Genomic DNA, 72089 nt, shown 5'->3' with positions numbered 1-72089 from the left:
ATAGCAAACACAATATTTAAAAAGAGAGACAAGAATAATTACACATGGGAAAGGGAGGTGGTCGTAAGGGTGGTTGATAGTGTATTAATGGATTACGTTGTGATGTCAAAGGTGAGAATTGGAATAGTTCTGGACGTTCATGTTCCCAAAGGAGAGCTGGGAGAGTAATAGGTAAGAACTGGTTTACCATTACAGCGGTTAACGAATGGTATAGACTTAGTAACCATGTAGCGAGGGCTGAAGCAATTGGTCATTTTCGGAGAAGATTGGAAATGGTAAGGGACATGGAACAATCTAGTGTAGGCCTTATGGTCTCTTGTAGTCTCCGTTCTTATGTTCCTATGAAAGAAAGCCTACTAGAAGCTGAGAGAAGTGTGTAAGGTGGTGAGGGATATAAAGGAAGCAGGGGTGGAAAAAGAATGGGTGTTTCAAGGAGGAAGTGAAATACATGCAAAGATGGTATGTGGGAAGAGGAGGATGTGAGAGAACAGAGAGAGAAGCAGTTAATGGTGGGATGAAAAGGTGAAAGCAGTGATTGAAAATAGAAAGTTAGCGCATGTGGATTGGGTGCAGAGGAAACACATGAAAGCCACAAGAAGAAAGAAGCAAAAGACAAAGTGTAGAAAACAATGAGAGAGCAGATGCAGAATGGGGTAGGAATATGACAGAAAAAATCAAAAAGGACTAAAAAGACTTTTTGGAAGTGAAGAAAGCGGGGTTGTGCAACTTACAGAGGAAAAAAATAAATAATACAGATGGACAGATGCTCATGAAAGTGAAGGCAGTGAGGGTAAAATATTTTAGAGAGTTGTTGAATGTGGCAGAGGTTAGGTAGGGATTGATTAAGGCAGTGGAAAGAACTAAGAAAAGGACAGTGATAGGAAAAGAAAATTATAGGATTATTGGAAAAGATGAGGTACAAAGAACATTGAAAATGATGAAAGCTAGTGAGGCATCTGGGTTGGATGGGTGCCATGCGGAAGAACAGTGATAGTGGATTGGCTGGTGAGGTTGTTTAATGTCTCCCTACAGGAGAGGAGTGCACTGGGGGACTAGAGAGGATATGGACCCCCAACGCTTGACAATCCTGTAGGACGTTATTATAAAGGAATTGCAGTCTGCCATTAATGTACAGGTAAACAATCTCGTCCTCGTTCTGAACGCGAAGCCTCAATCTGAGAAGTACAAATGCTGAGGCCCTCGCATCCGGGCAATCCACAAAGGCAAAGAGCTCATGCCTTAGATCAAGGGTCACCAAACTTTTTACACAGCGGACCAAATAACTGAGAGGATGACGAGGGTGGGAAGGCCACATAACCATCATATTCAATACAATACAGTGAATACACAAAAAGTAAAGACAACCAACATACTTACCTATACACAAAATACACAAGAAATAAAGACAACAAACATGTTTATTTACCAGAAATATTAATAATAATAATAATAATCATAAATGACATGTGCAGTGCGTCGGCGGGCAGTATCCGCAAGCCGTGAGGAAGACGGCAAAATGGCTACAGTAAGAATGGAGAGACCCAGATGTTACCTCTCCATGAAATGTTACCTTTCAAATAGATAAACAGACTCCTAACCCATGATGCAGAATTTTCTGCAAAACACCTTGCCCATTTTCACTTTTTTTTTTCAATATTATGATTTTGTTGATCACTATATGTTCCAATAAATACTGGAAATTTGCCTTTTCTCCTCTCCTCCCTGTAAAAAAACAAGCTTTCAAAGGCTAGAATCCTTACAGTGCCCAACAGCCAAAACTGGTTTACCCCCACTGCTTCATTACATGGCGACCCTCCCTCCCTCCTCATCCATGTGAATATACATGACAGAAAAGAAGAAATTCCTTCTGACTGCATCAAGTCATCATCCCTTCACAACCACTCTACACCCACACCTATCTCTTGCCCTCTCCCTTCCCTGCTCAACAAACATTTCCTTCTACTCAAAGTCCTCTTCCCCTCTTTCATTCATCATTTTCTTGGCCTCCAGTCTCTCTAACCATCTCTGATCCTCTGCCCATCATCCTCACATCTACCTCCCGTACCACCCCATCCATGAACGCATTGAACAACTATGGCAACATGACACAACCCTGGCTCAGCCTCAACATCACCTCAAACCACTCGCTCTCTCCGTTCCCAGCACAAAAACGTAAAAAAAAAATTGACTGCCATTAACAACTTTCCTCTTATTCTACACATATGCATCGCTTTCCACAATGCTTTCCTGTCCACCCTGTCACAAGCCTTCATCAGATCCATCAATCAATCAACCCATTGTCTTTAATCTCTCTTGTAAAAGACCACAAGTCACTTAGGAAAGATATATTATGTTGTTGTCTGGGGATTGCTAGTATGAGACTTATTAGTATGAGCTGTTTTATATTCTCTGTGTAGTGGATCCATCTGGGGCAATTCAAATCTGTGGTCAGACCTATTCTATGTAGGTACTACTTAATCGATAGATGTCATCCTAAGCACAGGTGTGCCAGTGTGGTTCTTGTCAGAGTGTGAATTCGGCTTCATTCACACTCATCTGTTTCCATCACTCTCAATACTTTTTATATTTCATCTTTTCCTATAGCCCTGTCATTTTCCTACCATCTCCCACTGCCAAAAATCAATCCCTAACATCCTCCGCATTCAACAATTCTCTGAAATACTCCACCCAACTTTCGCTTACCAGCTTCATTTCCACATTTGTCCATCTGCACCTTTTCCTCTTTAACTCACCCCATCTCACTCTCTTCACTTCTTTACATATACCAAGGCTTTTTCCCCCTTCCAAGGGAGGTAGCCAGAAAGGGAAAGGCATAAAAACACTACCACCCATTTCATCCCTAAATACACTCCACACCCCTCCCACCCTCCCTCTCATCTGAGCACCTCCTGGATGACAGGTCATCCCTGCACCCTGCCCACCACCCTGGGTCAGAAGCAGTGTTGCAAGACACAGCACATCCATGTGGAGGGAGTGAACATGAGGGGACGTCCTGGGATGGGGTGAGGGGGGCTTTGGGGGGGAGGGGGGGTGTCTGTTGAGGGGGAAGGGAGGGGATGGAAGACAGAGGTGAGTGGAGAGTGGTTGTATATGGATGATGTTGTGACTTCACTTCTTTAAAAAGAAATAATGATAAATAAATAAAATAAAAATAAGTAAATATATAAAATAAATAAATAATAATTCTTTTCATGACTCGCTGAAACAAATGTTCATCTCTCATACAAACCTAACAAACTTTACTCAACAGTATTTTCAAGCCCTCCCCAAAACACAAGGTACATACATACATACATATACCAAGGCTTTTTCCCCCTTACAAGGGAGGTAGCCAAAAAGGGAAAGGCATAAAAACACTCCCATCCATTTCATCCCTACATGCACTCCACACCCCTCCCACCCTCCCTCTCATCTGAGCACCTCCTGGATGACGGGTCATCCCTGCACCCTGCCCACCACCCCGGGTCAGAAGCAGTGCCGCAAGACACAGCACATCCATAGCAAGGCCGCTTCATTTAATCGGCGACCCCCCCTCTCCGTCCCCCCTTGCATATAAGGAGAGGACGGGGAGAAATCCCATCGGGCTGCGTCAAAATTTACTCACACAAGGTAGGACAATTTAAGTCATAATCAAGAATTCTTTATTTTCAAATCAAAGTAAATAAAATACAAATGAAATGTTAAACTCTTTTATTAATGGTACTTGAAATACTGATGTTGATGCTCATTTGAATACAAATATATATGACTATCTACTCGGGTGGAAGGAATGTATGCGAATCTCTGCATCTCCTGAAAATATAAAAAGACGCAAATTGAAAGAATGATTAAAACATTCCGTTTCTGTACACATAAAGCATGTTTGTATAAGGAATAACAAGACATATCTGAAGATCTTAAAATTCCTTCTGTATACAATGAGGCTTGGAAATTGTAAATGTTCATTTTAAACCCACTATCGGAGGAATAATATTGGAAGTATCGTACAGGAAAACTGTATATTTCGACTACTATCTGTAGTCCTCTCCAGCAGAGGACTACAGATAGTAGTCGAAATATACAGTTTTCCTGTACTTCCGACATTATTTCTCCGATAGTGGGTTTAAAGTGAACAATGAGGATTCTTTGTCCTTATAAGGGAGAGAGTCAGCCAAGGCATACACGCACCCCCACCCATCCCACTTCTGTCCGTCACTTGTTTTCCCTTTTATCTTAGCTCCTTGCTGATGAAGGGTCTTCTATTAAATACATAAAATATTTCATCATTAGCTAATACATGTGTAGGGTGTGGTAGTGGATGGAGTCATACAAGTGGCCTTGTCAATTTAGATTTAAGAAGGAAATAATGAAGAACTGGTTTACCAATTGAATGGTTAATGAATGGAATAGACTTAGTAACCATGTAGTAAGCACTGAAACTATCAGTTGTTTTAAGGTTTGAAAACTTTATGGCAAGGGATGATTGATGATAACAGACACGGAATTGCCTAGTATAGGCCTTATGGTCTCTTGCAGTCTCCTTTATTCCTATGTTCTTACATTCAATGTACTCACCCACATACACAACCAAAATCCATTCAAACACTCTTCCTGTCTCATCATCTCCAATATGAAAGGTTGACCCATCCCCCACCACACTTCTATGGGATTAATAGAAAAATAATAAATAAATAAATAAAATAAAATAAATAAATGCAGTGAGGCATAGCTCTTCCATAGCTGGATCTTAGAGGATTCCTTTTATACAGACAACCCCTTCTCCTCATCCACTCAATAAAATTCCAAAACAGATGATAACACGATTTTGGCTGCTTCAGCCTATCCTCCATAACCTCCTTCCATTCACTCCTTTTGTTTGCACTCTTACTTCCTTGCTCAACAGGCATCTCATTCTTGGTCTTCCTCTCATGCTCACTTCATCCCCTTCAGCTTTCCACATTATCCCTACCAGTCTTCATTTATTTTCTTTTTATATTCCCAAACAACCTCAGTGTAACACACTATTCTACCCTGCCCAACAGCTTTCTTCCCATTCTCTTTGTCTCACCTTCACATTTCTTAATTTATCCCTTTTTGTAGCATCTGGTATATGAGGTGTCCAGAAACATGGGCATCCCTGCCACTTTTACTGTTTTTGAGTTCAGCAGATATATATATATATATATATATATATATATATATATATATATATATATATATATACACATATACACTTACATATATATTTATACAGAGAAGGCTTATGCCTTTCAATATCTGTGCTTAACTCAAAACCAGTAAAAAGGGCAAGGATGCCCCTGTTCTGGACAAGAGTTAAGCATAGATCATGAAAGGCTTATCCTCCCACATATATATATATATATATATATATATATATATATATATATATATATATATATATATTCATATCTGTACTAAACTCAAAACCAGTAAAGTGGCAGGAAAGCCCCTCTGTTTCTGGATGCCCTATATCTCTCCCACACCTCATCTCAAAAACATTCACTCTCTTCCTCTCCCATATATATATATATATATATTTATATATATATATATATATATTCATCTCTGTACTAAACTCAAAACCAGTAAAAGTGGCAGGAAAGCCCCTCTGTTTCTGGATACCCTATATCTCTCCCACACCTCATCTCAAAAACATTCACTCTCTTCCTCTCCCATATATATATATATATATATATATATATATATATATATATATATATATATATATATATATATATATATATATATTCATATCTGTACTAAACTCAAAACCAGAAAAAGTGGCAGGAAAGCCCCTCTGTTTCTGGATACCCTATATCTCTCCCACACCTCATCTCAAAAACATTCACTCTCTTCCTCTCCATCTTCCTTATACTCTCAGAATCTTCTCCATATCATGATACAACCACTCCTTCATACAATCTCCTCTTTGCATCCATCTCCACATGCCAATTTCAAACATTTTAAAATTTTCATTTCACCTACTTATTTCCTTCCTTCAAAACAGACCTCCACATCCATATGACCTGAAATAGTTAAATCTCTCTCAAACCTAACACTCTTCAATTCAACTTGCCACCACCATCATTCCTTGTACATCATGCCATTTTACTTTTATCCATAATATGTTCACTCATAACTTTATTCTTTCACATGAGCCCCAGAGAAAAATACCCTCCCACGCCTGATAAAACCCCCACTAGCAATGCTTATGACCAACGCACCATCCATCACTAACAGTATCAACATAGAATAGGTTTGGCCACAGATTCAAGCTGCTCCAGACCGAACCACCACACAGATGACACAGAACACACATTAACATGAACTAATAATCCCTTGGACACATGGAAAGAATGAGTGAAGAAAGACTAATAAAATACGTATGGAAGGCAGATGTGGAGGGAGTGAGCATGAAGGGACGTCCTAGGATGAGGTGGATGGATGGGGTGAAGGGGGGCTTTGGGGAAGAGGGGAATGTCTGTTGAGGAAGGATGGGAGAGGACAGAAGATAGGGGTGAATGGAGAATGGTTGTATATGGATGATGTTGTGATGCATGAGGTGGAATGAGCAGGGGGATGGGGGGAGATAGTATGTGTGAGCAAATTTTGACGCAGCCCGAAGGGATTTCTCCCCGTCTTCTCCTTTATGCATGTGGGGACGGAGAGGGGGGGTCGCCGATTTAATGAAGCGGCCTTGGTGCGGATGTGCTGTGTCTTGCGACACTGCTTCTGACCCAGGGCAGTGGACAAGGTGCAGGGATGACCCGTCATCCAGGAGGTGCTCAGATGAGAGGGAGGGTGGAGGGGTGTGGAGTGTATTCAGGGATGGAATGGGTGGAAATGATTTTATGCCTTTCTCTTTTTGGCTACCTCCCTTGTAAGGGGGAAAAAGCCTTGGTATATGTATGCATGTATGTATAAAATATAAGTTACTGCTGTAATAGTTGTTTGCTTTCACCCTGAACATTGACAACAGAAAGTATGATCAAGCTTGTTCAAAGAATATGGTGGTCACTCATCTACAACTACAAAATATAATCAGAACACTGATGCAGGCATCCTTCTATATCCACTCGCAACTCATGACGTAGACATCTGCATCATCATATGCTAAGAGTTAACCATCATAGTCAACACATTCCCAAGGTGCTTTCCATGGGCAACTGAGGCTGCTTCCAGGGAGTTGTGCCACCCTCCAGGGTGGCAAGGACTTGTGACAGATTGGCACCCAAATGATATCCATCCCTCTGAATCCTCCCCCCCCCCCCCCCCCCCCAAAAAAAAAAAAAAAAAAAAAAAAAAAAAAAAAAAAAAAAAAAAAAAAAAAAAAAAACAGGGTCCACCTGGCCAGACTGCGATTTGGCCACGATCCAGCCTGTCAAAGTTAGGGGAGGAGGGCGGATGACCAAGTCACAGATAACTGTCCAGGATGTAACACTTCACCCCATATCTAGACTTTGCAAAAGCTTTTGATACCGTCCCACACGAAAGACTACTTACTAAATTAGCTTTGCATGGAATAAGTGGTAGCCAATTAGGTTGGACTAGTAATTGGTTGAATGGTCGAAAACAGAGAGTTGTTTTAAATGCAAAAACTTTTGGATGGAAAAGTGTTGGAAGTGGAGTTCCTCAGGGCTCCGTTCTTGGGCCACTTCTATTCATAGTATATATAAATGATAGACCATGGACTAAAATCTACTGTTTCCAAATTTGCTGATGATACAAAACTGTGCGGAGTGCCAAATGATCACTCAAACCAATTAGATATTTAAGAAGATTTAGATCAATTACAGCAATGGTCTAAAAAGTGGCTAATGAAATTTAACACAAGTAAATGCAAGGTAATGCACATAGGTAAAAATAACAGTAAGTACGATTACAAGTTATTTGGAAATTCCTTAACAAAAGTGGATAGTGAAAAAGATCTCGGCGTAATTATCAGTAACGACCTCAAATCATCCAAGCAGTGTATTTCAGCCTCTGAGAAAGCAAATAAGATTCTAGGACTGATTGCGCGATCTTTTGATTTCAAAAGTCCATCACTCATTCACAAGCTATATAAATCGTTAGTTCGTCCACATTTGGAATATGCTGTTTCCGTATGGTCACCGAATCTCATTAAAGACATTGACAGATTGGAAAAAGTACGACGGCAAGCCACAAAACTGATTCCAAATATCAAAAATAAATCATACGAAAATCGACTTAAACATATGAATCTGTTTTCCCTAAAAAAGCGTAGACTCAGAGGTGACTTGATACAGGTCTTTAAAATTCTAAAGGGAATTGACAACATCAAAAGTGACCAAATTTTTACATTGAATGAGAATCAGACAAGAAACAATGGTCTCAAACTCTGGAAATAGATTCAATTTGGAAGTAGGTAGAAACAACTTTGCCAACCGTGTAGTTAATGAATGGAATAAACTTCCTGCACAGGTAGTGCAATGTAGTTCAGTTCGAAGCTTTAAGAATCATTTAGATAAATACCTAAGTAAGATGCTGTAATGATTATAATTTATCTTATATTATTTGTTTTTGTTTTGTTATCATTTATCTGTCTGATTTTCATTTATTATTAGTTATATGTAAATTTATTAATATTTACTATTTACCTGTTTGTTATATTTAACTATACCTATGCATTTATTTATGTATCTTATTTGTTATTTACATTATCATAGTTTTTATTTATTATTTTATTATTAATATGATTTTTTTTCCGCATCCGACCTAGATATGGATCAAAAGCTCTCCTGTCGGCATGCTCCGCCTTTGTAATCCTTTGACTGCATTGTACATAATCATGCACACCAACAACACATCTTCTATAAGGGTATTGTGGGGAAACCCCATTCCAGATATGGCGTTCCTCAGGGAAATGGGGACATCATTGTTGTCAACACACCTCCAAACACTAAAATAATATTTTCATACATGTCTCCTTTCTCCCTACACTGTGAAACTACACTTCTATCTGTCAATATACTGAAGGTTTTCTTCCCCATTATAAGGGAGGTAGCCAGTTGAGGCATACACCCACTCGCCACCCATTTATTTCTCTTTTAACCGATATGGTGTTGGCCCAACATATTGCTCAGATAAAACCACTACACACAAGACACAAAACAACTCATACTACTATGCCCAACATTAGCAATCCCACAGACAAGAACACAATATCTCTTCCCTGAGTAATTTATGGTCCTGATTGGAGGCTGTTGCTGGTTTGCTGGAGGTCTTTTTCAAGAGAGAGACCAGGGGCAACAGATTGATTGATTGATTTATGAAATTTTTGGCTCGAAGGCCAAGCGCCGGAGCCAGTAGGCCATTCAGCGCATGGGCAACAGATTGGTTGATTTATTCAAGTGCATGAATTCACATCTCATCACTTCGCTCCCTTGCTCTCTCCACTTCCAACATTACCTGCTCTACACTCCCAAACTCGCAAAACTTTGAACATTTAATTTCACTTGGTGCAAACATGTCCATTATTTTCACAAATACACTACCAATCTCTCTCTCTCTCTTTTATGTAGTCAATGTTCTATGGACTTGGTGACATAAACACTGATCAGTTTTAACTTCTATTATCCCTCATTTCTACTACTCTTGTTAAATCTTTCCTTTACCACCTCCATAACTGAACATGTGACAGTTCCCAAGGATATAAACACTGATTATCACTGAGAAAATACTGTCCTAATACTCCCATCAACCAATCCATTGCCCCCTGATCTCTCCTACAGGCAACCAGCAACAGCCTCCACATCAATACACATTCAGATCCAATTCCCTGAGTCCTGGTTAGTCTTCCATTTACAGCGCTTGCTCTACTTGTCTTTCCTCACTCACTCTTTCCATGCGCCTAAACTTTTCAGCTATTAGGTGATGAAAGTAAGCAGTGTATGCCAGACAGCACATAACTGAAGCCAAAGCTTGAAGGGAACTGTTGGGGCTGGTAACAGTCGCTGTTGGGAATCAAAGAGGACTGCAGGATTCGAACACTGAGCTAATGCGAGACCAACATACTTCCAATTACCCTTACTGCCAGTCTTCATCCATTGATTCAAGTGGGGCTCAAAGTGCCACCCACTTGACGCCAGACACCAATGCCCTTGTCTATTCACCCACCACACATCCCATAATAATAACAACAAGCAACAGAAATATTAAAAAAACAGATCACCTTATTTCTCCAAGGGAGCGTAGTTGAGAAGCTTTTCAATCAGATCCACATGGCCGAGGAGCATGCGGCGGCAACAATACCTCTTGAGGCCCAGTGCGTCGAGGGCATCTCTGGAAGAGAGAACAATCAAATATTACCCGAATCTAAGTACATGATGCAGTGGGATCCTGCTGTGGAGGTGCTGTGTCCTGCTGCATTGCTTCTGACCCGGGCAGTGGGTGGAAGACAGAGACGACCCCTCAACCACGAGAAGTTGAAATAAAAGGGAGACTTAGGGGTGAAGGATGGGAGTGAGTGCATGCCATGGTTGGCTACCTCCCCTATAAGGGGAAAGAAGCCTTTGAGATAAAGACAGATGGATATATCTGTCATAGAAGACAAAGTCCAAACTAATGTTCCCCATATCTTATCCATAGAGGAGTGGATGGGCTGACGTATGGTATGTGGTGGGGATATGTCAGGCCATGATATAGAAGAACCATGCCCTGATGCATTATATTCGACCTATGTAGTGTAGTGGTGTGTTTTGTGGGTGGGGGGTTTTACAGCAACTAACCTATCATCCCTGAGGTGCTGATGGAAATAAGTGACTTTTTTTTTTCTTTATATATGGACGTGTATGTTGAGTTGCCCATCTCCTTTCAAGAGGGAGGTAATTGGTATGTATACACAGAAGAGGAACGAGGGACTAATGATGGGTACCTACATGCATTATTCCTAAGGGGCTAACACCTGGTCTTTGGTGTGGGCCCAAGATCTCTGACAGCTGGAATTACAGAGTATTTCTTACATTTTTTCACAATTGGAGAGCTGACAACCAGCAATGGCTTCCCTTCCCCTCCCACTTTCAGCAAATGACATGGTAATAAGTTAATAACTAACCAATCAATGCCCCTGACCTCTCTTGCAGAAGACCTGTGGCCTTCAAGTAACCAGAAACAGCCTCCAGACAAAACCACAAGTCACTCAGGACATATATTGTGTTGTCGTCTGGGGATTGTCGTCAGGGCATTGCAGTATGAGGTGTTCTGTGTCTTGTGTGTGATGGTTGCATCTGGAACAAATTGAATCTGTGGCCAGGCCTATCCTGTTTTTTTTTCCTGTATGGCTTAAGTCCAGGGGGTTGTTGTTGTTGTTGTTGGAGTAATTCATTTGGCAGTCTGTGTTAAAGGGTTTGTTTTGTAATTCAAGTGTGTATGTGTTTTTGTGTGGACATTTTATGTGATATAGGTGGTAGATTGTTATAGATATTTGTGTAGTATGCAGCTGGTGTAGCTTTTTGTTGTGTTCTGTGAAATGTAGTGTGACGAGTGTGTCATGTTCAGAGGTTCTGGAGTAGAATTTTGTTCCCGACATTTTCATGTGGTGTTCGATGGGAAAGATATTAGTTTCTGGATGCACGTCCCAAAAGCGGTGACTTTGGTGCATCCTTTCATTACTCCCCGTGCTCCATTCCCAAATTTGTGTAGGTGGTTTTTATGAATTGTTTATAGATGGGTACAAGAATTTCTTTCAGTTGTCCAATGTCAGTGCTTGCAATGAATTTAAGTATGTTTTCCAGCTGGTTTTTGATGTCAAGTCTATGATATATGAGCTGAAAGTTATACCAGAATCAAATGTGAGTTCTAGAATCTTTGGGTTCTTTTCTAAGGGAAGGATTTGGCCACCTAATGTTACTACAGGTTAGTTTTTTCATTCATGGTTATATTTGTAGGACCGTTTCCATGTCACCAAATGAAAGTGGTCAGAGATGGAGAGTAGCTGCTGGTTGTCTGCTCTGCATGCATGAAAAAGTGTAAGAAATACCGCTGACGTTGATACGAGATTTTGGGAACAGTCCAGAGACCGAGTGTCAGCCCTGCACCTCCTGATGGAAGTGGAAGGAGGTTGATGGGTTTTGGAAACGGGTGGCATTTTTTGTCTATCTTACAGGACCCACATGAACCAGGTTTTCGGTTCCTCCTTATAGTGTAAATACAAAACCCTCTTGGAACTTTAGTTGCAGATTCACCAGGCTAATGCTGACATATTAATACATGCATACATACATATACCAAAGGCTTTTTCCCCCCTTACAAGAGAGGTAGCCAAAAAACAATGGTATAAAATCCACTCCCACCCATTCCATCCTCACATACTCTGCTCCCATCCATCTCCTCCCTCCCTCTTATCTTGGCTCCTCCTGGATGATGGGTCATCCCTGCATTTCGCCCACTGCCCTGAGTCAGAAGCAATGCAGCAAGACACAGCACATCCACAGCAAGGCATATTAATGCTGCTTGAAATTTGATCTTACCCTCATGAACAAGCAACACAAAATTTTAACCCAAGGTTCACAACAGGGTTGATCATTTATTCAAATCATCAAAATGAGTCTAAATTCCCCATAGTGCTAAAAACACAAACCCTACTAAAGTCTGAGAATGCAACATCACTCACCCTTCAGTGTATTCCGCCTGCAGAAGACCAAGGTAACTTTCCCATTTGTTACCGATGACCTTCCCACAAGTGAAGCAACGGATTGGAATAATCATCTGAAACATAAGAGCATGGTTTCAATTTCACTTCTATTGAATCAACAACACTTTGTAGGACCACAGATGGGTATTTGCGAGTGGTCCCGTAAGATGGACATCCACGAGAAACCTCTCCCTACCACGTGGGTGTAGGAGGGTCTGAGAACCACTGTAAGCCAGTGTGGGGGCTGCAGGCTGTTGCCCATTACCCAAAGGCTGCAAGTCTTCTGCAAGAGGACTGGGGCAATGGATTGATTGATACAATGCAGACAACAGTCCAGATTTTCTTCCAAAAGAAATCTGTGGGAGGGTGAAAACCATTGTGGGGCTACAGGTTTTCCACTTAATGAAACTTGAGGCAATAAATAATTATCACTAACAGACGAACACACTTTAGGACACATATCTGTTTCATCATGTATGCATGAACATCATTACTTTACTTTGTATCTTTCTCTATTTCAGACACAAAGACTTTTTTTGTCATTGCTTATCATCAAAGAAATTCTGAAGTGGGCAAAGTGTTTTAAAATGCATCTAACTGAACTAACTTCTTTGTTAAGCCTTTGACTCCCTTAACCATTTCAGTATGGTGACACTATTAAGAATGAGGAAGAGCAATTTTATTAATTTCAGGGGATGGACCCCAGACTGAAAGTTGTCTTCAGCAATCAAGACCCCATTCAGGTCGGAGTTAGTGTCCTCAAATGTATAAGAAACATTCTGTTTTTGTCTAGAATAGAATATTTAATGGGCATCACTGTACTGAAAGAATTAACAGTCCTCGCCTTCAGTCTTCCTCCCTAGCCTGCCCAATACCATAAACCCCAAACCACATAACGAGTCTTTCCTACAACACTCAGAATTTGTAACAATTTCACCTATGAGTAAAAAATTCAAGAGCTGACCATTTTGTCAAATGGTAACATCAATTTTGAGTTAGATGCTGTCTGTTCTGTGCAATGTACACCTGAAAATTGAACAATTTATCTAATTCATACTTTTCCTACCATGCATTGGAAGTGCTGTGTCTTGCTGCATTGCTAAGATGGAGCTAAGATGAATGGGTGTGGGATGGATGCCATGGTTTGGCTGACTAACTACCTTATAAGGGGGAAGAGACCTTTTGGTAAATAGACAGATATTCTTCCTTCATACTATGCCTATATATTTTACGATAGATTGCATGAAAATCATCAAACTGTATCATCCTCATGGAAGGTCAGGCAATGGAATCAACCAACCTGAGTAAATTAAGACAGACTTTGATTATCATTGCCAAAATTCAAACAATGTACGACTCTTGGCTGCTATGGTGGATTGAGGCTGAGATTCCACCAAAACACAATGCCAAGTCAGAGCAGCCTTCTTCCACTCATACATGCAGCATTTTCTGAGACATTAAATATCTATAAATACATACCCTATCCTAACACAAGACACTAACCTAGCCTAACCAAACCACCACCTGTGTAGACTTGATAAGTCTCACTTTATCAACTCTTTGACTTTCTTTGAAGAATTCAGCTTTCAGTGAGTAGAGCTAAATTGCGCCTGTACTATGACTGGTCAACTCTGCTACTTCAAGATTGTGAAGGCTGTCCAGGCAGTTTGTTGCAGTGCTGGGGTACCTTGGTATTGGGGGGCTCGTTAGGTATCTGTCAGCTCTCAGATTGCCTTTGGCACAGCATTGAAAAGACAAGCCCCATTTCTTACAAAGCTGTTATGTAATAGTGTTGTTGTTCTCTGGGATTTTGTTGTCTGAGCTGCTACATCTGTTCTCTTGATGAAGCACAGTCATCCTTTTCTTATATAATCATTTACCTCAAGCCCCACATTAGGAACAAGGCATTCCAAGATCTTCCATACATAAATTACTATGTAGCATTTGCACCTTCTTTGTAATAAATTCAAATTTAACTCTGCCAGCCACTTCCAATACTTCATATGTTGGAAACCCTAGATCTTGCTAGTATAGGTCTTTGGTGAAATGTTGTGAAGTACTAATGCATGACCTATTCACTACCAACGGTATTGGCTTGCATATTTCCACGGGTCCAAAAGCAGCCAAACCTTGTTGCATATTTTTCAATTATAATTCTATATAATTTTGGAGAATGTTATATTTTCCAGTATATTATGTTGTGCTGATAAAATTCTGTTTAACAAATTTAGTCAATACAAGGTCACTTGACAGAAAATTATGACAAAACTCTCATCTGAATTCACCGCAAATTGTTGCGAATCCTCTTTTCCTGGAAATCTCATAGCCCCAGGAAACCGGTTACAGCCACCAGTTCCATTCATAACTAATTCAGTCAAGAGATTTTGTACAATCATCTGGAAGGGGGTGAGTGTATGGCAATGTAGTGTATAGGTGTGGTGCCATGACTTCCATGATAATTGCATCAGGGGCTGCAGACCAACTCAGTTCACTGTTTAATTTGTTTTAATGCAGGGTTGGGTATTTCTTTAGAAATGCACACCTACACAATATAGCATTAAAAATTAATTATTCATTTTGTAAAGTATAATACATCAACATCTACAGTTTTCTTTGCAGAAATCAATAACAAAAAACCTTGCTAAAAGCAAATACACTACCAAATGAAGCTGCAAGCATAGCATCAAGATGCCATGTTGTCGCCTCTCCAGTCCAGTCGATGTCAGTTACACGATGGCTTTCACATTGTGCACCAGGTGTTCTCCAATTCCAGGTGACGTTAATAAGTGCTGTTACTAAGACAATAGGGCTTCCTTCAAGCTATGCAACAACTCTATTACCCGCAGTCCGATTGAGTATTTAATCAGGCTGTCAGCATTTGTGATGACGACCCGGATGATCTTTAGAATTACTGAGCATTTGTGATGACGACCCGCATGATCTTTAGAATTACTGGTACTGTATTACTAAATGTGTAATTACTAAGTGTAATGAGAAACAGGCATCAGGGAATGGATGCTAAGAGGAGGTTATATGAAGGAGTGATTGTACCAACAGCACTGTACGGGGCAGAAACATAGAACATGAGAGAGGAAGAAAGGAGGAGTTTGAATGTGTTTGAGATGAAATGTCTGAGAAGTATGATAGGGGTTACTAGGCTAGATATAATGAGAAATGAAGAGGTAAGGAGAACAGGGGTGGAAAGGGAGCTGGGAGATAGGGTTGATGAAAGAGTATTAGGATGGTTTGGACACATGGAAAGAACGAGTGAAGAAAGATTAGTAAAAGAGGTGTGGAAGGCAGAGGTGGAAGGAGTGAATATGAGGGGGCATCCTAGGATGAGATGGATGGATGGGGTGAAAGGGGCTTTACAAAAGAGAGGAATGTCTGTGGAGGAAGGACAGGGAAGGACAGGAAAGGACAGAAGATACGGGTGAATGGAGAGGGGTTGTGTATAGATGATGCTGTGATGCATGGAGGGAGTGGGTGTGGGATAGGGGGTGGTGGGGGATGGGGGGTGAGGAAGTATGGGAAAAAAATTGACGCAGCCCAAAGGGATTTCTCTTTTTCTGCATGGGGGACGGAGAGGGGGGGGGGGTCGCCGAATTTATGAAGCGGCCTTGCTGTGGATGTGCTGTGTCTTGTGACACTGCTTCTGACCCATGGCAGTGGACAGGATGCAGGGATGACTCGTCATCCAGGAGGTGCTAAGATAAGAGGGAGGGAGGAGGGGAGTGGAATATATAGGAAATGGAATGGGTGGGAGTGGTTTCTATACCTTTTTCTTTTTTGGCTACCCCCCATGTAGGGGGAAAAAGCCTTTGGTATTTGTATATATGTATTACTAAATACAGCATAGGTTACATAGGTTAGGTTGGAATAGACAAATTTATCATCCTTTCATTTCTTTGATCTCTGCATCTATCAAAACAAACATGGTGTCTCATTCTCCTGCTGTGACTTTATTTGTTAGGTTTGTAAACCTGTAATAAACTTTTTTGTTATTAATTTCTGCCAAGAAAAAAGCATATTACATGGATGTATTATAATCTACAAAAATAATTATTAATTTTCTTTGCTATATCACATATATGTGCATTTCTAAAAATTTACTGGTTGTGGCCTGTATTTTTTGTCAGTGTTTATGGTATTATGCATTTTTTTTTAAGATCTATTAGGTTATATTAGGTTAGGAGATATTGGGCATTGAAAATTTCATGTTAATTATCTGTGTTTGTGCGATTCTGGAATTTTATCCACTATTACTGTCTTGAGGCAGTTGAGACAACCAAGATATGCCAACCTTATTCATCTTGCACACAAAAGGTGTGCATACAACAGACTACAATACCAGGGGCCAGACAAGTCACAAGTGCATTACCATTAGTAAAAACTTGATCTTTATTCTGTGTACAGTAAGTCATATATTTTACTGAACAATTCAACTTGGACCAAATTTATTTTGTGTGGCTGATTTCTATGTAAATTTGAGTCTATTATCCAGTGCTTCTCTTTTGATTGGTAGTAACGGAAATAGAACTGCTTTGTGTAGGCCTTATGGCATCTAACAATCTCCTTCATTCTTATGTTATTGTATCAGTTAATCAGTGCGTATATTAATATTGCTTATCCTGGACATTTGATTTATATTTTATTGCACGGTGGTGGTCACGTTTGGTGAAAATTTTTGCTGCGATTGTTCATCGTATTTATGGGTTGTGATATGGTGTGAGGCGTGGGACGGTTCGAAGGTTCTATGAGTGTTGCTTAAATATAGCCAATTATTATTCTTAGTATTTTGTTTTGACTTTTGTAATGTTTGTATGGTGTTTCCTCGATTGTTGAGTACCGTAACCATTATACCATGCTAATAACTCGTACTATTACACAACACTGATCCTCTGAAATAGTAAATCCAAAGGAACTGAAGAACAGATATTAAAATTACACCAATATGATAATTTCAAGAATAAATAAATCGCTTACCTTTCTTTATACACTGAAAACTACCGAACCAGTCACACTACTCCTCACGTTTTGCTCTTTGAGATCAATCTAAACAACGTTTGTGGAGTGACCTAAAGTATAGATTATACGAAAACATTTATATTTGTTCAACAATATTTCTATTAAAACTGAAAAATATCGCAATTTTAAAGAAATAATATTTTAAATGTATGATCTCCCAATATATGTTTTACTCAGATTTCTCAAGTGGACTGAATTTTATAATTTTGATAGAATATGTATATCATATTGTGAACTGAATATTATATACGATAATTCAGTGTGACGTTTTAGTGAGATTTACTAATATGTATTGTAGATAAGTTATTCTTGTGGTTCTTTTTTTGTAATGGGTTGGTGTTATGTTTTCTTTTCGAATATTAATTTCTCGCTATTCAATTGACTTGTACTGTATTTAATCTAACTTATCGTAATTGTTGTTATTATGGGTTGTAGTTTACCAGCACTTTTATCTTCTTAGACAACCAATTTTCTGCCGCAGTCGTACATTATATTATATTTCGCATGTTGGTTTAGTTATGCTTACTGCCCGGGCCAGTTGCAATACAGCAAGACACAGCACATCTACAACAGGACCAGCAGCTTCGTTTACGTGTTGACCCTCCCTTCTCGTACCCTTACAAGAAAAATAGAATAGAAAAGGAGATATTCGTTCAGGTCGCGTAAATTTATATTCCATTCACATATTTGCTCCATTCACATACAGTATCTCTTGCCTCCTCCCTTCCCTGCTCAACAGACCCGGGGAAAGTTCTTAGAGTTGGATGATATTTTTTTTACGCAAAGAGCAACAGTCGTACGAAGAGATGTTGACAATTTAGACAACATCAAATATATTTTTTCATGTAAAGAGAAAGAGAAATATAGCCTTAACGGTAGGGTCAGAGGCAGATAACTGGCTTAGGCACCCTACCTTACACTTTCTGGAAATGCGCAAAGTGCAGAGTAATCTACTAGAGGTGACTGTCACGTCCTTGACGTGAGTAGAATCCTGTGGTTGTGCTGTGTCACGCCCTTGTGTGAATAAAGCCTCCTGTTTGTAATTTTAAGGCACGCCTTGTGTAAATATATGCTATCAAATGTAAAATTATGTATATGCCTAGATACACTTGTTCATAACTGCGCAATACCTAGTCTGTTGGAGCGCGCCCTTTACGCGTGATCGCAGATAAAACGAAGCAGAAACGTCCTTGATTTGGCGGGAAAAGCTCACTCTGCTGTCCCATTGGCTGAGGATCTTCAAACTACCTAGTTGGATAGGTTTGGCCATGTTTGAAACGTCGTCTCCCTTTCGCCTAGTTCGTAAGGGCGGGGCCTAGGACGACACACAGAGACCGCAGAAGCCAAGAGAACACAGAAGTTAGAAGTCGGCAGAAGTCATCAGAGGTCGTAGCAGAAAGAGAAGTAAGGAATATAAGCTGAAGCCCAGGGCCCATCTGAATCTACGTATAATTATCTACAAATCGTCGATTTATAACAACTCCGCTAAACAAGTCCTTTGGACCATAACCACGGGCCGTCTTCAATAGCGAAGTGTTCAAACTTTCGTTCTCTGATATCACCAGACGCGATCCAGATTGTTGCTGGACTACGAGCAACGCAGCTCTTCTGTTGCTTAGCTGTTTAAGAAATATCATCAAATATCAAATTGTTCCTGACTACCAGAAGCTTCTTCTACCAGAAGAAACTACCAGAATGAGGATGGGCAATTTTTACAAGGTATTTTATAGACAATACTATTTTCATTCGCATGGTTATTACAATTACGTGTTACCTTGTAAAAATAGCCCATCCTCATATTTTGGTGAAACAGGTCGTGGATTAGATAAAAGGTTATATGAACACAAAAATGATGTAAGAACCCACAGGCTTTCTAATTCTATAGTAAGACACATAGATACACATGACCACCTTCCGAACTGGGACAATACAATTATAATAAATAAAGGTTCAACAAAGAAATTAAGAAAAACAATAGAAGCAGCCTATATTAATACTAATAATAACATCAACCATAGAGATGGTTTTATATGCTTGGCAAGAGCTACAAGTTTGTTGATAGTTGATGAAAACGAACGGACAAATGTTCCGAGCACGACGACCTTTCCTAGGCACCCTGTGAGGTGACATGCATGTGTATAAAATGTCCATGTTGTACTTTTGTGTTATGCTTTGTGATCAAGACCCTAAGGGTCGAAACGTTAAGGCTGTAAAAATCTTCCATTATTCCTCGTATATTTTCTCCGCCTTTAGTTATGTATACGCCTCATATACATGACGAGTAATATCGCCCAGTCATATAACCCACTCACTCCCTCACACACTCACTCACTCACTCACTGTCCGCCGACGGTCAAGCACCACTCTAGCTGACTAAGCATCTGCCGACTACAGCAGTTCTTGCCGCGCCACCACACGACATGCACACACGAACACACGCGATCACACAAATAACCACACAGTAATAAATACATTATTACGTATACTGACGAACCTCCCCTGGATATATATTATAGTCTGGCTGTCAGACTAAATTATAAACCATATTTATGTAAATTATAATAAGATGTGACGAACTAAATCTCGCTCGCATAAACTCTTAAGTTTATACGAGCGTGGCACCTCATAAAACGAGTTTCCGGCCTTCTTAAGGCAATGCACGGAGCTCGGAGGAGAGTCGGTCCGATGAGACGTACCAAGTAATAACCATGTGCAAATTGTAATATAGAACTAGGAGGTGATTGACTTAGTGTAGAAACATGGAATAAATTGTGAACAAATAAAGAAAAGATAAACCAGTGACATTTATTATGAACCGCCATATGAAGGGGATACAGTTACATTTGTCATAGTTTAAATCAATATATATATATATATATATATATATATATATATATGTATATATATATATATATATTCCCCCACTCTCTCCCCTAACATCACGAGCATCCAGAAAGATTCCTATCTTCCTTTTGATACCCTTACATTGTCCATTAGTGCCTTCTCAACCACCTTTCCATCTACCACCCTTCCCCATGTGCACTTATGCTTGACTTCTTATCTTAAACAATGATTAATAATGAATAAAATCACATGTTGACATCCAAGAATTGATAATGTAAAGACGTGATTTTTTTATAGTAAACTTTATTATCAGTACCTTAGTATACAGTATATCTATATGTATATATATATATATTTTTTTTACAAATTCGTCATAATTCCACACCAAAATGGCACGAACATTGAAGCTGTTATCCACATTTCACTATTTCCCACATTCATTTTATATACATTTATTTATTCATCTGTTTATTTGATAAACATTAAATTTTATAACCTCGTTAAAAATCCATTCTTTTATAATATTCTTTAAGTTGAAACCTAAGTCTTTTGATGTTTTAGTGATTTAGATCCACACACTTGTACACAAATGTATACCCGTGTGTGTGTGTGTGTATGTGTGTGTGTGTGTGTGCGTGTGTGTGTGTGTGTGTGTGTGTGTGTGTGTGTGTGTGTGTGTGTGTGTGTGTGTGTGTGTGTGTGTGTGTGTGTGTGTGTGTGTGTGTGTGTGTGATTCACCATGGTCTTGGATTACGTGTTGGACTCGTGATCGACAGCTATTTCCCTCCCGGAAGAGAGCTCAGAGCTCATATATATGACCAATCTATGGGTAATGTTGTGACCTTACACGCACACACACACCCCAACTCCCCGCCCACGAGAGCTGGAGTAACGATACGCAGCGCAGCGATACTGAAATTATTTAAGCCCTGGGCGGGATTCGAACCCGGACCGCCGTAGTGGCGGCCGGGAACTCTACCACTGCGCCATCGTGTGTGTGTGTGTGAGTGCTGTAGGATTTCTGTATACAAACATACTTCGTTCAGAATCGTTGTCTGAAATTCGTTGTACGAATTTCATTTTCTTCAGGAAAAATATATATATATTTTGTTCGTATATCGAATCGTTCGTATACTTTGACGTCACATTTACCCTTTGAACTTTTCGATTATTAATTCGTTGGGTCTTACCAAGACTCTTCTATATCCTTGAGGGACGACATTGAGTCGAGGAGGTTAAGTGACACGTTACTATTACCATTATGTAAGCTATAATCACCCCTTGTCTTTGAATGATTTGTAATATGCCTTTCTTGCTCAGAGACTATGTTCATCGGCGAGTCATCCCGCCTATGTATAAACTTGTTGTAATTTTTCTTAATAAAAATGGGAAGGTAAGAATTAAGAAACAAAAATGTTCCTAATCTTTTCTTACCGATACATTCTACAATTGCACCCACCCGACAGCCTATTGCAAATTGTGACCCTGGAGTAGTTACTACAGAGGTGACGTCAGCGGTAAAACGGAAATTTGAGGAGATATATTAAAAATTCAAAGTGATCAGCATTTATTTGAGTGGAGATTAGTCTTCAAAGATCTAATTTAGACTTTGTTATTCATATATATTCTTCTTTCAAAGATTCTTTCACACTGAATCGTCAAATCGAAACGACATTTATTTCGTTGATGTTGTGACGTCAATGTCGCGCGACTTGACGTCATCAGTATGTTTGAGTAGGTTGAAGCCTCCCTTCCCGCCTTTCTTCACCTTACATATAAATCACTCGACACAAAAAATGGGATGGACACGTTTTTATTTCACTTTAATAAAATAATATCTTTATCTAAATATATCTTTGTTTTATTAGAATACACAGAACTTCCGCTTCTTCTTGTTTTACTCTTGGGTCTTATTCTCGTTTGCTTGCGATTATTCACAAGGGCGACATCTTGGACCGTAAGTTGATTTGGTTTAGGATTTGGTGTAGGGGAGGAGGAGTTTCTTCTGTTTGTGACAACCCAGTGTGAATGAACCCTAAGGTAGCCTTCACATAACAAAAAATTAATAATAATAATAATGATAATAATAATAATAATAATAATAATAATAATAATAAACAAATAAAATAAAATTAAATCAAGTTGACTTATGGCCGTGTTAAGTGGACGGGCAAAAGTCAACGACTTCGGGGTCGTGTGACGGCTACTGAAGGAGGAGGAACTGGTGAGGCAAACACCTTCAAGGGCGTCCCCCTTCAGACACAGAACGGATCAGTCTGCCAACTGACGGCGAAGTTGGCGGGGTCCTGGGCGATCTCCCCGTCAGGCATCCTCATGTCATCTTCCCGGAACTCGTTCATGGTTCCCATGAGCCCTTGCAGATGTCCCTGGTACTCAGGTTCCGCGAAGAGTCTGAACGTGGGCGTGGTTTTCGACACGACCAGGCGAAGGAAGTTCTTCCTGACTGAGACCTCCTCGGGCCCCTGGTACACGACGACGTTCGCGTCGTCGTGCACCGTCTCGCCTTCGTCTTCCCTGATGCGCTGGCCGTCTACGTAGACTATGTACCCTTGGTCGATGCTGACTTCGTGGCTGCCTCGTTTCGAGGTGAGGACAAACTCGAACCGGTTACGTGGGAAGAACTGGGCAGTCACGTGGTCGTGGCCGTCGGTGGCTAGGACGTAAGAACACTCGCCCACTGGTAAACGAGTCATGGAACCGTCCCAGGTGTAGAAGATCCCATCGCCATAGTACACAGCCATCGAGGAACTCAAGGTATCGAGGAGCCGCGACTGGTAGGGAAGGAGGAACTCGAGAATGCTCAGGAAGCGATGCCCCAGCTCCCTGGGGACCTGAATCCCGTAGGGCCAGGTGCTCAGGGAGTACACAGGCTTGACGAGGGGCACGTAAAGCTGAAGGTGGCCGTTTCTCGTGATCACGTTCAGGAACAACCTCTTCTCTAAAGTCTCATACAAGTAGTCGAGAAGTTCCTCGGCCTTAGGGATGTCCTGCAAAGGAGAATGTTGGCATTACATCAAGAGTGGGAAGTGAGAAACCCTGAAAGAGTAAAAATCTGTCAATTGCAGCAAGCCTTTCTTTTCTTTTAGGCCGATGTTGGGTCGCCTCCCCACCTGGCCAAGGCTGTCGGGAACCAACACGACATGAACCGTAGCAGGTCCCGGGAATCGAACTCACGACCCCCTGCTCATGAGTTCGACACATTTATCACTGGGCTACCGCGTGGCCCATTACATCAACAAACGAGTGGAAAATGTGATAGGAGAACACGGGTTGAACCGGAAACACTACTTTGCTGACGTTTCGAAAACAAGTCTTCTTCAGGGTGACAGGCAAGCGTTACTCAATGGTATTTACACGTGGCGTGGAGCACACGTTGTCTCGCTCACCTGGCTAGACCTGACGCGCCAGCCACACACACCTGCCTATGACAGTGCGACCCTGCATGACCTGACCTAACCTAACCTAATCCAGTGCAATTATGTAATTACGCACCATGGGTGACTACCCACGCAGTATATATACGCGATATATATATATATATATATATATATATGTATATATATATATATATATGTATATATATATGTATGTATATATATATTTATATATATATTTATATATATATATATATATATATATATATATATATATATATTGTCAGTGTATTTGGGCAGGAGTTTTTCTCTAATGCATGTTTCATTAAAAGCGATGGCTAGTTGTGCATTAATAATTTTCTTAATGGTATTTTCCATATACCTTATTAAGGATTTGTTTTCCTTAGAAAGGAAATATATGACTTGGCTGTATGTAGTCATATTAGCTATTTTTATAAGCCCTAAATGAAGGACTTCCTCTTGGTCTGGAGTAAGAATCTTATTGGTTAATATGACTACATACAGCCAAGTCATAAATTTCCTTCCCAAGGAAAACAAATCCTTAATAAGTTATATGGACAATACAATTAATAAAATTATTAATGCACAACTAGCCATCACTTTTAATGAAACATATATATATATATATATATATATATATATATATATATATACTTATTATATATATATATATATATGTGTGTGTGTGTGTGTGTGTGTGTGTGTGTGTGTGTGTGTGTGTGTGTACATATATATATATACACATATATATACATATATATACATACATATACATACATATATATATAGATATATATATACATATATATATACATATATATATATATATATATCGGCTTTTGGCCACATGTAAAATCAGTTCAGTTTTATCTCACAAATAAAGTGGACGAACTCGCCAAACCTCTTCCTCTTCTCACAGTAGCATCGTGGTTACAACACCCCTACTAAGGAGCATCCTGCCGGACGTCTCTGAATGGAAAAAAATTCCGGCAGGACGAGCCTTAGTGAGGTTACAAATAATCTTTATTAACGCTTGTCTCTCACTGTGAAGAAGATTTGTAGTCAGAAACATCAGCAATAGAGTATACTTGATCCAAGACGCCCTTTCCAGCCCAGCGTCTCACCGATACCCCATTGGCATGAGGAACAACGGGGTATAGGCCTCGCGGTAGCTTAGTGGATACCCTGTCTAATTCATGAGCGGATGGTCGTGAGTTCGATTCCCGGGACCCGCTGCGGGCTATGGTTGTTTGGGAATGGGACAAACGCGCACGGCTTGATGGTGTGGTGGTACTACGCTCGACCGCTGATTCAGCGATCTGAGTTCGACTCCCACCCAGGGATGAAAAAAAAAATCAGCATCGCCGTATTGTGAGCCGGCACTCCAACTCTGGTGGGCAAGGAGTTGTGTGTGTGTGTGTGTGTGTGTGTGTGTGTGTGTGTGTGTGTGTGTGTGTGTGTGTGTGTGTGTGTGTGTGTGTGTGTGTGTGTGTGTGTGTGTGTGTGTGATCATGATCTTGGATCACGCGTTGATCCTGTGATCAACAACTACTGCCTTCCCGGACGAGAGCTCAGAAGCACTTACAAAGCTGTCCTTCTCGAGGACCATCTCCTCAAGATGCCCGAAGAAGGGCTCCTGCCGAAGTCGCCGACGGAGATCGTCCGCGTCCCGTCGGAGCTCCTCGTAGACTCTGTCCATGACGTAGGAGATTGCATTCCAGGCCTCTGGATAGTCCCTCTGGATAGTGTTGTAGTACTCGTTTGACCATCTGTACAGCTCGTACTCCACTTCGAACCAAACGTTCGATACCACCTCAATCTGTTCCCAGTAATCTCGTCTGATGTCGGTCAGGACTTCTTCGAAGAGTCGCCATGCCTGAGTGTCCTGTAAGGCCCACGTCAGGCTTAGTCCATCCAGTCGACCAGAGAAGTACAAGTCCTTCAACTGCGACAGGACTGCGAATTCGAGAAAAAAGAAAGAAAGAAAAAAAAAACAATAAGTGAAAACATAAAATTAAAAAAGTCATAATGATAATAATAACAATTATAGTAATAATAATAATAATGATAACAATAACAATATAATAATAATAATAATAATAATAATAATAATAATAATAATAATAATAATAATAATAATAATAATAATAATAATAATAATAATAATAATAATAATAATAATAATAATAATAATAATAATAGTAACAACAACAATAGCAATGAAGATAATGATAAAATCGCGATGAAGATTTTGATTTGAAAACATCAATTTTGTCAAGAGCTATTTACTATTTATAAAAATGGCCAAAGTAATGAGAAGTTTCATTACTATTGAGAGTGTCTTTATGATATTTACATAAGAAATAACTAGCGCTTCTATCCATTAGGGACACTATCGCTGGGGAACTCTGGTCCATAGGGCGCCACGAAAGTCTCCTAAAGTGAGACTTGCGCAGTCGGTACAATGTTACGGTAAGTTACAATGATGGGAAATTTTTTCGATCCATAACGAAGTCGGGTGAAAACGAAAGGTGTATCATGGGAGAGGTAAAGATGGGAATCACCTTTTAAGATATCCTGGAGGCTGCTGGTGATTAGAGGCCGGAATGTCCCGATGGCTTGCGAAACGACAACAAAGTAGTGGTCGTAGAGGTCCAAAAGCAGCCTCATGGTAAATGGCGACAGAAGAACCTCTGGAAGCTCCTGGACGAACTGAGCCACGTCCCTCACCGGCCTCTCGAAGACGAACCTCGCCTCTTCGACCAAAGGCAAGATCAAGCGGTCCAGTTCGGGGACAGGGACCTGGGTGCCCTGCACCAGGAACTCCCTCTGGACTTCGTACAAGGTCGAATCCCAGTTCGTGAAGTGTCTGATGTACACCCCAGTCATTTCGTTCTGGAATGAGACAGGAGGAGCTGTGATGCCTCTCGAAGAGCATGATACTCGTACATAGACAAACGAACATCAATAGACATACTGGTCCTTATATGACTGCTCCGGTACCTAGCCTATCATATATATATATACATATATATATATATATATATATATATATATATATATATATATATATATATATATATATATATTATATACACACATATATATATATATATATTTTTTTTTTTTTTTTTTTTTTTTTTTTTTTTTTTAAGTAAACAATTCTGGTCGGGGATTTGTTGCTGAATAAATGTCGAGACGATTGGATGGTAGATAGTTCCATATATGTGTGTGTGTGTGTGTGTGTGTGTGTGTGTGTGTGTGTGTGTGTGTGTGTGTGTGTGTGTGTGTGTGTGTGTGTCAGTCTGAACAAATTGGTTCAATAACTGTCATTATTGTCTCAAGCTTCAATTATATTAATCTCGTGGCCCCAAGGCGACTGCCAACATTCTTCGGGTCTTTTTATGGATCTCTCCAGGAAGAAACTTTGGTCTGCTGTCCGTCTTGTGTGAGTGTGGGATATAGAATAACCCTCCAGCCTCCAATTAATCAGCGGTAGGGCCCACCGCCTGAACCTTTTCCGCCGTAAAATCACTTTGGCAAACTATTTTGTTTTCTCAAGAATTGACATGGAATATCATTTAATATGCTGGAGGTAATTCATTTTCCTCCAGCATACCAAATTCCTTCCCTAATGGTGCGGGTTGCCCAGTGTGATAACCTTCTTTAACCCGCCCACCCCCAGTTTGATAAAATCGCATGAAGACATTCGAGTCTGACCTTGATACTATGGAAGTGATAGATGTCGAAGGACCCGTCAAGGCTGAGGAGGACCGGTGTGACGAGGTCAGCCTTGAGTCCGAAGACTTCGGCGTAGCGGTTCCTCAGTTCTTCCAAAGGATCTTCAACGAAGAGCTTAACCTCAGCCATGGTTGGGTTCTTGAGCCCCATGTTTAGATGGTATTTCCTGCTTTTCGGGTCCCTCCCGTGGGCGACCAACTCGATGTGGGCTGGGCGACAGAGGTCACCATGAAGCTGGTACTCACCCCAGTACGAGCGATAATTCGTGAGGAAATTGTATCCAGAACACTCGCTGGTCGTCTCCTGACGAAGGAGAACGAAGACCTCCTCACTCACAGTAGGCGTCCACAGTGATGCGGATAAAGAAGATTCCCCGAAGGGGATGTTCTGATAGACCACGGAGACATGCTTCTCTGGCTCAGATGGATCGTTCTTGAACTCCAGGTCGATGCTCTTCGTGGAGTTCGTGAAAGCAGTATCGATGACCAGGGATGGATTAAACTTCAGTGCCTGGAAAGTACGAAAGTAAATTATCCTCATCAAAATCATCGTGTAGTTTAGAAATAGTAAGTATGACAGAAAAATATTTGTCTTGTAATCATGGACGACATTTTCCAGTCCGATTCAAGGCCACCCTCCAAAATATTTTAAAATCGAAAACTGATAATTATGAGGGGAAGATTTGTACTGGTTTATCTGAGGTTCCTCTCCCAAATGTGACAAAAATCTTGAATTTCTAAACGTAAAAGAGATATGTTTACTGGTAGGACTTAAGGACCTCCAGGAATACAATCATCTCTAAAGCCTGTAAGTATGAAGGAAAGAAAGATATTTTGTCTCCACGTCCCCCAAAATCACGACAAATCTTAAAATCTGTTAGTGTGAAAGAGGGGTCAAATTATCCCGAGAAATCATGACAAACTTCGAGACTTGTAAATGTGATGGGAAGTTCTAAGAAAAGGGTAAAAAATATATATATTTTTTTAAGTTCTTTAAGAAAATATCCCTCTTACTTTTGCAGCAATAGAAACTTCAGTCTTGTAACTCCCATCGCCCTTTCTAGTCGATGTGAAAGTCAGCGTCATCTTGTCGTCATAACTAGGGAAGATGTCCACTTCAACTGCGCCGCTGAAGGTGCCAGAAGAGGACACATAGTCCGCGGAGATGATCATGTCTTTGGTCAAATAGGGACTTCTGACGTGACCCTCCACCTGCGTGTTCTCACGACCTCGTGAGTTGGTCTTGGACACCTTGCCTCCGATCTCGAACCTCAAGTCCGTTTTGTCTCTTGCGGTGGATACCCTAAAGAGAATCTCAGAGTTCCCGGTCTTGGCTTCCACCGAGTACCGATGGACCGTTGCTTCAAGAGACCACGCGTACGGCGAAGGATGTTCCAGGCTAACAAAGTTCTCCCCCATTCCAATTCGAGCCTTGGAGGAATCTTCATGAATCTGAGCCTGAAGGAAGAACTCGTCGGGGAACCATGTGGGGAAGATCTTGCCACGAACGCTGTAGTCTCCTGCAGACAGGGTTCTGTTTAGGAGCATTGGGCCTTCAGCATTCAACGTTGCCATCTCGCGGTCTCGGTAGCGGGTTTCCATGTCGTACTTCCAGTCGAAGTCGTTCACCATCAGGTTGTGTTCGGAGGTGAAGCTCGGGAGTCCCCTTACCACATTGAACTGCAACACGAGAACACAAGAATTTTGTTCAAATAAACTGGAATTTGATTAACGGGGTCAGACAACGGACTCTTGATTCCCAAATCTCATTGTTCCTGACCCTTTTTTACTCATCCATTTCTTCATACATAAGAACATAAGAATTGGGAAGACTGCAAGAGACTATAAGGCCTACACTTGACAGTTCCATCTCCCTTACCAATTATCATACCTATCCATAAAGCTATCTAACCTTCTCCTAAAACGACCAATTATTTCAGCGCTCACTAACTACATGATTACTAAGTCTATTCCATTTGTTAGCCACTCTGTTGGTAAACCAATTCTTGCCTATTTCTTTGACCTAAATTTGTCCAATCTATTCTCTTTACTACGAATCCTACTCTGTTGTCTTAATATGATGACCTTTCCTCCATCACCCTTGTTAAAGCCCTTGACCCATTTGAATGCCTCTATTAGATCACCCTGCACTCTACGTCTTCCAAGCATAACAAGGATATCATCAACGTGCAGTGTAACAAGGATGTCAACGACCTGCACCAAACCAAGGGTGATATTAGTCTGCGACATAACAAAGATGGTGATTGCATTAGTGTTACATGACCAATTGAATATATCATGACACAACGGGAGAGCAGAAAAAGAAGGTCACCTTAGGCCTTTCCCTCGTATAAAAGGGTTGCCTAATCAGACCACACACACACACACACACACACACACACACACACACACACACACACACACACACACACACACACACACACACACACACACACACACACACACACACACACACTATACTTGAACTATATTAGAACCAAACTGAATACGATTTGAATAAAATCTTGACAATATTTGAAAAAAAATTGAACAAAGATGATCAATAATAGAAAAAATTAACAACAAATGAAAAATATAAACATTTGAACATCATTTGAAAAAATAACCTTATTCCAACAAATATATGAAAAAAATGATTAAGGTGAATAAAGACATACAAAACTGAATAAAATTTAGATATTCGGCAAAATTCGAACGCTATTCGAGCAACTTCGAACAAAATTTGAACAAAATGTTGATCATTTTTGTTATCAAGATTTGAATAAGTTTTGAGCGAGTGTTACCTTGGCAGAAAACAGTCGTCCATTTGCAGTCGCTCGACGCCGGGCCTCGAAATGAGCCTCGAAATCAAAAGCCCTTGTGAATTCCAACTCCGTTTTGCCCTTGAGGTCGACATCGTAGACCCCTTGTCCAGTGTACTCAAGCACGACCTCCGTCGCCCACCGGAGCACAACGGTCGAGTGGGACTTGGCCACGACCCAGCCATTCATAGATGGTTTCAGAGGATGTAAGGCTTTCTTGTCAAGGCCCATCTCAAGGCTGAGCTCGTCATTCCAGGGCGTTGTCCACTTGAGGTTGACCTTGTTGAGGCCCTCGAAGCGGCGAAGGGGAGAATCGAGTGTGACTTCAACCTCGTAGCGATGAACGTCGCCTTTCCATGTCAGTCCTCCTCTGAAAAGAAGGGTCAAGGGGCACAGTTGCAAGACACTTCTTGAATGTAAACAAACAAATGAACAAATGAAATAAATAAATACTGAAATAAATCAATCAATAAAATAAAACATAAAATTAGTAAATCAATAAACAGATGAGTAATTAAGTAAATAAATATAATTAGATAAACGAATAAGTAAATTATGAAATGCATCGCTAGTGACAGCGATGTAATTCAAATCATCAAACCCAGCTGTAGCAAGCCGCACTCGAGACACGCGGACCTCAGTTCCAAGCTCATTACGACTGGCTTTGATGATTTTTAAATAAGTAAATTAATAAGATTAATGAATAGGGCAAACAAGTAACCAAATAGATAAATAAATGAATAAATAAATTAATCTATTTATTTATTTATTTATTTACTAATAAACAATTAGATAAACATATTTCGAAGCCGAAAAACAAAATAATTTGTAATCTGCTGGTTCTGGGGCTCTTTTACAGATGTACTCTCTCTGAAACGGTCCTATATGTGCAAGTTCGTTCTTTGCGACCCTTTTGATACTCTTGTTAAAAGAAAAATAATATTACCTTGCTGTCATGGGTCCTCGATCTTGGCTTTCATAGGTGAAATCATAACCAATCGTCCTCGAAGGATCATTGTAGAGATCCAAGGTCACACTCGACCTGATCACCCTCGTGGACCAATTATTCTCAAAGGATCCTTTGAACCTCTTGCCGTATCTCTCCTCTGGGAAGAAGGCCGCGTCTAAGTCCATGGCGTACCCCTGTTGCCAAGAGTCCCGGCTTGAGTACTTGACGTCCACCCAAGAAAGAACCTTGAGGTTGACCTTGGACGTCGAGTCTCCCCTCGAGGACCCTTCGAGGAGGAGATCGAAAAATGGGCCGTAATTGTTAGCCAAAGCCATCCCCACCGTCCTCTCCCCTGGCAGGAATTCCAGCTTATTTGTGAATCGCCAAGGTCCTCCTGGGGGCCCGTTGAGGACGACGTTCGAGTTCTGACGCCAGGAGGATTGGCTGAACTGGAAGGTCATTGGCTCTTGCGTCTTGAGGAGGTATTGCGGCCCGTAAGACGCCTCTCCGTCAATGCTGAACGTCGAGTCGCCTCGGATGGTCACGTGACCATCTACGGCCAGCTTCTCCGTATACTGTGGAAATTGTATCTAGAAGGAAAAATAAATAATAATGATAAATAAAAGTCAATTAAAATTAATAAGTAAATAAATAAACGAATAGATAAATGAATGAACATTAGATAAACGAATAAAAATAAATAAATAAATGCGTCAATATATATGTAAACAAATTAATAGATAAATAAAATCGTAAATTGATAAATGAATATCTAAACAATTAAATAAACAAATGAATAATAGATGAATAGATAATAATTACTGACAGCAATTTCAAAGCGTATGTGTAATGATACAAAAGCCTAATAATGTGTTTGAATAAAAAATAAATATGTATATATAAAAATATAAATGTTGCTGTGGTCTCTCTCTCTCTCTCTCTCTCTTTTACCTCGAATTTCGTATTAACTGACGGTTCCTGAGCCTCATTCCATTCGTAGGAGAACGTAGTGAAGAAAAGCTTTTCAGAAGATTTGCTCTTGACGATGTCCCAGTTACCTTCGATCTTGTTCCAACGATCACCCAAAGACAGAGAGTAGAATGACGTCATTTGCTGTCTGCCAGATGTCACTAGAAAAGATAACTGAGGTTATTTCTTCGGAGATAATAATAATGATGGCGACATAAGAAAGGTTAAAGTAAACGTGGGTAAAAGTAAAATGATGAGATGTACATAGGGAGAGCATAGCAGTAATTTTTAAGTAAGTTTTAAAGGAGAAAGGATGGAAAAATTGGACTTTTTTAAGTATTTGTGGTCACATGTGGCGAGAAATGGAGTGGAAGTAGAGGTAAACTGTAGACTGAGAGAAGAAAGTAGACGTCTTGAGGGATTGAAAAGTCTTTTGAGAAATAGACACTTGGGAATGAATGCAAGGAGTAGATTATATGAAGGGGTGATTTTGCCGACAGCACTGTATGATGTAGAGAGGAAATTCTGAAATCTGAGGTTGTCTGAGAAGTATGATGGGGATTACAAGGCTAGATAGAGTGAGAAACGAGGAGGTGAGGAGGAGAGCGGGGGTGGAAAGATAGTTGGCAAATAAGGTTAATGAAGGAGTATTAGGGTAGTTTGGGCACATGGAAAGAATGAATGAAAAAATATGACCAAAAAAAGTATGGACAGCAGAGGTGGATGGAGTGATCTTGAAGGGGTGACTTGAGGATGAAATGGATGGATTGGGTGAAAAGGGGATATTGAGCAATAGGGGAATGTGTTAAGGAAGGGGCCAGGGGGAGTGGAAAATGGCTGTGTCCTGCTGTATCGTTTCATTTATCTATTCATTTATCATTTTATGATAAGATTCTTACCTTGAGCCGTTCCTTCAAAAACGAAATTCCTGTCGACATTTCCCCGAACGTCGACATCAAATTTGGCGCCAAGAATGCTCTGTCGCCTGCGAACAATGTCGACCGTGGACGAGTAACGTGCCTCCTTGTCCGATTGCTGAGTCGTCTTGATTTCGTTGTCGACTTTCCACGGTCCTGCTGCCACATGCACTTCCCACCTCCGAAGGCGCGGAAGTTGGTCTACTGAAGTGACCCTCGTGCGAAGGGCGTCGACGGCCACTGAGAAGAGGGAGGTGAAATGGTCAAGCAAGAGGCACGAATCACTACAGAGTCACTTTTTTTTCGACACGACATAATGATAATAATGATAATAATGACATTAATAATAATAGTAATAATAATAATAATAATAATAATAATAACAATAATAATAATAATAATAATAATAATAATAATAATAATAATAATAATAATAATAATAATAATAATAATAATAATAATAATAATAATAATAATAATAATGATAATAATAATGATAATGATAATAATAATAATAACAATAATAATAATAATAATAATAGTAATAATAATGTGTGAACATGGTGATGAATGTGAATAGGTGGTAAAGGGAACACAGGCTGAGGGAAACGCTTTTATTCCTGACTAGTTTCACCTTAGTGGCTTCTTCATTCATCTGAAGAAACCACTCGTGTGAAATTAGTTAGGAATAAAAGTGTTTCCTGCAGCCTGTGTTCCTTTTACCTCCTATCCACAAATAGTAATAATAATAATAATAATGATAATAATAACAATAATAATAATAATAATAATAATAATAATGATAATGATAGTAATAATAATAATAATGATAATAATGATAATGACGATATCAACAATAACAACAATAATGATAATGATAATAATAATAATAATATCAACAATAATAATAATAATAATAATAATAATAATAATAATAATAATAATAATAATAATAATAATAATAATAATAATAATAATAATAATAATAATAATAATAATAATAATAATAATGATAATAATAATAATAAAACATACATACATATATACAGTATATATACAAACATATACAAACGGCTTTTTCCCCATTACAAGGAAGGTAGCGAAAGTCAAAGGCGTAAATCCACTCCCACCCATTCCATCCCTAACATACTCCACTCATAATCACCACCACTCCCTCCCTCTTATCTTGACTCCTCCTGGATGACGGGTCATCCCTGCATCTCACCCACTGCCCTGGGTCAGAAGCAATGCAGTAAGACACAGCACATCCACAACAAGGCCGCTTCATTTAATCGGCGACCCCGCCTCTCCGTCTCCTCATACAGAAAAAGAGAAAACGGGGAGAAATCCCTTCGGGCTGCGTCAAAATATAATTCACACATACTCCCTTACCCCCCCATCCCCCGCCCACTCCCTATCATACATCACAGCATCGTCCATACACAACCATTTTCCGCTCACCCCTGTCTTCTGTCCTCTCCCATCCTTCCTCAACAGACATTCCCCTCTTTCCCAATACCCCATCTATCCATCTCATCCTAGGTCGCTCCCTCATGTTCACTCTTTCCACCTCTGCCTTCCACATCTCTGCTACTAATCTTTCTTTACTCATTCTTTTCATGTGTCCAAACCATCCCAATACTCTTTCATCAACCCTATCTCCAAACTCCCTTTCCACCCCCACTCTCCTTCTTACTTCCTCGTTTCTTACTTGATCCAGCCTAGTAACCCTACTATACTTCTGAGGCATTTCATCTCAAACACATTCAAACTCCTCCTCTCTTCCTCTCTTATGTTCCATAAATAAATGAATATATCAGTCAATTAATTAATTGATAAATGAAATAAAAACACTCACCATTCATGTCAATTTTGGCAAGCGCTTCCAGATCATTCTTGGTGTTCGCGTGGAAGTCGATGTTGTATTCGTCGTCGTGTTTGGCGAGGATCAGACTGCATTCTATCTGCACCGACTCCGTCGAAATCCTCCTGCTGGGGCTGTAGTACGTTATGAGGTCGTACTTCGTAGTTGTATCCGACCTCTTGATCATCAAGTCGGACTTGAAAGCGATGGCTTTCTCCTGCTCCCCTAACTTGAAGTTCCAAAACATCTCGACCGATTTGAAGTTCTCTTCATTCACGAAGGAGGCGTGGATGATGTACTTCACGAGTGACGTTCGAATGCTCAAGGAAGTGGTCAGAGATTTTTCGTCCTTGATGTACCCAACTCTTATGCCCGAACGCCTCGGCTGGGAGGACCCTGGGGTATCGAACCTCATGTCGGCGATTTTGTGCGTGTCGGTGTTAGTCAGTGCCACGGCCATTCGGTAGCCTTCCATCTCTTTTTCGGTCTTTTCAGCTGAAAGACTAATTTCCAAGGCCTCACCGAAGGGCATGGCCGTGCTCTGCAACAGGTTGGGTACGTTATATTTGTAACAAAACCGCAGACCAAGCGATTGTTCGAGAACTTGTGTGCACCCGTCACTCTTCTCGCGCACATCACTGATCGAGGGATTTGGTTGTCTGGTTTCCGAGTCTCGGCCCATTTTTTTCATCATAAACGTCTCACTTCTGAAGTTGACAAGATCCCATTTGTCCGGAAGGTTCCACAGGAAGTCCATGTTCCCATCCTCTCGCTTCATAATTTCGAGATTACCTCCCTGGGAAGTGTGGAGACCGTTTTTCATCTTGAGTCCGTGCTTGAACACAGACTTGAAACCAATAAAACCATCAAGTTCGAGGGAAAGACTGGGAGAAATTTTCAAGGATGACTGGCTGTTCTTCTTGTTGAGGAGCCTCGGGATGTTTATGTTTGACCGAATATCTAGACCGAGAACGGCAGCGCCTCCGAGTTCGAGCTGAAGAGGAACACCCTGCATGGTGGGTATACTGTACTCCAAGCTGATGGGCATCGCCCTCGTCGTGTTAGTTTTATATCTAGACATACCCGTCAGGGTTCTATTGACAAATGCAAAGACGGCTTCGATGATTTCCTCTGAGGTGAACTTCTTCAGATCAGAGGAAAGAGAAGAGAAACTGACTTCTTGCCCAAAGAGTCGAAGGTAGAGATCTCCCCTCGGGATAGGAGACTCACTCATTTGATCCAAGAGGTTTGACTTGATAAACTCTTTTGTCTGATAGGAATCGATGCTTCTCTTCATCCTTAAGGAATCCTTCAGATGTTGTTCGATCTCGAATCCTTTCTCATAACCGAAGCTCTTCATATCACTGAACATACGACTCCAGGGGGTGTTCAACAAGTAGCCAGCAGGACCGAAGACCTCGTTGGCAATCGGGTTGAAGCCTTCCATTCGCCCACCGATCTCGAATAGGTTCATCATATTCCCGAAGATTTCTGTAGTCACGTTCATGTTGACAGACCGAGGAACAGTCGACTCTCGCGAGTAGACGAGGTTCGAGTCGATCTCAGCACCGAAGCCGAGACGATTTAAGAAATACGAGAGTTCGGTGTTTCTTGAAAACCTACTAATGTCTCGGCCGTAGTCGTCCTTGAGGATGACATTGGAGAGGAGGTAACGTAGGAGATCCTTGTGAGGAGTGTCGGTCTCTTGGAGATTGTGGAGGTGAGATAACACAAATCCTCGAACTGAAATAGAAACCAAGGAATATGTAAGCTCACCCTTTGTGGGGATATTGTTCAAGGTCATTATGGGGTATCCCTTTGCACAGTTTGTATGACTTTGAATTCTATGTTGGACTCTTGTGTGAGCCAGAAAATGTGTAAGACGAATGATACTCTGGTTTGTAATTGGGGTACCCCTTCACATAGCTTGTATCACCGTAAAATTGTTTGAATCTTGTGTATGACAGGATTTTCTTCTGGCTCACGCTAGATGATTCCATTCAATTTAGAGAACGATCTAGATTTTGGATTAGAAATAGATTAATTTTCAGAACCAAGTAAAACTTTAACGGTTTTGTTGTCTGACACCAAACTTCAACGTAAAGAAATTTCTGACCAACAGAGTGTTAATTTTTTTCTCAAAAGATTTTTTTTTTCAGTTTTCTATTTTAATCGTTAGTTGTTGAAATATGTTCCACTAAAGACTATGAAAGAGGACGTACTGTAATCGAGTGGTGTTCAATAACGACCTTTCGTTCTTTATGTGGTTCTAGACCGGTGTTTCTTAAGCTAGGGTGCTAACACCCCTTGAGGGTTTTCTTATTTCTTTTATCAACAATGATGGCATTTGGTTTTAGTTTTGAGGTATCAACAATATAAATGATCAAACAACACTTCACTTTCCTTTATCCTTCTAGTAATCAAATGTTACCTGGAGTTAGGGAATACTAGACTGCCTAGACATGACTACAGGGGTGCTAGGGTCGGAAAAGGTTAAGAAACGCTCTTCTAGACTCAGAGGAGGCATATCTAGGACTTACCTTGAATATTAGTTTCTTCGTTGGCAACTTTGACAACTTCTTCCATGATTTCGGCATCAGTCACACATCTTATGAAGCTCAAGTAAGACGCAATTCTGACTTCAGTTTTCTCACTACGGTCGAAGAGGGTGGTCATCAAACGGCTCGTGTTCTGCAACATCAGTGTCACGAGAAAGGCTCATCAGTAATCGTGACCTTAGTAAATAGATGACCATCCCCACCGGGATTCAAACCTTAGGTCGTGTATTCATGAGGCAAAAGCGAGACCACTTGCCTACTACAGGCGTGAAAATTTGTTACTTAGAACTAGACACGTGGTCTCCTAACGCAATCTTGAACTGCCAAGTAAGTACAAATTCTATTTCATCTACTTTAGCACTGTCACCTGGCAAGGATGTTGGTTCCAGGGATGGTCATTCGTTCAAGCTGTGGAAATACTTCGAGGTATTTTCCTTTCACAAACTATGCACTATTATATCTAAAAGAGAGAAGGATGGCACTTACCCATGTCCCACAAGGTGCGATTCGCCAAGTCTGAGTAGCAGCAACTCGAACCGACGTCTCCAGTCTTTTGTTTTCGAGGAAAGACATGATTGCAGACGAATCCTCCTCGTCAAAGTGTCCAATATTCGCAAGAGCCTTAAGGTACATCTTGACATGTTCTTGTTCTTCGACGGTATCGGCGCGAGAAGTGGTTATCTTGTTGACCATTAATTTGATGAGCTGTTGCACTTGGCTCTCTTCATAGCAATGCTCATTATGCCGGCAGTAGGTATGGATCATCGATGCCGAAGCTAAAAGTACAGACTGCGGAGGGCTGGGCATGTTAATAATCTGTACAAGAGAACCGATGGCGTCAGCATTAGGGCGGGGGATCATGTGAAAGGCAGCAGCATAGAGGGCAGTTCTTCCACCGGAAACTCGTTCCTGCGCGATTTCTTGAACCATAACTGGAATGCTTCCGGACTCTCCAAGGAAGGCCACGGCGTCTAAGTACACAGACTCTAGCTTATTCCACTCATCGCAATACTTTCCTTGGCGAATGTTATCAAGAGCTGTTTGGACAAAAGAGTCCGGTGCTTGGCGAAGATTTTCCAGAAGGTTGAAAACGAGGTCTGCTGCCCCGTCTTCGACGGTGCCCTCAACCTGCAAACAAGTCTCCTTCAGTAATTCGTCGATCTTGGACGTCACCACCTCCGTCTTCTTCGGAGTAGAGAAGTCGAACTTGAGGTCTTTTCTTACTAACTTGTCCGGCGATGAAATCGCGAAGTTGGAGTCCATCACGCTCCTCGTTTCGTACTCGAGGGTAGATTTTTGTGTTGCTTTGACATGTTTGTAAACCCCGTACATCGGTTTGATGACATTGGTGTCGGTGCACTCGATGGAAGTATAGATGTTATTTTGTATCCTTTGGGTACAAGTAGAGTTGGATTCCTCAAGGGGAAGAGGCATATTTAGCCAAGGGATGTTGTTCATCGTTTCTGAGGCCGTGTAGTAACGATCAGAACATTGTTTGTTGTTCTTCTCTTTGAGGACCTCGATTTCGTTTTCGTTTGCGGTCGTCAACGTGTAGTTAGTGGGGCATCTTCCTTGGATGTCTCTCTACAAGAGAAAAGAGAAAACAAGAGAAATAAATCTCACGCTACAAAAAAAAAGAGTACTTTATGTTAAATAACGTGTTCTTAGTGGGACATCTTCCCTGTTCTTCATTATCATCATCATCATTATCATCGCGTTTCTTTAAGAGAAAAAGAAAGAAAAAACAACAACAACTTCATGATACCAAGAAAGGACAGGGTAGACAGAGCAAAGAAGGATGACAAAGAGAGAAAAACTACTACTAACCTCCATGATCACATGACCAAAGTGAATCTCCGAGAAGGACGGAAGGACGTTTTGTATGTAGGAAGCCACGCTCATCTTAGTGTTGACAGACCAGGGATCGTCCTCAGGATCGACGCAAACATGCTGCACCCGGCCGTCCGTGAGGGCCACCACCAGAAGGCGCTCAGACATTTTGCCCACTTCTTCGGGAAGCGACCCCGGGTCTTCGCCCTCCACCTCGTAGTCCTTGACCCTGATGGCGAGGTCGCACGGCGTCAGGAAGGTGAGTTCGACCTTGGAACGCCATCGCAAGTCGGTGATCGCGTCTTGGATGCCCTGTGTACTCACATGGGACTTCCCCTTCTGGTGGTAGACGTAGGTATAGCCCGCTTCGTATCCGAATTTTGGGTTTCCAGTCAAGGGGCATTCGGTGGAGCAGCGAGGTCCGTCATAGGAATCTGTAACAGGTTTAGATTAACCACTGTATTGGTAAACCAGTTCTTGCCTATTTCCTTCTTAAATCTGAATGTGTTTAATCTAAATCCATTACTACGAGTCCTGTCCTGCTGTCTTAATATGATGACCTTGTCTGCATCACTTTTGTTAAGGACCTTAACGCATTTGAATACCTCTATTAGATCACCTCGCACTCTACGTCTTTCCAGAGAGTGTGAATTAAGATGCCTATGCCTGTCTTCATAAGGTGAGTTTCTGAGCCCATGTGCCATTTTGGCCATTCTCTCCTCGGTACAGATTCTCGTGAATTAATATGTAATCTATAGGACGGAGACCAAAGCTGTACCGCATAGTCAAGTGTTAGTCTAACTAACGCCAGATAGAGTTTGATAACTACATCTGTAATTTTGTTTGTAACATTCCTAGTAATAAATCCTAATACCCTGTTAGCTCAATTCCTGACGCTAATGCACTGATTCCTGGATTTGAGGTCCGGACTCACTAGCACTCCCAAGTCTTTCTCACACTCAGTTTTCCCTAGAAATGTGTTATCTAAGCTATATCTATTCTCTGGGTTGTGTAAACCTAGTGTCGTCTCTTGTGGAGACAACCACTATGGGTGGAAACAACATCAGGGAATCGTGCCACATGCCCTTACAACCGGAGTTGACGGTCACGAATTATGATGGAAATAACAGGCCTTGACTGAGCCTCACAGTACAGCCTCTGGTTTGGCATAAAGTCATTCCAGTGATACCCAATGATTCACCAACGGCACTTGATACCAAATACATCGAGACGTCCTACGATGAATTTTGACACTATTCTGAAGGTTAAGTTAGGTTAGATAAGTTAGACTGGTTTAGGTTAGGTTGGGTTGGTGCAGTGGTCTCCAAGTTCGGTAAGGCATCTGAGGTCGGGGATGAGACCCGTTGGGAAAAAATTCTGTTCTTGTTTAAGTACCAGGTAATTTCATTCAGGGACACATGTACCCACCCCATCCGTTGAGCGAAATTATCTGACACTAGACCGAAATATAATGGGTTTCTTAATTTGTTTTCTCACGTATTCTGTACGCTTATGTGTTGCTGTTGTTTACCCTCCTGGAAAGACCACTTTTCAACACTGAATTATATCTCTAAGCATCCACTAAGTACCACTAGTTCTCGGTTTGTGGCACTGCTTGGCGGTTTCTGTGGCTCACTAAGTTGGGCCATAAGTTGTGAACCACTGCCAAAAACGAATGAAACAACGCAACCGGCGACAGGAAGAAGACCTACCTGCCGTGGTGACCAAAATCACGACGATGGCGCCGACTAGAGTCACCAGTCGAGCCATGGCGTCTGCGGTCAGACCTGCGGATCTCACGGCGTCCCCGTTATATAGGGCCGAGGGGTAAGGGGCCGACGGTTGCTAAGGGTATGGGGTAGACCTTTTGGTTCTTAATCTCGCCGATGTGATTCTTAATCGCGGCGGTAGTGATAAAAGAGTTGCCAGGCAGATCCTTGTATAACCCGGGACCACGGACGTAGTTCGAAGTTTCCTTTTCATATACATACACATACACATACATACACATATACTTATACTATTATCATTATTTCCTATGTCAACAGCCTAAGTTGTTAAAATTGGCAGTTGACGAGGTAGGTCACGAGTTCTGGGTTGTGTAAGCCTGTTAATGGACAGGGGGATCACGTGACACTCAGGCTGTGTTCATGGCTCGGTACTTCACCGCATCGACAAAGCTCTGAGTCAGAGACTCCCCATTGTTTCATGGCTGCTGCAAAACGGGCAGCACAGGAGGCGCCTTAGCCTATTTAGCTGTAAACAGGGTTTTTCTGTGAACGTTGCTGCACCAAAAGAGTCTCCTGATACAAATTTTCCATAAATGGGTGCAGAGGTTTCCTTGACTTATGTCTAGCTGGGGCTCCTCTCTCAGTGAGAACGTCATGCAAAAGGTGGTTTGGCTGAATTGTTATTTGGTGCAACCGTCTGCACATGTCATTGTGGCAAGGCTGTGGTGGTTGAATTCCAGTCAGGAATAGTAGGTGACTAAGTATATACACACCATGATGTACCCCTTCATTATGCAATGAGATATATACATATAATATATATATATATATATATATATATATATATATATATATATACAGATAAATATACATATACATATGCATGCTAATAAGAAACACTGATAACTTGTGTTCAATTATGCAAGAGTGACCACTGGTAAAGAGAAACTAAACGAAGCAGACCGCTTTTCCATATTACATCTTCAGTGAAAAGTACATAGAAAGAAAGGGTTACAGGAATATATATATGCATACACGCAGAGGAATGCGGGAAGGTAATGAGGTGAGACGCAGGTCCCGCTTAGGGGTCCCCCCTGGAGTGACATAAGGGACGAACTAAACATTAGGCTAGACCCCAATGAATTTTGGAAACTTTCAGCAGAAATCCATTTTCTCAAAGCTTGAAAGCTTACAAAAGAAATTAATTACTAATACGTTTGCTGTTGTTTGTAACAGAATATATATACAAGTACACGTGTAGGCATAATATTACATGAACAAACATCTCACGTTGTGTCACAAATATAAGCCCCATAGAAAAACCTGAATTTAAAAATTTATTATTATGATGTGACCTTCCCCCAATCATTTGTACCTTTGTATATATCTTATCTCTTCGTTATGGAGTACTTGAAAATGCTCTTAGCTGAGCGAAACTTTGCGATAATCAACGATGAACTACGGTGATTTTTTTTTTATTTCGACTCTATGAGGAGGCAAAATAAACAAAAGTACATAAGAACTTAAGAATGGGGGGGGAGGGACCGCAAGAGACCATAAAGCCTACACTATGCAGTTCCATGTCCATTTCCACCTTTCATCTCCATCCATAAATTTATCTCGCCTCTTAAAACAACCGTTTCAGCGCTCACTACACAGTTACTGAGTCTATTTGTTTATTTTCTTCTCAAATATAAATTTGTTCTGTTTATATCCATTAGTACAATTTCTGCCCTGCTGTCTTAATATGATGACCTTGCTTGCATCACCCTTGTTAAAGCCCTTGACCCATTTGAATACCTCTATTAGAATAAAAATTATTTTTACAATATATTTGTTCAACCTCAAGCGGCTGTCAATTTCAATTCAACATATATTAACTGCTGCCCACCTTTCCGAATATATATGTATGTATGTATGCATGTATGTATGTATGTATGTATGTATGTATGTATGTATGTATGTATGTATGTATGTATGTATGTATGTATGTATGTATGTATGTATGTATGTATGTATGTATGTATGTATGTATGTATGATGTGTATGTATGTATGTATGTATGTATGTATGTATGTATGTAAATATGTTTGTATGTATGTATATATGTATGTATGTATGTATGTATGTATGTATGTATGTATGTATGTATGTATGTATGTATGTATGTATATATGTATGTATGTATGTATGTATGTATGTATGTACGTACGTACGTATGTATGTATGTATGTATGTATGTATGTATGTATGTATGTATGTATGCATGTATGTATGTATGTATGTATGTATGTATGTATGTATGTATGTATGTATGTATGTATGTATGTATGTATGTATGTATGTATGTATGTATGTATGTGTGTATAAAAGCACAAAATCCAACTCTTACTTTTTCAATAGCGTGTCATAAGCACTGCACTCGATGTACAACTAAAGGTGTCGGCACATTAGGCTAGCATGCTACTTGCTTTTGCTACTTCGTTTGAGTAGCAACGACTTGCTTTACAATATTCTACCGTAAAAACATCTCAATAATGTGACCAACAATCGTATAGATATAATTTCTCTTATTTCATCGTTCGGTTCCTAAGACGGAAGACTCATCTGACTTTTGGAAATTTGAACCAAAAAAAAAAAAAATCGCCACCGAAGTCGTTTCTACTCAAACTAGAAAAAGCAAGTAGCATGCTAGCGAGAAATGGATAATGTGTGGCCACCCCTTTCGTGAATTCTCAAAATTAGTGTGGATCCCCCACCTTCATTTTTCTCCCAGATCCCATCGCGCCAAAAAATGTCAAAGAAAAACATTAATAAAATGTTGATAAAGAGAAATATTTTGCTTTAATGCAAAGTTGACAATCATAATTATCTTATATTGTCTTCTATATTCATATTTCTTACACTATATAGACATGTATAATTTGTAATAGCAGACCTAACCTAACCTAAACTAACCTAAACTGGCCTCAACATGGAGACTGTCTCCTCGTCAGTTCATACTACCCCTACAATACAGGACCATCACCAATCCTCTCCACTGCCTCCTCCTGTTCCTCTCCCACGTTAGAATCTTCGCAGTCGAGCCACAGCCTCAGAAGAGTACATTATGCCTCCTAGGTGAACGGAAATAATATCTACTTCCAAACGTTCTTAAAATTAAGTCAATTTTATTGTGATCATTAATAGTTCCCGATACCACCATTGCTAAAATACTATATGTATTTATCTTCATGTCCAAAATTATTGCATTATTTTTTCCTTTTAAGCACTAACTTCACTGTGGTCCGTGAGTGGTAGCTAAGCCGAGCATTTGTTGCAAGATGATTGACTAAAATATCAAATTCCTTTAATGCCAAGCGTGCACACGCACACACTCACGCATTTTAGCTATAGGACGTCAGATCACGACCTCGCCCGCGATCATTCGGCTGAGCGCTAAGGACACCTGCAGCCGCCATTGCCAACTGCAAGACGTCATACGCCCGATATATTTTTACTATATGTTCCATGCATGTATATATATATATATAAATATGTATGAATACTGAGTGTCCATACTCATTTCATGCATTGTACATTGTAGAAGTAGATTAAGCAGTAGACAGTAGAGAATAAATTATATACAACTTTTTAATTTGGCAACAGCCACCATTTGAATTTTATGTAAAATAGCACCGTTGGCAACCGCCATTGTTTTCCTCGTGTAATGATTTGAGATCTAGATCAGTCTAGACGGAGAGATTAAAGAAAACAAAGCACAACTTCGTTTATCTCAACGCTTGCAAACCCAATGTATACTACAAACAACTCTACAAAACCCTGGACCCTCACCACTCCTACAGCATTCGATTATCGATGAAAAATGTCCTTGGCTGATAAGTTATCTGAGATAATGTCAAAGTGTACAGAGGTCGGCCCCAAGTAAACAAATAAATTAGTAAATATATAAATAAATAAGTAGATAAATATATACAAGGTTGATGAAGAAATAAATAAATAAATTAATAATTAAATAAAGAAATATCTAGATAAATGAATAGAGAAATAAATAAGTAGGTAAATAGATAAATAAATGGATGAATAAATAAATGGGAAAACAAACAAATAAATAGATAATATATATTAATAATAAATAAGCGAATATAAAAAGATAACCAAATGAATACATAAGTACATAAATGAATGTACAAAATAAATAAGATATATGAATAGGAAATGCACTAACAAGAAAAAACAAGCGATTAAACAAATGCACAAATATATAAGTAAACAGATAAATAAATAGATAAATATAGAAGTTGTGTTTAGATAAATATATAAATGTTCTAAGGGGAGAGAGTGGGGGAATATCAGATCATTTTTTGGTGGAAGGTAAGTTGAGAGTGGAGAATAGGTGGAGAAAGAGGGAAAGGGCAGGGGGTAGCGAGGTACATGGAGTGAACTGCTTAAATGGGGAAGAAAAGGAGGAGTATAAGAAGCTGAGAGAGGAGTGGGAAGGAGTGAAGGATAGAGTAGAACTATGAGTGGAGGAGGAATGGGAATGGTTCAAGGAGGAAATCATAAGGTGTGCATAGATGGTGTGTGGAACAAGGAGGATTGGGAGGAAATAAAAGGAAGGGTAGTGAGTGGTGGGATAAGGAAGCAAAGAAAGATATAGAAGAAAAGAAGTAGGCTTTCATGAATAGGTTACAAATTAGGACAAGGGAATCATATGAGAGGTACAAAGAAAAGAGAAGAGAGGTAAAGCATAAAATAAAGGAGGCAAAGAGGAGAGCAGATGTGAAATGGGGTAAGAGTATGACAGAAATTTCTGAAAGTAATAAAAATGTTTTGGAATGAAATTAAGAGAGGAAGAGGAGGAGAATCAAGTAGAGAAGAAAAGGTAAAAGGTGCAGATGGAGAGATGATAATCGAAGAAAAGGCAGTGAGAAGAAGGTGGGTAGAGTATTTTAGGGAGTTGCTAGATGTGAAGGAGGATAGGGAGGGAAAGGTAGTTGCAGTGGAAAGCACTAAGAAAATGACCGTGATGAGTGAGGAAAATGGAGAAGAAATAAGGAGAGATGAAGTGAAGGCAGCTGTTAAGATGATGAGAGCAAGTAAGGCACCTGGGTTGGATGGATGTCATGCAGAATGTCTGAATAAAGGAGGTACAGTTATGGTGAGGTAGTTTAATGTTTGCTTAAGAGAGGGTAGAGTGCCGGAGGACTGGAGGAGTGCCTGTATAGTTCCACTTTACAAGGGAAAGGGGGACAAATTTAACCAAAGAACACAAAACAAACATCAGACACCACCGTGAGACAAACAATCTCGCGAACAACATGGAAACAGAAGGACATTTGCCCGATAGGGAGAAAGGCACCAAAGCCCAAGGTCTAAAAAAGAAAGAGAAGAAGTCTCTACATTTAGCTAAATACAGGGGAAAAAATGACAGGAGACCTAAAATGGACAAATGCCACAGCGGCTTAAGCCCTCAATGAATGGAATTCCTTTCATGCACCAGACCACCTGACCTAAGAGGTTATTACACTGGGCTAATTTTCTTCCGTCCACCTCGAGCACTTTTTCTGCCGTTAAATCACTATGACAAACTATTTTGCCTTCTCAACAAAAATATATAGAATGTCATTTGATATGCTGGAGGAATATTATATATATATGTGTGTGTGTGTGTGTCTGTGTGTGTGTGTGTGTGTGTGTATGTGTGTGTGTGTGTGTGTGTGTGTGTGTGTGTGTGTGTGTGTATGTGTATGTATGTGTGTGTGTGTGTGTGTGTGTGTGTGTGTGTGTGTGTGTGTGTGTGTGTGTGTGTGTGTGTGTGTGTATGTGTGTGTGTGTGTGTATTCACCTCGGATCTGCTGCAGTCTCTGTCGAGACAGCCAGACACCACCCTACGGCAGTGAGCTCAGAGCTCCTTATTAGCCGATCTCTGGGTAGGTCTGAGACCACTCACACACCACACACCGGGACAGCAAGGTCACAAGTGTGTGTGTGTGTGTGTGTGTGTGTGTGTGTGTGTGTGTGTGTGTGTGTGTGTGTGTGTGTGTGTGTGTGTGTGTGTGTGTGTGTGTGTGTGTGTGTGTGTGTGTGTGTTTGTTTTTTATTTATCTATTTTATGTTGGATGTTGAAACATTCCATATTTCTATAGATTTGGGGACCCGCTGATGATTTTTGCCTTGCGCCCACAAGTAGGCAAATCTAGCCCTGTGCGCCGTCACACCTGTTGCAGGGAATTTTGTAGACGGTGCTGGTATCGCTGCGTGGCTTTGCACTCTTCTTTCTGACCATATGCCCAATTGTCTTCCCCGTGTCTTTAACAAGTATTAAATCTGTGGGCCTAAACGTCCTGCTCAGTGTGTGGAAAAAGTCCGAACCTGGAACCACAAGGTAACTTAGGTCTGGCTTTTCCGCACCTACTTTCCTCTGCTTGGCGTCGGTGGCTTAAAGGAGTGATGATTTGATCATTCTCTCTGGTTTATTAAGATTTTTTTAGTGTTGCGGTGATGACTGTCTCCTTGTCTAGATACTCTTTACTTATTCGGAGGGCCCTGAGGTAGAACCAGTAGATTACTCCCGATTTTGTCTTTTCGTCATGGGCACTGAAAAAGTGGATGGAGTCGTCTTCGCTGGTCGGCTTCCTGTAGACCTTGAACTTCGCACTGCTTCCCGACCTTATGATAACAGTGCACAGGACAGGTATTTGTGCATCATTCTCTTCCTCCACGGTGAATTGCATTCTGTTGTCAACGACATTGATTTTCCCCCCTGCAAGTCCTGAATGTCAGTTGTCTTTTGTGTGATGAAGGGGCAGTCACCAACGTAGCGGAACCACTTGGAGCCGTCGGGGATGATATAACTAAAGCATTCCTTCTCGAGCACTTCCATATGTAAGCAGTGGCATGCAGATGTCTGGTGATGCCCGGGGCCAGCTCCGTGATTATTTGCCCCAAAGAGTCAAGTATAAGGTCTGGTACTGAGAAATATTATGAGAGAGGAAGATGTTTTGTATATGTAAACAAAGATGAAACCTAAAACAAACGCTTGATTCTTTTTAAATATAAATCAACATAATGCATAAAGTTCTTTTCCCCAAAGTGGATTAGATGTTCCCTCTCCATTTGGATGCCCGGGCCACCACCCCTCCACACACCCCGCCCACCCCACTCTAAGTAAGGAGGCTGGCACCGCGCTCAATGGAGAGCCTACTAGAAGTCCTTCGTGTTGTTTGTATTCACGATTGTTGAAGGTAAAGGAACCAAACTTCATGCATTCTCAATTCGTTCCTAGTAGTCTCGCATGGTAAATGGTAGATTATTGGGGTCGATTTGATGAACCGCCTCTCTAATAACACGAATGGCATAGTTAATGATGACATTAGTGTAGAATGAGGCGACATCGAAACTAATGAATCGTTTGTCCATGAAGTCTAATCTGCTCAGTTAGATCGGCGGAGTTCCTCAGGTGTGTGCCACAAACCTTCACAGTGAAGCCGAAATAGGTTTGGGTAGTTATTTGGCTAGTCTGTGTGAGGGCACAATAAAATACATAGATAGAGATAGATAGATAGAAAGAGATAGATCGATAGATAGATAGAAATGGAGATACAGCAGTGACCCACAAAAGAAGAAGACAGGGCTAAAAGCGAATGACATGAGAGAGGAAGAGAGAGAGAGAGAGAGAGAGAGAGAGAGAGAGAGAGAGAACAAGAGAGGGATAGAGAAAGAGCAATGACCCACATAAGATGAAGAAAAAGCCAAGAGTGAAAGAAGAGAGTGAGAGAGGAAAGAGAGAGACAGCAAGATAGATAAACAGATAGAGACAGAATTGACCTATATAAGAGGAAGAAAGTGCCTAAGAGAGAGAGAGAGAGAGAGAGAGAGAGAGAGAGAGAGAGAGAGAGAGAGAGAGAGAGAGTGAGAGAGAGAGAAAGCTTCTGTTCACAATGACCCTCAACATGAGGAGGAATACTGCAATGCTCTGAGTACCTCGTGATAAGATACCCTCTCAATCTCTCCCCGACACAAAGTCTGCCTTTGTTACCATGTGGGCACTTGATCTTGACCCAGAGTGTACCACTGGGGAAATCCGAACCTGGCACACACGTTCAAGATGAGGTCTATAGTGTTTCCTTATAGCCGGTGGGTGACTTGGCCATCCCCTTATAAGGGCGAATGGGCTTTTGGTATATATACATACACAGATCCCTAATATATATATATATATGCATATATGTATATATATATATATCTGTATATATATATACATATATATATACATATATGTACATATATATATATATATATATATACATATATATATACATGCAAAGAAATCACAAAACACACGTGATGAACTATTTTTGCAGAAACCACCGGGAAATTGAAAAAACAGATATCGAACGTTTTCGTCTATTAAGACATTTTCAAAGGTACAGAAAAGTCTTAATAGACGAAAACGCTCGGTACCTGTTTTTTTCAATTTCTCGGTGGTTTCTGAAAAAAAATATACATACATGTGTGTGTGCGTGTGTAAGTGTGTGTGTGTGTGTGTGTGTGTGTGTGTGTGTGTGTGTGTGTGTGTGTGTGTGTGTGTGTGTATTTACCTAGTTGTATTATACCGGAAGGGCAGCTATGTTCGTGGTGACCCGTGTGTGTGTGTTTCTTCCACCTAATAAGGAAGGTAGCCAGCCAAGGTATGCACTCACCCCTACCCATCCCACTCCCATCTGTCACCCATTTGTGTTCCCTTCTCATCTTAGCTCCTCGTGGATGAAGGGCTATCCCTGCCTCCCACCCACTGCCCGGGCCAGAGGGAACGCATCAAGACACAGCACATCCACAGCAAAGCCGGTTCACTTACATGGCGACCCTCACTCGTCGTCCCTTGTGCGAAAACAGAGGAGACGAGGAGAAATCCCTGCGGACTGATTCGATTTATTGTCAGTTCACATTCTCCAGTCGCACCCATCTCTTGCCTTCTCCCTTCCCTGCTCAACAGACATTCCCCTTTTACTCAAAAACCCCTTAGCCCCATCCATCTATCTTTTTTTTTAACTTCCCCTCAAATTTCTTCCCTCCAACTCTGCTTTCCACACTCTTTTTGCTAATACTTCTTCATTCATTCTTTCCATGTGCCCAAACCATACCAATCATCTTTCACCAGCCCCTGCCAGCTCCCTTTCCACGTCCGCTCTCCTCCTCACCTCTTCATTTCTCACTTTATCCAACCTTGTAATCAGCACCATACTTAGTTCTCAAACATATTTCTTTCTGCCTCTCTTAGATCCCAAGTCTCTATCTCATGCAGTGTCGTCGGTACTATCACCCCTTCATACAGTCTTCTATTTTCATCCATAGCCAGATACCCATTTTTCATCACAATTTTTATTCTCCCATGACATTTCTTTACTTCCCTCGCCCTACAGCTTACCTCCACCACTACTCCTCCATTCCCTGCCGCATGCGACCCCAAATATTTGACACTGTTCACGTCTAACCCAGTGGCTCACAACCCCATGAGGGTCGCAATAGTGTTATTAGTCACTGAACGGTCTCAGAAAAAAAAAAACAGAAAGATGACAATATCATGATATAAGTAAATAAAAGCAGATTTTCAAAATAACAGGAAAATAAGACTGAGCAATATTTCAGTGGTGTAGTTGGACCCGTCCAATACCATGCATGGCTGCATACCATGAATATTTCTAAATAATAATAAAAGTAGTTTAGCCGAGATAATAAAGCACTGATAAACGATACGTCATACGAGTATCCACGTCCGATACTCGTCCGCCGAGCAGACAGTGGGGAGCCTCAGTGACTGAGTCTGACTAGCACTTAAGTCCCCACCACATATCTCGTCAAATGTTGTGAATTTGAAAAGATGGCAAACGACTTCGCTTACAGTATGTCTAATATTTGTATAGGTTTAACACCCATTTGTTCATCATTCAGCTACTCAATATACGACGCAATGGTGATTTGACATTTGGAGATTCGAAAAAATAAAAGATTGGAACCTAAGTTATTTCTATTCAAACGAACTCACTTGAGTCATGTATATGTGACGGGGGCTTTAGTGGTTAATAGCAGACGAACTTCTTGCCAGTTATGACCGATAGAAACAACTCAGAGCCTTTCAAGGGAACAGCTGGAGTGAAGCAAGGCTGTGTCATTGCGCCTACACTCTTTACCATCATCATCGCGGCCATCTTTTACATTACCAAGGATGATCTACCACCTGACATCGACATCATCAAGCTTTTTAACCTTGCTTGCCTGGAAAGTAAGCGCAAAACATCGACTTGAAGCCTCCTTGAGATCCACTATGCAGACAACAGCGTCGTAGCTCTTGATCAAGACAGTCTCCAGCAAATCCTTTATATTTTCTATCGTGCCTACACAGAGCTGGGACTGAACGTCAACATTAGGAGAATACTAATTGTCTATCAACCACAACCGAACGGAGAACCTCACAACCCACCTGCAGTCCAATTTGGTGGAACGACGTTGGAGAACGTGGACCATTTCTGCTAACTAGGAAGTCCTCTGTCAGCTAGCGTTGTTCTCGACGCTGAAATACAACACCGCCTGAAATGCGCTGGCAGCACCTATGGTCGCCTGCAGACAAGAGTCTTCCAAGACCAAGACATAAGAAACCGATGAGAAAATGCTGGTCTACAAGGCGACCATAATGTCAACACTCTTGTATGCGTCGGAGACAGGGACCCCATACCGTCATCATCTCAAAACGTTCAAAAAGTACCACCTGTGACATCTTAGAAGCATCCTCAAGATCAGCTGGGTGAACCGAAGATCCAAGCTCAGCGTCCTGAAAGAAGCCAGCTCGACAAGCATCGAAGCCTGCACCATCAAGAACCAGCTAAGATGGCGCGGTCACGTTGTAAGAATGAACGATGATCGTTTCCAAGAGCAAGTCTTCTACTCTAAGAATGAACGATGATCGTTTCCCAGAGCAAGTCCTCTACTTCCAACTCAAAGAAGGCGAGCGGGGCGGGGGCGGCCTCAAGAACCGGTACCAAGATGTCCTCAAAGCTAAACTATAGAAATGTAACATCGATTCCAAGAACTGGAAGAATATTGCAAGAGACAAACCACTCTGGAGGGGTCAAAACCAGACAATGAGGAGCAGAGTCCTTTGAAACCAAACGAATTGGAAGAGGAGCGGAAACAAAGACAAGAAAATAAACAGCGATCACGACGCGCCCATACGGTTTGTTTTGCTCGGTACGATTATAGCTCAACGATGATCGTTTATGGCTCAATGACGATCGTCAAACAATTGCCTAGAGTACCAACTCTTTGTTTTTGAATGAAGTTGTTTTGCTTCGAGCTGCAAAGTACGAGGCTGATAATTCTAACCGAACCAACCAACGCGTTAACCCAAATATCATCATTAGCCTTCCACAGGAAATGGCGGATGACGCGTCGGTCAGTTCGGTTATAAAGTTATAAGCCTTTTATTTCGAAGCACGAGGCAAAACAGCCTCTTAAAAAAAAAAAATATATATATATATATTCTAGACAATCGTTTGGCGATTATCGTTGAGCCATGAACGATCATCGTTGAGCGACCGACAATTACACCCGAGTAAAACGTACTTTTACCACCCGGAACATGTCCGAGCATCTGCCCCTTTGCCCTGTGCCCCAAAAGTAACCTTCACAAATATATATAAAAAAGAATGAAAAATTATTTCTCACGGGCTTTTTCCATTTTCTTACCATTCAGAAATTATAATGTGGAAAATGGTGTTGCACGCTACCGGATATTTGCCAAATACGAATAATACAAAAGAGTGAAGTGCCCAATTTGCAGCCCAAAGCACCTTCCCCTTGCAATGTCTGTCCACATTCCTGACCCGGAACAATATGCCCCCACTGCAATTGCAGCTTCAGGACTAGAATAACGATTCACACAGATCTTAAAAATAAAAATACACATGTTATTGCGCGGAAAAAAATATCTTCCGGACAAACGAACCTATACATTTTCTTATATAAAGTATCCACATTGCTATCTTGATGAGATCCGACTTAATTTAACTTTTCAAAATACCGTCCACTAAATACTGCTGCTATGGATTATGTCACAGTGGCTCACGTTATGAGGACAGACCGCATATGAAGGATGTTAACTTGGATCCGTTTTCCCAAATCACATTTGAACTTTGAAAATGTCAACAATGGGTTCGAGCGTGTGGGAGGGAAGGATTTTACCCTCCGAGAACGTGAAAAAAATATATATAAATATGCAGCAAACATTTCGGAGGTGAATCCGAGCCTACTGATGACCACCCACATCGAATCCTTCCCTCCCAAACTCAGAGCAGGTTAGTCCACCAAGTTCTGAAACATTACAAACTTGCCCAGTTCAAATTCAGATATTAGTTATTTATTCATTGTCAAGTACAGAGCCTCAGAGACTCCACGCTGTGCCTCATGCAGATCTGCATGAAACATGTGGTGGTGTTGAAAGATGAGTTAAGTGCCCACACTGGTTGGGTATGAGGAAAGAATGCCAGTCTCACAGATGCAATTCTTATCTATATCATTGGATAGCTCCTATCAATATGAGTATTTTCAACCTCCATAAATGATCGTAAGTACCGCAAATTAGTAGTAACATCAGTGGCGGTTTTTATTTATTTTATCATTATCATAATTATTTATTATCATTATTATTATTATTACTATTATTATTAATAATAAAAATAATGATAATAACAATATTATTATTACTATTATTGTCTATTTACTTATTTCCTATTTCATTTTTTATTATATATATATATATATATATTATTTTATCAATCTATTTACTTTTTATTTCTTATATATACATACATACATATATATATATATATATATATATATATATATATATATATATATATGCAAGGTTGACCACGAAGAAAAACTATTAAAGCAGAGCGCTTTCGTGTATTCACATCTTCAGTGCAAATAATACATAGTGAAAGGTACAAAGGTGCAGAATATATAGGTGGGAAACATGGGGGACGTGGAGACATCCTGGTGAGAGAGGTGAGGTAGTACCCATGGACCAACTGTCCGTCCGCGTTTACAATGGGTGCGGAAATGTCCTACATGTTTACAATTTATACATCTTATAAATTTTCTTTACAAATAAAGTTGTTTAGTTTATATTATCATTTTTCAGTGCGAATAATACATAGTGAAAGGTACAGAGGTGCAGACAATATGGGTTATAGTGTGGTCCAACTGTCCGTCTGTGCTTACAATGGGTACAAAATGTCCTACATGGTTACAACTTACATCTTAGAAATTTCTTTACAAATAAAGTTATCCTACATGGTTACAATTTATACATCTTATAAATTTCTTAACAAATTTGTCTAGTTTATATTATCATTTTCAGTGCAAATAATACATAGTGAAAGGTTCAAAGTGGGTTATAGTGTGGACCAACTGTCCTACATGGTTACAGCTTATACATCTTAAAAATGTCTTTACAAATAAAGTTGTCTAGTTTATATAATATAATGCGAAAATATAAAATCTGTATATTTCGATCACTAAACTGTGATCTTCTTCAGAAGATGTGAATTACAGAGTAGAGAACAATGTGTATTTATACAGAAGTAGTGAGGTAAGCAGGAAGGGACAAGGGCTCAGGTCACGTGTTCGGCGTTGCGTGGACCTTGGTGCCTTTTGTCCACCGCTAGTGTACCTACCTACCTACCTTTGTCCGATTTCATCTTGACCGATTCAGCTAACGTGGACGTCCGCTGTACTCAGGTAGCTCCTCCTCTCTGAGTCACAGGTCAGTGATTGGAGGGAGTTGTTATTGGAGCTGGTGTATCCCGGTGTAGGTGGTTGGTCCATAATTGTGGCCAGCCACTTATCCAGTTTGTTTTTGAAACTCTCTGGTGAAGTGCCTGTCTGGTTTCGCAATTTCTGTGGGACAGAGTTGAAGAGGCGCGCCCCAATATAGGTGAAGCTGTGGTGTACTATGTTCTTCACCCTTTGTGACGTCCCCTCAGTTCTCCTCACATAGCACAGGCGACCTCTTCTTGGGTGGTAGTTCACCTTCAGGCCCACATTTGGTACCAGATGCTCCAGAATCTTCCAGACGTATATAATTATGTATCTTTCGCGTCTTCGCTGGAGAGAGTAGAGTCCCAGCTGTTGCAGTCTTTCCCAGTAGTTGTACTGTTGCAATCCCTCAGTTTTATTTGTAAAAGTATGCTGGACAGCTTCTAGCTTGATTATGTCTCCTGTCTTGAAGGGAGACCAGAGTTGGCAACAGTACTCAAGTTTTGGGAGTACTAATGCTTTCCAGAGCGTCAGCATACATGTTTTGTTTCTAGTCTGGAATGTCCGGAGTATCCAGCCTGAGAGTTTCCAGGCGGTGTCTGAGATCTCATTGATGTGGTGAGAGAAAGTCATGTCGCTGCTCATATGTACCCCGAGGTCTTTGACGTGGGCTTTCCCTGCTATGATTTGAGAGTCGACTTTGTAGTTGGTCGTGCTTTTCAATTCTTGTACGGGGCCATATTGTAGCAGCTCAAATTGATCTCCGTTCAGTGTCATGTTGTTATTTTTTGCCCAGGTTAATATCCTGCTTAGGTCTTCCTGTAGCAGCGTTGCATCTTCCTCTGTCTGGAACTCCATGGGTATCCTGGTGTCATCAGCAAAGGACGTAGCATGAGAGTGTTGTAGGTCTTTGTCGATGTCCTCTATAGTCACCAAAAATAGCAGTGGTAGATGGTAACATTTTATTTATTGCAAATGAAGAAATACAATCTGGTGACCATTGACCATAAGATATGTTATAATTTGGAAATTTGTTTATTAAAGAGGATTCTACCATTTTTCTTCTGAAACTACATTTGGATTAGTAAATTATTTCAGCATTGTCCCAATTTATCCGATGGTTTTTGCTGGCGACATGCTGAAATACCACGGAATTTTCCTGCCCATATTTTACAGAGTTCTTGTGTTCCTTGACCCTGGTGGTAAGGTCTCTACCCGTTTGTCCCCAGTATACATCCTTGCAATCTAAACAAGGTAACTTATAAACTCCAGTTGTATTACTCTTGGATCTATGATGTACATTGACAATTTTACTGAACAAGTTGTTGGGATAATTGAAGGTAAAATTTACTTTTTCCTATGGTAACAAATGAGAAGTCATTAATTGATTTATTGTAAGGTGATTTTATGCATCTATTATCCCACTTATGATTCATGGCGGAATGGGAATCGGATTTGTAAAAACTCATTTTGGCCTTACTAAGAGCTTTTTGTAAAAACCACGACAGATATCCTAATTTTGTTAGTTGACTTCTTACTGAAATTAGTTCCATGTCTAAATATTGGGAACTACAAATTCTCAAAGCCTGTAGGAATAGGCCTGAAGCGACACTATATTTTATTTTGTCAGGATGGTGGCTAAAGAAATGTAGGTAGCCCACCCACACAGGGAGCATCAGGTTTCTTCTTATCATTTTCTGCAGTTTCTGGAAAAGTTTATTTTACTTGCCTTCTGGATGGTAGTTACTATTTTGTTTAGATTTATCCAGGGATTGGTACTGATCTAGTTTAAAGTATTCTATCTTTCTCTATATCTTCTGGGTACTTTTGCCAGTTTGCTTTTAGGTAGTTTAAGAAAGTTCTCTTGGTTATGAGTTGTAATTTCCCTTCACATTCTATGGTAATCTCTATTTGTAAGTGATCAGATGATAGGGCTTGAATAGTTTCCCATGAAGTTTGAGTTTGTAGGGAAGGTGAACACATTGTTATGTCAGGGGATGTTGGCTGTGTTGAAGAGGTTGTAAGGTAGAGTTGTTGCTGGAGTTATTTTAAGTTCAGGAGTTGTTTAAGAATTGTGTGACCTCTTTGATCAACTGTTTGTGCATTAAGCAGGATTGGATGGTGTGCATTCAGATCATTTGCCGGTACAAAGTGCTTCGTTTTCTAGTTGAAGTCGAGGGACAAAACCTTGTGGGATACATATGTAAGTGATGGTGTAGATTGTTTTGGGTTTGGATTGTGATTATTTCAATAATGTTGTCCGAATGGTTCTCTGGTATATCTTGTTTTGTTGGAGAAGGGCACGCTGTATTCATGTTACGAGACCACCTTTGTGCCTTGTGTTGTCTAATCTTATTGTTGTGTAATCTGTAAATGGTATTGCTATTGTGATGTCAATTTTGTTTCTTATACAAGTCCTGTAGTATGTTGTGCTCATGTAAGAAGTGGAACAGTTCTGTGTCTTTGTTTAGAGTCCATTTAGGTTTATCTGTAATATATTTAGGGTGTTAATGTGGTGTGGGTGTTGTCTTCTGTTGGTTACAAATCTATTTTTCTGTGTATTGGTTTGTTTAGTGTCATGCAATTGAAGAGGGATTGATGGTGGCATGCATTGCATTTGATGGATGGATGTGCATAGTTAACCACTTCGGTAGGATGCCTATTTAGGTGTCAAGAGGCACAAGTGGGTACACAAGGATACTAGTGTCAGCATCTAAATTATAAAAAATTTTGTAGTTGTACACGAGTTATCCCCGGATTCTGTGAACTGCTTTGATCACATTTTTTGTGTTTTGGGGCAGAAACATGGAACATAAGAGAGGAAGAGAGAAGGAGTTTAAATGTGTTTGAGATGAGGTGTCTGAGAAGTATGATGGGGGTTACTAGGATGGATAGAGTGAGAAATGAGGTGAGGAGGAGAACGTGTGGTAAGGGAGTTGGGAGATAGGGTTAACGAAAGGGTATTAGGATGGTTTGGACATATGGAAAGAATGAGTGAAGAAAGACTAGTAAAAGAGGTATGGATGGCAGAGGTGGAGGAAGGACTTTGGGGAAGAGGGGAATGTCTGTTGAGGAAGGACGGGAGAGGAAGGAAGATGGGTGAATGGAGAATGGTTGTATATGGATGATGTGATGCATGAGGTGGAATGGATGGGGGGGGGGTTGAGGTAGTATGTGTGAGAAAAATTTGATGCAGCCAAAAGTGATTTCTCCCTGTATTCTCCTTTTCTGCATGAGGGGATGGAGAGGGGGGGGTCACCAATTTCGTGAAGCAGCCTTGCAGTGGATGTGCTTGTCTTGCAACACTGCCTCTGACCCAGGGCAGTGGACAAGATGCAGGGATGATCCGTCTTCCAGAGGTGCCAAGATAAGAGGGAGGGTGGAGGGGAGTGGAGTGTATTTATGGATGGAATGAGTGGGAATGGTTTTTATGCCTTTTTCTTTTTGGCTACCTCCCTTGTAAAGGGGAAAAAGCCTTTGGCATATGTATGTATGTATTATTACTCAGAGTAAAAGAGAATAAGTAATACAGCAGTGACTTTATATTATAATGGGAGTAGTGTGGTGCAGATTACATATGGCAGCTGATGCTGTGCTCAAGAATTTGAGTGTCGTACTCAAGTGGTTAGTGGATTTAGAGTATGTAGGGCAAGTGAAAGCGCCTGGGTTGGTTTCTATGCTGCTGTCTATTAACAGAAGTTGAGTATAGGTGTGCCATTCTCCTTGTGTGAAAAAACATATAGAAAAGGGAGGTCATTGGGAGCTGTATGCGAGTGTAAAGAGCAATTCTCTGGCCCACTGCAGAGCCCCTACCCACGACACGTACACTACAACCCATTTAACCTACCTGTCCTATGTGAGCATCTCATGGATGAAAAGTCATCCGTCCCCAAACCCACAGCTCGGGTGAAAGACAACACAGCAAGATACAGCCACCATCCACCTATCAATCAGCATATGACTTTGTTATATCACCAAAACCTGTTACACTGGCTTACTTTGCCATTGTTAACACTATACACAAATGGACAATGAAAGACAAAAAAAATTCCTCTATTTATAATAAAATCTGAATTATATTTCAGTGTAAATCAAAATCATCAATTTCACAAATGTATTTGCTTAACTCGTCATCATGAGAATCTACAAGGTATTTTGTAGCAACTTAAAAAAAAAGGAGTGGATCAAATGATTGCAAAATCATTAAGTAATTTGCAGAAACTAACGTCACACATTCAATCCATTGCTTCATAGCCCTGGATCTCTCTCCCAAGTGATCTGTGGCTCTGAGGAACCCAGCCACGGCCACTGGGTCAGCCTGTGGGTCACCCAGGAAAGTCTGAAATGGTGAGTGTGGGATGGTAACAGGTGGTGTGTCTGTGTGGTCATTGGGCTATGTGGTCTCCAGTACAGAGATGATTCTGTATTTACATTGTTCTGTGTTTTTTTTTTTTTTGAGTACATTTGTTCTTCATGAAATCAATACTTGTCATGTGCTTTGTGTGTATGTGTATACGTGCGTCTATAAGTTGTTGTGGTGTGCAGGGGCATGATTCCACATATGTAAGGAGACTGATGCAATGTTGATTTTCGTTAAATCCTACAGGCTAACGTGCAATGTGATGAATATGTGGGTATGAGGGTTTATATGAGCAAAACAATTGAGAAGTTGTCTCTGCAGTAGAACCGCTGGCATCTACTCAGCGTACCAAGACAAAAGCTAATCAAAATCAATTATGAATTCGTTGAATTCAGTTTCCTCTATATGTGCAAGAGATGTGTTCTAGAAAATTGTCACAGTAAAAGTTTGCCTATGGCAAATAATTAAATCAATGGGAAACTAAGGCCATGCTGCGAGTTTCACCACAACGTTAATAAAACTTTTATGCATAAAACTGGGATATGATAAAAATAGGTTCATCACTTATATAAATTTACATGTTGGGAATACACATATAACATGGGTCTGGTGTATATATGTTTCTGGTAGTTTGAAAATATAATTTTCAAATTGCGATATTCCTCTTCAATCATCGTTTATGAAACGTACATTATTGACTTCCTTGTTATCCTTTCATCCAATCCGTTACCCAAGTAATTGCCACTTCATCCATGAAGTATGTATGGAGACTGGTGGGGCATGATAGGGACTTTCGTGTGCTTTGATTCAGCCACCCCCCTTATTGCAGGGAAAAGGGCTTTGGTATATATATGTTGCCTACAAAGTAACGATGCACCTCCTGCAAGCAAAGATGCGACCCCATACATAAAATAAAATATATATATACGAAATCAGTCAGGACATTTCATAGCTTTTTTTTCTTATATTCAAATGCATCAGTTACCATATTCAACCTCACCCTATCATCTTCATAGTTTTATTAGTGACTATACTGTACAGCATGTCGAGAAACTACCATAAGCTGTATGACAAAATGTAACACATACAGCCCAATATGCAATGCCCTTCAATTTAAGTAAAATTTGGAAATTAAAAGAAAAATTATTTACATAAATACACGGATGCGAACCAACCATAACTGACTCCATTCTTAACACACGCCCATTGTCAGGAAAAATAATTTGAGAAGAATAATCAGAATTATTTTACCTCCACGGTCTTTTACTTGTTCACCTTCGACTACAATGTCCCATCATTATTTCATAAAAAAAAAAGTATAGAGAAAAAGAAGGAAAAAAAAATCTAGCATTATTTACACTACATGACTTTGTCTATAAATCAGGAATGAGAAAAATAGTTTGGTCAAATCAAGAGAATCATTCTAGATTAACATATTTTCTAATTTTTACATACCTACTCTAAATCCATTTCAATATCTTATCCATATAAATATTTCTTCTCACAGCCTCGTCTCATGGTATTGCCGTTACATCCATTTGCATATACGAACAATTGTGGCTATACAATTCCAGTGATCTCGCATCTAACCAACAGTGCTATATATATATATAATTCAATGTATATTCCACAAAACACCACTAATGCTATGCTATACCCTCCCTATTATATAAATAAATGTCTATAACCTGTAGTCCACCTACTGTTGTTACATCTGAGATTTCTTCAAAAACCACGTTCTTGTATCATGGCCTTAAGGCTTGGAACAAAGAAGTCCACAAAATACACAAGGTTCAAAGAGAGGAACACCTTAATCCAAGAAAATGGGCCCCAAGCATCATCACATGTTTAAATGCAATATCCATATGGTCCTTAAGAGAATATAGCTCCACAATTGGCGCATCGGCGTTCCTTCATGGCTAAGCAACACAAAATTCCTATGGGGAAGAACCAAAAGGCACAGCACAGTCCACCCAGAGTGAATTCTTCATTCAAAACTCCAATCTGAAAAAAATAAACAAATACATGAAGAAATGGATAAAAAGGTTGAATCATACCTAATCTTAACAACCTCCTTCCAGGAGCACACACTGTCTCAACTGGATTCATGTTGTGTTCCAAATTAGACTATATCACCTTCTAAGCTATTCCAAGTACTGATGCATCCATATGGGGGTGCGGAAGGCAGAGGTGGAGGGAGTGAACCTAAGGGGACAACCAAGAATGGAATGGATGGATGGGGTGAGTCGGGATTGAGAGTGAAGGGAGTGTCTATTGAGTAGGGAGGGGAGAGGGTGGGGCTGGTTGGGGGTGGCACGGTGTGGATGATACCATTACACAAGGAAGGGAAGGGCTGGGAAGTGGGATGCTTGTGGGTGGGCGGTATTTTGACTCAACCTGGAGGGATTTCTCCCCGTCTTCTCTTTTTCTGTATGGGGGGATGGAGAGAAGGGTTACCAATTAAGTGAAGCAGCCTTGCTGTAGATGTACTATGTCTTGCTACATTACTTCTGACTCGGGGCACTGGGCAGGATACAGGGATGACCCGTCATCCATGAGGAGCTAAGATGAGAAGAGGAGGAAAAGGGTGGTGGATGGGAGTAGGTACATGCCTTTGATTTGGCTACCTCCCTTATAAGAGGGAAAAGGCTTTCGGTATACTAGGAAAACTATTTCTTTACATTCTTTAGCCACATAGTCTTCTTTAATCTGTTCTCACGACCTCTTAAAGCCGCCCTGTCCTTAATTAAGTGATCATTTATATCAATGTAGTCTATCCCCTTCAATGATTTGAATACTGCAACCATATCACCTCTTTTTTCTTCTTCTTCTGCAGCAGTTTCAACTTGAGCATTTGGCATCTCTTGATGAACGAGTTATACGAGGCATCCCCACCATTTTTACTGGTTTCGAGTTAAGTACAGATATAAACAGAGGATGCTCATGCCTTTCACAATCCGTGCTTAACTCGAAACCTGTAAAAATGGTTGGGATGCCCCTCTGTTTCTGGATACTTCATACAACTTACTGAACACTAATATGACAGACCACCTGCAGTTGCCCCTAATAAAGTAACACCACAAGTATAAGAGGAAGATCAATAATGGGGTGGTTGGATGAAGAGAAGAGGGCATTAGACATAAGAGGAATGCCTGTTGAGCAAGGAAGAGTGCTAAAGATGGGAGTGAATGGAGAGTGGTGGTAAGTAGATGAAGAAGTGATGATCATATGATGAAATGATGGGAGTAAACCAGTTTCAGTTGTCAGGCCCTGCGATATGGGTGCTGTGCCTCACTGCACTGCCTTCAACCTGAGCATTGTGGTGGGAGAGAGGTACGACCCTTTGTTGTTATGGACAGTACTTTACCAGTGCTTCCAACTTTTAGGAGAAGTTTGCACAAATGCGGAGTTTCATATTTCCTAAGTTGCTTTAATTAGTCAAAGATATTTATAGTTTGATTAAGAGACACATTTTCTGCAAGAAGTTGCAGAGAGACAAGAGAGGCAGTGGTGTTTTGTTGCCCAGGATCTGGGGTAATGTCAGTGCAGCTTGAGCAGGTAAATGACACAGTTGATTGCGTTCACAGGGCACTAGTATACATACAATATTGTGGGAATGTGGTGTAGAAGAACGTGGGGTGCTGTGTAATCTGGGCAGTTTGATAGCATGATATTGCAAGAATGTGGTGAAGAAGAAAGCAGGCCATTGTGTAGATTGGGCAGTTTAGTAATATGTAAGACATTGCGAGAATGTGGCAGTGAAGATGAAAATAAAGAAACGATTCCAAAAAGGATCCTCCTTACCCTGCATGCTGGGCAGCCGTTGATACATACAAAATCTGGTACTGGTACCGGCTGTACCACTATGGGAATCGTTCCATAGGACGGCGTTTGTGTGACAAATGTAGTACTGCTACCTGGAGGTTGGTAAGCAGTCGCAGTCGCTGCTGCATATGTGGGTGGGGGCGCAGTTGCTGCAAAGAACAGTTTCAAAATTCATCTTGATAAACATTTCTTATTCAGCCATGTTATAGACTAAAATGTATCCAGTTTCATCACTGATATCTCATCATAACATAATTTAAAATTCATCTAGATTTCATTGTATTAACTGAGGACTGGGATCTATACCACTAAAAAAGTAAACTTTTTATACAAGGCTTTAACATACCGAATATTAAAAGCCCTTCCCCCATACCCAGCGGATGGCCGTATCAAAATACACGAGACACAACAAGCATTGCTCCTTTCCTGTATACTACAATTAGGATAAACAAACATCATACGAGGATGAAGCCTTTATCAGTACAATATTACACTTGTTACAGCTTTATCAAGACTCGTGGTACACTTATCTGAGAGCTTCCTATTATTCTCAGATGTGTACCATGATTATGTACTAAATAAGGCTGTAACAAGCAAAACATTGTACTAATAAACCCTCCATCCTCAGTGTCTACTTAGACTTGTCAGCAAATATCAATTTCATACAATTGGGATAATATACTTAGGTCTCTTAATCCAACACTTGCCAACCACCACTTGTGCTGATGTTTGGGTGCAGGACATAAACCCACTTTGGGAATTGGAGGTGTTTTATGTCCTCCTGGGCCAATTCCCAAAGTGGCTTTGTGTCCTGGGCACAAACCTCCAGATAAAGAGGCCTAGGTGTACACCCCACACGCATTCAAAAACCCATACTCTATTCCTCCCACCTTAGCTACTTGCAGAGAGACATTCATCTTCTAATATTCTCTCTTTTTATCCTTTTTTGTTCAATCTGTTTACTCTCGGCACCTCCATGCCTCCCTCAACTTTCCTTCTCTACTCTCAATCCCCTTTCCACCATAAAATAACCTGACAATCCACTGATATCCATGACTCTTCCAGTTCTCCTTTAAGGTTCTACTACATAGTCGATTAACACCCTCTCAACCACCCTCCCATCCACCACCCTGGATCACTTTTAAGTACATACAATATAAGAATGAAGGAGACTGCACAAGACCATATGGCCTACACTAGGCAGTCCCATACCACCTGTCATCTCTATAAAAAGTTAATCTTCTTTTAACCTCTTCCATAGGAGTCAAATAGTTGCATGTACATTAAGCTGCCTGTTGTACGATGATGCATCACAATACAAGTGTCATAAAATATGAAGTTACCAGTGTTATACTCTTCTTTCACCCTGAATAAATATAACCACAGGAAATGTAATCGAGCCTACTCACACAATACAAGGGTCACTCAGCTACAACTACAAAATAAATATAACCAGGACCCTGAGCCAGCATCCTTGTACACCTACTCGCACCCCATGATGCTTATGCAGGCATCATCGTATGTTAGAGGTTAAAACAACTGACACTTTCAGTGCTCACTTCATGTTTACTAAGTCTATTCCTTCACTGCCCACTGTTGATAAAACAGTTTTTAACTATGCTCCTTAATTCTCTAGAGGAAGATCAACATCCTTCAGGCAACTGCCAACAGCCTCCAAGCAGGTCCATAATTCTGTGAAGATATATCTATATATCCATACCATCTATACATGCCCAAAGGCTTCCTCCCCCTTGTAGGGGAGGCAGCCAGCCGAGGCAGGCATGCACCCATCCACCATCTATTTGTTTTCCCCTTTCCATTTTAGCTCCACATCACTGCCCCATGCCACAGTGCTCAGGTCAGCATCATAAGTACAAAGAGCTACATTCCTGGGATACCAGCCCTCTCATCGCCATTGATCAGATCTGATCATTAATTCGTCAAAAACCTGCCGTCCTGCAGTCCACAGGCCCTCTCACAGACATCTCTAGGAAGAATATTTGATCTGTTGTTAGTTCTGTATTATTGTGAAGCAGTTTCCAGGGCATCAGCTCATGGCAGATCAAGGGCAGTTGCCAATTATCAGCTCTCCTTGAGAGAATAAGTAGAGGATGTATATTTCAAGCTGAAAGATCTTGGGCTTAGCTCTGATGGAGTGTCAGCCTCTCAGGGCTGCACCTCCAAATGGAGAGGATGTTAAGTTTTGATGACTGACAACAGGGCCACCTTTAATAAGTACTTGACACTAGTCCCACACAGCTATGGACAAACGACAAAGAAAAAGAAAAGATGAAAATAAATAAATAAATACATAATAATAATAAATAAAATAATATCAATAGATAAACAAATAACATTAATAATTAAAAATAAATAAAACAGAATGAATGTTAATAATAATAATGTGTTACTTCAAATTTCACTGCCTGGAAATCCACAGCTCCATTCTAGCAAGCTAATTAATGTCCTTAAGTCCGGCTGAGGAGGAGGAGGAGGGTGAAGACAAATGGTGTGTGAATGACTGCCTTTAACCTCTTACATACAATAACCCCTACGTAGGCATCATAAGGCATAAGTGAGTATACGAGGATGCTAGTGTCGGCATCCTGATTATATCTATTTTGTAGTCGTAGCTGAGTGACCCCCGAATTCTGTGAACAGGCTTGATTGCGTTTTCTGTTTATTATCACTCAGAGTGGAAGAGAATGATTGAATCAGCTGTGACTTTATATTTTATAGTATTGCAAGTATTGTGATGCACCATCAAATCATCGTAAATCAGGCATCTGATGCTGAGTGCGAGAATACGAATCACATTGAAGAGACAGCGTTCCTTTCAATCCCATATATCTGCAATATCACAGTGGCTTCCTGTCCACCCTATCACAAACCTTTTCCAAAATCCATAAAGGCCCAAAAAACATTCTTACCATTTGTCAGAAGCTTTCTTACATAACTGTCTTACCACAAAAACATGATCCACATAACCCCTACCTTTCCTAAACCCACAGTTACTCACCAATAACTCCCTCTGTTTCTCTCCTAGTCCTCTCAAATCTCCCACATGCCTTCCCAACTACACTCAACAAACTGATTCCTCAGAAACTACTCCATTCCCCTTTTCCCTAGTAAAGCGGAACTATACAGGCACTCCTCCAGTCCTTTGGCACTCTACCCTCCTTTAGACACACATTCAAACCTCACTAGCTAGTCCACTATTACTGTACCTCCCTTCTTCAGACACTGCACGATACCCATCTAACCCAGGTGCCTTATCTGCTCTCATCATTTTAATAACTAATTGCACCTCATCTTTTCTCATTTCCCCTCCATATTCCTCACTCATCACTGTCTTTTTCTTAGTGCCTCCCACTGCTACCACCACTCCCTGGGGAGGGAGTACATGAGAATAATACTGACCAAACACATTTGACAAGGTAGGAAAAAAATAAATAAATAAATAAATAAATAAATATACAAAATAAAATAGATAAACAAATAACTTAATAATAATACATGCATACATATATTGAGGGCTTTTCCTCCCTTACAAGGGTAACTGAAGTCAAAGGGCATAATTCCATTCCCACCCATTTCATCCGCACCATCACAATAATGATAAAAAACAAACAAAATATCCAAAAATAAAAGAACCAAGAAAATGCACCCCAGTGCATAATCCTTATGACTGCTACACAATAGTAACAAAGATCACTTTGTCATAATCCCCTCAAGTCTTAACACAAAGTCAAAAGAAGCCTTTGAGTGGCACCAACTTACCATGCGGCCCCACGTTGGGATTATAGGGAGGCGGTTTCTCAGACATTGGTGGGTTACCTTTGCTGCAATGAAGATTGAATGTGTGACAATGCTATTTGGACACATGTTACAAACATAATCTAGCACATTGATATAAATGGAAAGTATGCAGACATGGAAATGAAAAAAATTAATAATAATAAACAAAAAATAAACTATAAACCTCTACTTAATATATATATATATATATATATATATATATATATATATATAACACAACACACCAAATTAACAATAATCAACATATTGCAATTACTGTTGCCACGAGTTTCAGACTAGAAACTTACCATCCTTGGGCCCTCCCACAGACCTCCCTGGGAAGAAACTATGAATAGATATCTATACGGTTTCACTGCAGATTATCTTTATTTCACTGGCTAGTCATGGTAGGAGGAAAGAATCAATTGATTAATCAGTCATCCCATGCAGGTAACCAGCAATGGCCTCTGCGTGGATCAACAAGTCACTCATGGAAGACGCATTGTGTTGTCGAGGGAGTCTTGGTGTAAGACATTGTAGTACAAGGTGTTCACTGTCCTCCATGTGATAGTTGCTACATCCAGGGCAATACAAGTCCATGGCCAGAACTAATCTGTGTTGGTACTGGTATTGTGGCATTAGCAAAGGGTGAAGTGGCAGTATAAGGTCATATTAGTTGGGAGAATATATGACTGCAATATTCAATGTAACCACCGCCTAAAAATTTCCTTGCTGGAAACACAAATGACCACAGAGGCTGAAAAGACCACGGGCTTTCCCACTAGTTTCTCAGGGATGAAATACCGCACAGCTGTCAGGGTAGGGTACAAGTACACATACTTATATTTGGAATAATGTACAGATTTTCATGTACTTGTACTTGGAGCTTCAAAATTCAGTAATAATTGTGCTTACCCAAGGTGCTTGAAAAGTATGAAGTACATTCAAGTAACAAGTGCATTGTACTTAATCAAAAGTTATATACTATATATAGATTCTAGCAAACTGTGATGATATTATCGGGTACACGGAGTGTTATAACATTTTATGAATCTGTGACAGGATTTTTTTCACAGAAAATACTTTTACTTAAGTACAATGCCATGTGCTAAGACTTGGATTTATGTACATACATATACCAAGGCTTTTTCCCCCTTACAAGGGAGGTAGCCAAAAAGGAAAAGGCATAAAATCATTCCCACCCATTCCATCCCTGAATACACTCCACACCCCTCCACCCTCCCTCATCTTAGCACCTCCTGGATTTATGTACATAGCAAAATTACTATACTTGTACCTGTTCTTGAAAAATATCCAGGTACTTTGACCCAACCCTGACTGTTATAAGTCATGTATTTGTGTGGGGGTTTTATCACTGGATAAGGATGAGGGGGGAGTTGGAGGAGGAGGAGTAAGAGAAGGAACATGTGTCAGCTGTCAGTTCTCCATGTGTCAAAAAGTGGAGGAAAATTAAAGTTGACACAGAGTCTGTGGGGAGCTAAAATGCTATAAACCTCCATATGGGCTCTGAAACAAGATGGTGATTCTTCTTGATGCATGGTTGCAGCTTGTGGCAAGATGCATGTGTGTGTGTGGGGGGGGGAGTGACAGCTTAATTATATGATATGGTGTTCATACACAACATTCAAGGGAACTGCCCCAGATGCAACCATCACACGAAGGACACAGAACACCACATACTGCAATGCCCCACACTGACAATCTCTTGACAACAACCTAACAATCTCTTGACAACAACACTATCTCTCTTCGCTGCATCATTTGTGGGCACATCCAATGGCTGTTGCTGATTAACTGAAGGATGCGGGTTTTTTGCATGAAAGCCCAGGGGCAATAGATTGATCAATCCAGAAACATTGTATCGAGAAGGAAATCTAGAAAAAAAAAAAAAAAAAAATTAATAATATAAAGTATATACAGGCAGTAAGTCTTCTAATTAACAAATTTTGATGGTGATGCTGTTTTCTGCATTAATAATTTTCTTAGAGATACTTTCTAAAGATCTCACTAATCGCCATGTAGCAGGGTCTAAACTCAGTAGAACTCATGCGTTGGTGGACATAATCTCCGATCTGGATTTCCGCTCAATTGAGCCTTCTTCAAGGAGTGTGTTTAGTATCAACTAAGAGCGGTATTTGACCAAATGAAATTATTAGACTGGGGGAGATCATATGACAGTTTGAAAAATGTGGATGAATTATCTCCTCAGGCATCTGGCCTACCCTGTGTTCTCATACTGGGTAGCGCTAATAAATCAAGTGCCTGTATATTCAAATTGGAGTTTTTATCCTTGATATAAAGTGCCTCGATTATCTTTAATTTTCTGGGGTTCATACAAGTTTCCAAGATTTTCGTGTTCCGTTCTAATTCTTCTTGTATAATGTGGTATCCGTGTGATGCCGAAGCATGGTTCTTTGGGGCGCCTGTGTATATGTGTCCAACCAGTCTGGATTCCAGCTTCGTAGTCATCATGCCTATGTATGAGGAAGGAAGGGCTTCGCAGTTCCCTTTTGTGCATTTATATTCATATATGACAAGACTTTTTCAGCTCATTCTTCTCTTGGTGGGTGTTGTTTTGGAGAAGCTGATTGGAGGTTTTCTTGCTTTTATAAAAGATGATTAGTTTGATTGAAGTGTTGTCATTCATAGGCTTTATGTTTCTTTTGACGATGTCTTTGATGGCCTTTTCATCTTCTTTGTAACCTGTAGAAAAGTGTGACTTGTAAAAAAGTTTTATTTCTTCTTGTTTTGGAGTACTGTTGGAGTTGGTGTACCATTTGTTCAAAATATTTTCAGTAACCTTATTGATTTCTTTGTTGCTGAAGCTGTTACCTAGGTATTGCATTCGAGTTCTTGGTGGACTTTTGACCAGGTATCACAGTGCAGAAGTGGTTAGCGGACATAAGCCCCATATTAGATTGCTTATATCGACTGGGGCACTTGCTGCTTCCGTTGAAACATTGGCCTTCATAGGAAGGCTTCGTGTAGACATTGGTGGTGAAATTATGTCCACTTTGGGTAACAAGGACATATAGGAAGGGCATGGAGTTACCCACACTGTGTTCAGTTGTGAATTTAAGTCCTGTGGCTTCTTGTAGTTTAAGACAAGAGGTTTTCCACTTCTTGGTAGTCATTAACTTTTATGAAAATGTCATCAATATACCTGCAGTATATCTCTAGTTTTTCCATACTATGAAATATTAGTTCTTCTATACTTCCCATGAAGAAATTTGCAAAAAGCACCCACAAGGGGGAGCCCATAGCAATACAGTCGACCTGGGAACACAGGTTACCTTGTGGGCAAGTAAAAGGTGCCTCGCTCGTACAGCATGTTAGTAGCCATCTTAAGATATTATCAGGGATTTCTAGCTTTGGGGTGGAGTTGATGCTGTATATGTTATCACAAATAAAGTTTAAATTTTCTAATACTATATCACATAGGTGTGCATTTCTGAAAAAAAATTATTTTCTGAGTAGACATGTAATGATTTTCATTTTCTAGTCAATTCTGATCATTTATTCAATGGCAAATTCATTATCAACACAAAATCATCAAAGAAGAATATCAGACAATGTTTAAGACAAAATATAATTTGATACAAAGGTCATGGTGACAGCATTAAAGGGAAAGTAAGTTATCCTTATCAGAACATCAAAAAGAACTTCCCAAGAATAAAGTTTCCTTTGGCATCTGTGAATAAAGAAAAAACTAAGTAAACAACAACCAAGGGCAAATCTTTTAATGATTATATAACATCTCACTTGCAATCTGCGCTTTTTTTCAACAAGCAAAACATTATGAAGCAAATTATAAAGGCTTCATCTTCAAACGGTATCTACTTGGACATACAGTTTCCCTATTTTGTGGCTTTGTAATAACCTATGGCAGATGCATGCCTAGCATGTATTAACATATAAATCTAACCTAAATATTTACTATACTTTCCATTAAATTCCTGAACATGGTATCAACCCACAATTGCGATAACCTCCCTATATATTTTTTGTAGATTAATTCCATGAGGCACAGAAGACTACAGGCCTCTTTCTGTCACTCACAGTGGTTATTAGTCAGGAATCTAATAGTGAATATAGCCTAGAATATTACATAAGCTTCACAAGCAAATTCATTCATCATTCATTTACTATTTTTAAAATATCAATATTGTTGTAATATTAACAACATATTAAACAGACTTCCAATGCTGATAAAACATGTCAAACTTACTTATATTCTTTTGTCGAAATACTTAGACTGTTAGAGTCTATAGCTTTTCCGGAAAAAACTAGTCAACCTTGTTTTTTTTTATTTATCGAATACGTTTGGGGCTGGCGTGTTGCTACTCACATATGCTTACTCAAATTCAATATAAATTATATGTTACTGATTCTTGTTTTTTGTCGTTTAAGTTCGCCAAGAGTAATATCTGTTCTCAATTCACCAGAAAACGAATGACAAAGTCAACTTCCGCTTAGGTGTAAAAAAGTTGAGCGAATGAAACGTCGCTAAATCACATGACGTTGAATCACAATTGCACCATGTCTCTTATCAACAATTAACCACTAACTGTAGATACCTGGGTTAGAATGTACATTACATAGCATAGATGTATTGATAAGGTGCAGGTTACCTGTGACATTTGTATATGACAGTCAGTACAATAATATCTAAAGATAACAAGTCGTCAAATATGACTTTTCGTAAACATCTTGTAATTTCCCATTAATTTGTTTTCTCAAACAATTTGACATGACGTTTACTTGCAATACACCCGATGACTTTAAAATACTTACAACATAATTGATAAAAAAAAATCATACTTGACTCACCGTACTATTATACTGCCAGAAGTTCCTCCCCACTCTGTCAAACGTATTGTCGTCCACCTATGTTCACGGTGCTTTGCTTTGATAAACAGCAACACAA

At 40.3% G+C, this 72089-nt stretch overlaps 4 protein-coding genes across 5 annotated transcripts in view; all 4 read right to left on the bottom strand.

The window, feature by feature from the left end:
* Positions 1 to 3696: 3696 nt before the first annotated feature.
* On the bottom strand, positions 3697 to 17802 carry Polr2L (DNA-directed RNA polymerases I, II, and III subunit Rpb10). Its single transcript, XM_076213190.1, has 4 exons — positions 17660 to 17802; positions 12653 to 12747; positions 10214 to 10323; positions 3697 to 3813 (listed from the first exon to the last, which is right to left on the bottom strand). Exons 2-3 carry the CDS (start codon positions 12745 to 12747, stop codon positions 10215 to 10217), a joined length of 204 nt encoding a protein of 67 aa, XP_076069305.1. The 5' UTR covers positions 17660 to 17802; the 3' UTR covers positions 3697 to 3813; position 10214.
* A 4901-nt stretch (positions 17803 to 22703) lies between these two features.
* On the bottom strand, positions 22704 to 41437 carry LOC143041194 (vitellogenin-like). The gene is made up of 14 exons (XM_076213031.1): positions 41323 to 41437; positions 39608 to 40044; positions 38267 to 39364; positions 37763 to 37913; positions 35217 to 36965; positions 33341 to 33598; positions 32424 to 32602; positions 31470 to 32062; positions 30506 to 30893; positions 28716 to 29381; positions 27682 to 28212; positions 26526 to 26856; positions 25547 to 25917; positions 22704 to 23553 (listed from the first exon to the last, which is right to left on the bottom strand). The coding sequence occupies exons 1-14, from the start codon at positions 41378 to 41380 to the stop codon at positions 22801 to 22803; spliced, it is 7563 nt and encodes a 2520-aa protein (XP_076069146.1). The 5' UTR covers positions 41381 to 41437; the 3' UTR covers positions 22704 to 22800.
* A 13673-nt stretch (positions 41438 to 55110) lies between these two features.
* Positions 55111 to 56016, bottom strand: LOC143041328 (uncharacterized). The gene has a single exon (XM_076213150.1). It carries the CDS (start codon positions 56014 to 56016, stop codon positions 55111 to 55113), a length of 906 nt encoding a protein of 301 aa, XP_076069265.1.
* A 3574-nt stretch (positions 56017 to 59590) lies between these two features.
* Positions 59591 to 72089, bottom strand: part of LOC143041193 (membrane protein BRI3-like) — a 12536-nt gene continuing 37 nt past the window's right edge. The window contains exons 1-4 of one of the 2 annotated variants that reach the window (XM_076213029.1): positions 71993 to 72089; positions 67124 to 67185; positions 63323 to 63492; positions 59591 to 61522 (exon numbers count right to left, since the gene is read on the bottom strand). The exon at positions 71993 to 72089 is cut by the window's right edge and continues 37 nt beyond it. In XM_076213029.1, coding sequence (XP_076069144.1) covers positions 61391 to 61522; positions 63323 to 63492; positions 67124 to 67169 — 348 coding nt within the window. In that variant the 5' untranslated portion in view covers positions 67170 to 67185; positions 71993 to 72089 and the 3' untranslated portion in view covers positions 59591 to 61390. Of the gene's footprint in view, positions 61523 to 63322; positions 63493 to 67123; positions 67186 to 71390; positions 71637 to 71992 lie in introns of those variants that run through there. The other variant, XM_076213030.1, reaches the window with a different exon arrangement.

This window comes from Oratosquilla oratoria, chromosome 30 (genome assembly GCF_046742065.1).
Source record: "Oratosquilla oratoria isolate Oo_2021 chromosome 30, ASM4674206v1, whole genome shotgun sequence".
In the NCBI taxonomy this organism is placed as follows: Eukaryota; Metazoa; Arthropoda; class Malacostraca; order Stomatopoda; family Squillidae; genus Oratosquilla; species Oratosquilla oratoria.
The sequence above is the reverse complement of the archived record's forward strand: the minus strand, read 5'-3'. Positions and strand labels throughout refer to the sequence as shown.

Excerpts from the sequence above, each read along its gene's own strand:
- Polr2L (XM_076213190.1), bottom strand. The coding sequence starts at position 12,747 with ATGATTATTCCAATCCGTTGCTTCACTTGTGGGAAGGTCATCGGTAAC. Across the intron at positions 10,324-12,652 it reads CAGGCGGAATACACTGAAGG|AGATGCCCTCGACGCACTGG; the intron begins GTGAGTGATGTT and ends TCTCTCTTCCAG.
- LOC143041328 (XM_076213150.1), bottom strand. The coding sequence starts at position 56,016 with ATGGAGTTCCAGACAGAGGAAGATGCAACGCTGCTACAGGAAGACCTA.
- LOC143041194 (XM_076213031.1), bottom strand. The coding sequence starts at position 41,380 with ATGGCTCGACTGGTGACTCTAGTCGGCGCCATCGTCGTGATTTTGGTC. Across the intron at positions 32,063-32,423 it reads CAGTTAATACGAAATTCGAG|ATACAATTTCCACAGTATAC; the intron begins GTAAAAGAGAGA and ends TTTTCCTTCTAG. Across the intron at positions 25,918-26,525 it reads CCTCCAGGATATCTTAAAAG|TCCTGTCGCAGTTGAAGGAC; the intron begins GTGATTCCCATC and ends TCGAATTCGCAG.